The following is a 71722-nucleotide window of genomic DNA, read 5'->3' on the forward strand; positions in this document are numbered from 1 at the left end:
GCACGAGACCACAACCTGAGCCAAAGTCAGACGCTTACACTTGACCGAGCCACCAAGGCACCCCAAAACAGTGGTTACTTCTGACCAGGGTAGGTAAACACTGGTGGGTTTGGAGGCTGTGGCCAAAGGAAGACATATCCATATATTTGTCTACATGGGAGGAGAGTATTCCCCAACCGCTTTGTTTGGGTGGAGGCCCACTCCATGTGGTCTGATTTACAAGTCACAGCATAAATGGGCTGACATAAAATTTATCAACAAGGAATATGTTGCCTCCAGAACCCCCAACATACGCAAAGATTTGAGACTCGTATGTCCTCAACAAACGTGTCCGACAAATGTCCTCACGGTAGGATGTCAGACATGCGAGGTCATACCTGTGCTCCCGGTAAGTGAAGATCCTGCCTGCCTGCAAAGATGACATGTGATAGCAGAAGGGTTTGGGTGCCCTGTGCATAACAAGGTAAAACATGTCCCCTTCAAGGTCAAGGGAAAGGTGGCTGAGAGGACATTGAAACCGGCGCTGAACAGAACCTATCAGCCAAATCTAGAAGAAAGAGCAAAATATTTACCGTCTTTAAATTTGTTGGGATCCCAGGTGTTTTAAGGGTAGAAGGGTTTCTACGGATAGAAATATAACTGAAAACAGTGGCTACTTATGGGGCACCTGGCTGGCTCGGTCGGTTGAGCGTCCCACTTCGGCTCGGGTCACGATCTCGCTCGCGGTCCTTGAGTTCGAGCCCGGCGACGGGCCCTGTGCTGACGGCTCAGAGCCTGGAGCCTGTTTCGGGTTGTGTGTCTCCCTCTCTCTGACCCTCCCCCGTTCATGCTCAGTCTCTCTCTGTCTCAAAAACCAATAAACGTAAAAAAAAAGAAAAAGAAAAAAAAAAAAAGAAATTAAAAAAAAAATGAAATAAAACCTGAAAACGTCTGAATTCCAAAACGCATCTGGCCCCTAGGGTTTTGGAAAAAGGACCGTGGGCCTGCTGTACTTTTCACATCCACGTTGAAGCAAATAGACACACACGGCAGGTAGGAGCGTAATGATATTTGTACGTGGATCTATACTTGGATTGATTACGAGGGCATCTGCCTACATTTGAGACACAGAAACAGAATGATAAAGGCCAGACATCGCCAGTCCGACAAGACTGCGTGGTGTGCGTACTGACTCTGGGACCCTATCCCATACACCCGTGTCCAATCTCAGGGGCAGGGGGCTGCCGTGGACACACTGGGAACCACGACCACAGACATCATTTCCTCTTAGAATACCATGCTGCCTTCACGTGTAAAACCAACGCCATAAGGCCACACGTGACCACATCTGTTTAGGGTTCATTCTGGTTCAGTGAACCGTGGGCTTTCTTCACGCACCTATAAACAACCCTGTTTGATTTCACAGGAGGTAAAGTGGATGACCAGGCCACGGAAGCTCGGATTCAGAAGTCGCGGGGAGAACACATTCCTTTCCTCCTCTGCTCTATGCAGAGGCTGGACGGGATCCACCCAGACCGAAGCGAACCAAGCACAGCCACCTCCCCTGGAAAAGGCGGAGGAAGTCAGGGTGTAGAATAGGTGAGGGGTGGAGAATGTTACCGCTGAGAGAGCGAGGACACGGTGTGCGGTTTGCGACGCCGAATACAGAAAGGGCCGTCTCGCGGTAGAGAGACGCAGGCGTCGTGGCACCGGAGGACTCCCCTGGGACTCACGGGCAGAGATGCCTTTGACTCGCGTTGCCCCTAACGCAACGGGCTACCTCGCGAGGCAGAGACTCCGCTGCTCCTGGAGAAGGTCCTTGAGAGATCCGTGAGCAGGGAGGGGTCCGCAAGGAACGTACCACAGCAGGACAAGCCAGGTAGGGACCCGGGCACACTGGACGGTCGATGCCCCACCCGGACGGGACAGCACCTACGCGGCTGCAGCTACAGCTACGACGACGTGTCCTTGCGCGAGGGCGCGATGCCAGGCTTCGCTAGGTCTTGCAACATTGGAGAAGCAGCAGGAAGCCCAGGTTTCCACGTGAAAACCCCCGAGTGTTCAGTACGGGCCAACGATGGTCAGAAATGCTTCCACACGTAAGAAAGAGACCAAACGGAACGCACCTTCACCCTGCAGGCAAACGTCACGGACCTTTGGTTGTCACGATTCACGTGTCCAGAATCTCACAGGACTCCACCAGGCTTTCCCAACCAACCTCACCACTCTTGACATTTGGGACCAGAGAATTCTGTGCGGCGAGGCTGTCCTGGGCGGTGTAGGCTGGTCAGCAGCATCCCCGGCCTGTGTCGCCAGATGCCAGGAGCACCCCACGCCCGAGCCAAGTCACGACAAAACACAAAAACGTTTGTCTCCGGCCATTGCCAAATGTCCCCCCGGGGGCCATCCCTGGCAGGAGCCCCCGGACGAGAGCAACATCCAACCCCTAGCTTCCAGGATTTTGTGGAAGCGTCGTCACACAGAATTCTAACACGGGGTCTCTGAAACAAAGAGTTGCCTGCGTGAAGGAAGGACTCCTATCTGCTTTGGAAGCAGAACCCCGGTTTCTGATGAACGGCAGCGCTCTTCTTAACTAGCCCGATGACCTCTCTGAGGCCTCGCTTCCTCATCATGAAACCAGGAATAAAGCACATCACCTCTGGGAGTTGCTGTGGAGAAGGCCGTGAGAGACTTGACTCAAAAGCATCTAGCCCAGCAAGTCAGCAAGCACCAAAGACATTTCATCCACACGAACCCTTCCCTGGCGGGCAGCCGGCCCAGTGTCTACAGTCGGAAACACACGGGGTCCGGAGTCACACCCTGGCCCCAAGTCCTGCCTCGGCCACTCGCTGGCCGGGCAGACAACGGCAGGTCATTTTTCTTCTCTCTAAACCAGAAATGATAACAAGCGCCAGCAGGTGAGACCAGGCCAGGTGGTTCGGTACAGCGCTTGGTAAACCAAACCAGGAGACAAGTAGTGATGATTGCTACTCTCGGATCTCTGAAACGTTTCTGTAAAGGAAAGGACGAGCTCGTCGACAAACCCAAGAACTCGGAAGGTAGTCATCGGAGGGTGGGGTGCAGGAGGAAAAGGAGAAAAAAGTCACCACAGGAATCTCCACCTCCCCAACCTTTTACACAAGCAACTGCCCGCTGGGGACCCACAGACCAACTGTGGCCACAGATGTATTTTGTTTAGTCCCGCTCAGGGTCCTGGTGGTTGTTTTCAATTGGCATTAAATGCCACCTAATCTTCATGAAAATCCAGAAGGAGTTGGGCCTTTCTCAACAACTCCAAAGGTCGGGCCCGACGGCGGGCCCAGATTCTCACGCGGCCCTTTGGTGAGACAGGCACCGTCGGGTCCCCCACGGCCCTCACCTGGTCTAGGTCGCTCTTATTTTCTTTATTCATTCTTATTAGCCCGGCCCCCTGAGGCTTGGAGTGTGCAACCCTGACTTACGTAAAGGCTACTATCTAGGAGAACATTCAGGCCTCCAGGGAGAGCTTCGATCTCGGCAGAATCCCACATCCAAAGAGACACTCCCTTCCAGAGCCTCACCCGCGTACTCGACTCTGCTATGAGGCCCCCAGATTCCTGTCCTCCCGGACTCATCGACCTCACGACCAAACGCTCAGGTTCCTCACCTCGGTGCACCCCTTCCTCCACACCCTCCACGCCAACGGCCATCCGCAGCTACTGGATTCTCTGCGTCCCGGATTTCCAAGAAGCTCTTTCTTTCCTTTTAGCAGGACTAGAAAAGACCACACTTCCTGCCTCCTGCTGGGTTACCTTGCGGGGGGGAGGGGGCTCGGCACTCTCCCATTCTAGGCCCCTGTGGCTGGGGTGGGGCTGACTCCATTTCCATGCCCAGGGAAAGGCCACTGACCCCATCAGATACCTTCACAGTCAATCCTGGGGCTCTGGCCACAGTGAAAGGTATTCTTTGTCCCTCTGGGACTTGAACTGAAGATGTTGGAAGCCGGGGGGTGGAGGGGTGGGGTGGGGGGCGATTCCTCCTTGTGACACAGCTTACCTAAAGAGTGGAACCCCTGCATCCAGCCCTGGCTGCAACTATATTGCTTTTGGACTCTTTTCCTCACATAGGAGCCAATCAAATTCGCAGCTTGGCTCATAACAATTCCAGTCGGTTTGGTTTTGTGTGTTTTTTTCTTTTTTCGTCATCGAGACAGAGAGCGGGGAAGGGGCAGAGACAGAAAATCCCAAGCAGGCTCCGCACCACTGGCACAGAGCTTGACGTGGGCGGGGCTTCATCCCAGGAACTGTGAGATCATGACCTGAGCTGAAATCAAGAGCAGGATATTCAGCCAACTGAGCCACCCAGGCGCCCCTCGAGGTGGGTTTACTGACAATCAAAAGAGACCTACGGGGCACCTGGGTGGCTCACTGGGTTAGGTGTCTGACTTCGGCTCAGGTCAGGATCTCTCGGTTCGTGGGTTTGAGGCCCGCGTCAGGCTCTGTGCTGACATATCGGAGCCTGGAGCCTGCTTCGGATTCTGTGTTTCCCTCTCTCTCTGCCTCTCCCCCGCTCATGTTCTGTCTACCCTTTCTCTCAAAAATAAATATTAAAAAAAAAAAAAAAAAAAAAAAAAGGGGACCTACTCAATACAGCAGAAGTTTGAAAGAGTGTTGAAAGATGGAGGGGAAAGGCTCTGGTCAAATTTTCTCCCGTTTCTTTTTTTTTGTTTTGTTGTGTTGTGTTACCTCTCTCCTTCCAGTAAGAGTAGAGTTTCCCTTAGTGTGTTCGCCATCCCTCTGTAAGGAGGACTTACCTCACGGTGTATAATCATTTTTGCTTGCCTACCTCTTCCACAAGTCTGTGGAGCCCCTTCAGGGCAGAAGCTGCGTTTGTATTCACTTGGATTCTTTTCTACTTTCCACAACGGCACATAATTTGGGCTCGATAAGGGTCTCTTGAACGCATGAATCAACCATCGTAATTCTCTTCTTTGGGATACCCCACTCAAGAGACCACTGCATCGTCCTCGCGCCTGTGATACACAAACCATCTTCCGAAACAGACTCATGCACCCATTGTCCACAAACTGCATCATGAGAACTCACTTCTTCTACCCATTACGAATTCTCCCACATGTCCATCCCACAGAACCTCACGGTGGGGTGACTCACGAGGTCCTCATTGTTCGGAAGAGAATATTTCCTCGCAAGACACCATTCAGAACTCTGTGCATCCGTAACAGACACAATGGGCGAGCCACTCACACACAGAATATCACTCTTGGCTGCGGCGGGGGGGCGGGGGGGGAAGGTAACTTCTCTGCTTTCTAGCTTTCCTCTGGACCCCAATACCCCCCAAATCCCAATCCCGATGCCTACGCCAATAACACACAATTACAATCCTAGGCTCTCTCTCACCTCCCTTTTTCCTCCCTAGTCCTTCGTCATTCTTGACGTGGAAAAAATACAAACTTATCGAGGGAGTCAGCAGCAGTAAAGCCAAAGCTACCCCAGGAAACAGTTTTGGCTTTGGGAGCAGAAATGGCCACACCCCTAACAGCTCTGTAACAGCTGCTGCTTCCACTGGCATCTAGCAAGAAAGATTTTCAAACAGAGTCAAAGGTCAGGGCCAGAATTACACTGCTAGCACGAATCACCATTTACTCTATCCAGCTTTCATTTTCCCATTCTTGGGCTCACACCACCGGAGCGATCTGGTACGATCTAGATGTGTGCTAGACTGACAAATGTTTCTGGAGAATCGACCTTATGACAGGAGCCACAGCAGAGCTGGCCAATGAAACAGAAAGACGGCAAGGACTCTCAAGGCGTTCAGTCTAATGGAGAATACCAACAAGTAAACAGGCCTTGCATTATAGAAAAACAGGTGCTATGCGGACGTACGTAAGTGGCCAGGACAGGGACTCCCAATCCACGTTGGAGCATCACAGAAGGTCTTTTAGAGGCAGTGACCTTTGCCTGGACACCGAAAGAATGAGTAGGAGGCAGGTCTAGGGCAGGTGAGGTGAATGGAGCTTTGGAGACTTCCAGGTAGAGGCTAACAGGGAAGAAGGTTCGGCGGCCTCTGGCAACCGAAAGGAGGCACACATGGCTGTAATTCGGCAGCGTGAAGAGAGAAGCTGCCACAGAGGAAGCCGGAGCCAAAGAGACCCTGAGTGGCTCGATAGCTTGAAAAGTCTCAGAACTTTGTGCAAACAGAGCAAACACCCCTTTCCTCATGAGATGTACAAACTGACCAGAACGACAATGTGACACATGTCTCTTCAGAGTCACTAAATACTGATTTCACAATGCATGTTACTGAGAATGCTAAGGGGGTGGGGGTGGGGGGGGGCGGAGAAAACTCCTAAGGAGTTATCTTGTAACTCATTCACAGATGCCTGGTTGAAGCTTTGGGCCACACGACTATTCCGTCTGCCTTCCTCTTGGCACTCATTATTTCTATCATTTTCCTACAAATGACAGAAACGTAGGCACTGCTAGGCTCTAGGGACAGGGATCCACTCTGGAAACAGGATAAGTGCACACGGAGATAATAGGGTGGGGGTAGCAACGAAATTGAACAAAACTAAGCAAAACCTTGGCGGGGGGGGGGGAACGAAAGTGTAAAAGGCAAATACAGAAAGCTCCAGGGGAAGTAAAAGTATTTTCAGACACACACAGAAAAGAAGCGTCCCCACGTGCTGTGGCCAAACCAAACGCCCCCTTTTACTCAACTCTTGAAAACAAAGACGAAGAAAAAGCGATGTAAAAGTCACACTTTCATACCCCTTCTCAGAATAAACAGTCAGCGGGGACAGGACAGCTCACTGCCCTGAAAGACCTTGAAAGATTTACCCCAGAGAACACAGCACACGATGATCAACCTCCAGAGGCTCTCAAAACCACTACAAAGTCCGGTCTCTTCTGTCATTTCATAATCGATCGTTTCCTGTCAAGCATTAAAGCGATACCAGAGAAACCTGGAGAAGGATTTGCTCCCCAATCCAAAGTGAGAAAAGCTGTTTTGAGAGCCCCTCCTCTTTTTGTTTTTCCATTTGCCCAAGGCCTTTCCACAATTCTTTCCTCCCGGTTCCAAATGTCTACAGGTCAAGAACTTGAGCAACCACAGGGGCCACGGTTGGGAGACGGCACACCCTCCAAAGTGCCTCCAAGGGAGTCCTGAGTCTCACTAAGCGGCTCCGATGGGCTCTGATCGCCCCTTACTTATTGACTGCCCTCAGGCACTTGGAGGTGGACGGTCGGTGGGCAGCGGCCGGGCGACCCGGAAAGGCTGAGAATGCCGCCACCCAGAGCACCGCGCCCGCCCGGCCTCGGGCACACCGGTTAGCCGAGTTTTCGCCCAAGGCAAAGCCCCGGGAGACGGGGGGAGGCCCGGGGAAAGCTTGGGTCCAGACCCCAGAGGACGATGCTCAGCGGGGCCGGGACAATGGGCGGCGGGGACCCGCGCGGGGGGCGTCCCGGGAGGCCGGCCCGCCCCACCGTTCCCGGGGGCTCGGGCGGCGGCCCTGAGCTGGGCGACAGGCCGCTGCGTGGCGCAGCCCTCGTCCCTGGCCCGCAGCGGACCCGACGGGCGGCCGGGCCTGAGCGCAGGGCCCCGCGGGGCAGCGGGCCCGCCTCGGCCCCAGCCACGACCCCGACCCCCGTTCCCCGGCCCGCGCGCTCCCGGCCGGCCCGGCACGGCTCACTCACCTGCCCACGGTCTGCTTGGCGAGCTGTTTCACGCGGTTCAAGGGCAGCGGCAGCGGCGGCCCGCGGGGCTCGGGCCTTGCGCGGCTACTTCGCTTCCGGGCCGAGGCGGCAGCGGCGGCAGCGGCGGCGGCCGCGGCTTGCTGCTACGCCTGCGGCTGCTGCTGCGGCGGCGGCTGTGCCGGCTGCGGCTGCTACTGCGGCGGCTGCGGCGGCTGAGCGGCTGCGGCTGCTACTGCGGCGGCTGCTACTGCGGCGGCTGAGCGGCAGCGGCGGCGGCGGCCACGCCGGCTGCGGCTGCCACTGCGGCGGCTGCGGCGGCTGCGCCGGCTGCGGCTGCTACTGCGGCGGCTGCGGCGGCTGAGCGGCGGTGGCCGCGCCTGTTGCGGCTGCTACTGCGGCGGCTGCGGCTGCTGCGGCTGCTGCGCCGGCTGCGGCTGCTACTGCGGCGGCTGAGAGGCGGCGGCGGCGGCGGCCGCGCCTGCTGCGGCTGCTACTGCGCCGGCTGCGGCTGCTACTGCGGCGGCTGCGGCGGCTGAGCGGCGGCGGCGGCCGCGCCGGCTGCGGGTCGTACTGCGGCGGCTGCGGCGGCTGTTTCGGCGACGGGTGCGGCGGCGGCGCCTGCTTCGGCGGCTGAGCGGCGTCTGAGGCGGCGGTGTCTGCGGCGGCGGCGGCGGCTTCTGCTCCCGGGCCGGAGCCCCGCCCTCACCGCGCGTCACTTCCAGCGGCTCAGCCCGCCGGGGGGGGGGGGGGGGGCCGCGCGGGGCCGGGCTGGTAGAGGAGCGTCTGGCTCGGGCGCGGCGCGCGGCCTGGCTCCCCGCCGCCCGAGACCCCTCCGCCCCCCTCCCCGCCCGCTCCGCCGAGCTCGCGGAGCCCCGCGTCCCGGCGCCACCGCGGATCCCGACTCCCGGCCCCGGCTAGGCCGCGCACCGGTGGGAGGGGGCGGCGGTTCGTGATCTCGCGGTTCCTGACTTGTAGCTGCGCGCTGGGCTCTGTGCTGCCGGCTCGGAGCTTGGAGCCTGCTTCGGATTCTGTGTCCCCCTCTCTCTCCGCCCCACCCCTGCTTGTGCTCTCTGTCTTTCAAAAATGAATAAACATAAAAAAACATTTAGGGGCGCCTGGGTGGCTCCGTCGGTTGAGCGTCCAACTTCGGCTCAGGTCATGATCTGGCAGTTTGTGAGTTTGAGCCCCGCGTCCGGTTCCGTGCAGACAGCTGGAAGCCTGGAGCCTGCTTCAGATCCTGTGTCTCCCTCTCTCTCTCTGCCCCTTCCCCGCCCATGCTCTGTCTCTGTCTCGCAAAAATGAATACACGTTAAAAAAAAATTTTTTTTTAATTAAAAAAAAACTGGCTACTTCTCTTGTTTGCAACAATTTTTTGATGTTTATTTTTCTTGTTTGAGAGTGAAAATGGGGGAGGGGCAGAGAGAGAGAGAGAGTGAATGAGAGAGAGGGAGAAAGAGGACCTGAAGCAGGTTCTGCGCTGACAGAGGGGGGGCTTGAACTCAAGAGCTGAGAGGTCACGAGCCACAAGATCGCAAGGCACGAGACCACAACCTGAGCCAAAGTCAGACGCTTACACTTGACCGAGCCACCAAGGCACCCCAAAACAGTGGTTACTTCTGACCAGGGTAGGTAAACACTGGTGGGTTTGGAGGCTGTGGCCAAAGGAAGACATATACATATATTTGTCTACATGGGAGGAGAGTATTCCCCAACCGCTTTGTTTGGGTGGAGGCCCACTCCATGTGGTCTGATTTACAAGTCACAGCATAAATGGGCTGACGTAAAATTTATCAACAAGGAATATGTTGCCTCCAGACCCCCCAACATACGCAAAGATTTGAGACTCGTATGTCCTCAACAAACGTGTCCGACAAATGTCCTCACGGTAGGATGTCAGACATGCGAGGTCATACCTGTGCTCCCGGTAAGTGAAGACCCTGCCTGCCTGCAAAGATGACATGTGATAGCAGAAGGGTTTGGGTGCCCTGTGCATAACAAGGTAAAACATGTCCCCTTCAAGGTCAAGGGAAAGGTGGCTGAGAGGACATTGAAACCGGCGCTGAACAGAACCTATCAGCCAAATCTAGAAGAAAGAGCAAAATATTTACCGTCTTTAAATTTGTTGGGATCCCAGGTGTTTTAAGGGTAGAAGGGTTTCTACGGATAGAAATATAACTGAAAACAGTGGCTACTTATGGGGCACCTGGCTGGCTCGGTCGGTTGAGCGTCCCACTTCGGCTCGGGTCACGATCTCGCTCGCGGTCCTTGAGTTCGAGCCCGGCGACGGGCCCTGTGCTGACGGCTCAGAGCCTGGAGCCTGTTTCGGGTTGTGTGTCTCCCTCTCTCTGACCCTCCCCCGTTCATGCTCAGTCTCTCTCTGTCTCAAAAACCAATAAACGTAAAAAAAAAGAAAAAGAAAAAAAAAAGAAATTAACAAAAAATGAAATAAAACCTGAAAACGTCTGAATTCCAAAACGCATCTGGCCCCTAGGGTTTTGGAAAAAGGACCGTGGGCCTGCTGTACTTTTCACATCCACGTTGAAGCAAATAGACACACACGGCAGGTAGGAGCGTAATGATATTTGTACGTGGATCTATACTTGGATTGATTACGAGGGCATCTGCCTACATTTGAGACACAGAAACAGAATGATAAAGGCCAGACATCGCCAGTCCGACAAGACTGCGTGGTGTGCGTACTGACTCTGGGACCCTATCCCATACACCCGTGTCCAATCTCAGGGGCAGGGGGCTGCCGTGGACACACTGGGAACCACGACCACAGACATCATTTCCTCTTAGAATACCATGCTGCCTTCACGTGTAAAACCAACGCCATAAGGCCACACGTGACCACATCTGTTTAGGGTTCATTCTGGTTCAGTGAACCGTGGGCTTTCTTCACGCACCTATAAACAACCCTGTTTGATTTCACAGGAGGTAAAGTGGATGACCAGGCCACGGAAGCTCGGATTCAGAAGTCGCGGGGAGAACACATTCCTTTCCTCCTCTGCTCTATGCAGAGGCTGGACGGGATCCACCCAGACCGAAGCGAACCAAGCACAGCCACCTCCCCTGGAAAAGGCTGAGGAAGTCAGGGTGTAGAATAGGTGAGGGGTGGAGAATGTTACCGCTGAGAGAGCGAGGACACGGTGTGCGGTTTGCGACGCCGAATACAGAAAGGGCCGTCTCGCGGAAGAGAGACGCAGGCGTCGTGGCACCGGAGGACTCCCCTGGGACTCACGGGCAGAGATGCCTTTGACTCGCGTTGCCCCTAACGCAACGGGCTACCTCGCGAGGCAGAGACTCCGCTGCTCCTGGAGAAGGTCCTTGAGAGATCCGTGAGCAGGGAGGGGTCCGCAAGGAACGTACCACAGCAGGACAAGCCAGGTAGGGACCCGGGCACACTGGACGGTCGATGCCCCACCCGGACGGGACAGCACCTACGCGGCTGCAGCTACAGCTACGACGACGTGTCCTTGCGCGAGGGCGCGATGCCAGGCTTCGCTAGGTCTTGCAACATTGGAGAAGCAGCAGGAAGCCCAGGTTTCCACGTGAAAACCCCCGAGTGTTCAGTACGGGCCAACGATGGTCAGAAATGCTTCCACACGTAAGAAAGAGACCAAACGGAACGCACCTTCACCCTGCAGGCAAACGTCACGGACCTTTGGTTGTCACGATTCACGTGTCCAGAATCTCAAAGGACTCCACCAGGCTTTCCCAACCAACCTCACCACTCTTGACATTTGGGACCAGAGAATTCTGTGCGGCGAGGCTGTCCTGGGCGGTGTAGGCTGGTCAGCAGCATCCCCGGCCTGTGTCGCCAGATGCCAGGAGCACCCCACGCCCGAGCCAAGTCACGACAAAACACAAAAACGTTTGTCTCCGGCCATTGCCAAATGTCCCCCCGGGGGCCATCCCTGGCAGGAGCCCCCGGACGAGAGCAACATCCAACCCCTAGCTTCCAGGATTTTGTGGAAGCGTCGTCACACAGCATTCTAACACGGGGTCTCTGAAACAAAGAGTTGCCTGCGTGAAGGAAGGACTCCTATCTGCTTTGGAAGCAGAACCCCGGTTTCTGATGAACGGCAGCGCTCTTCTTAACTAGCCCGATGACCTCTCTGAGGCCTCGCTTCCTCATCATGAAACCAGGAATAAAGCACATCACCTCTGGGAGTTGCTGTGGAGAAGGCCGTGAGAGACTTGACTCAAAAGCATCTAGCCCAGCAAGTCAGCAAGCACCAAAGACATTTCATCCACACGAACCCTTCCCTGGCGGGCAGCCGGCCCAGTGTCTACAGTCGGAAACACACGGGGTCCGGAGTCACACCCTGGCCCCAAGTCCTGCCTCGGCCACTCGCTGGCCGGGCAGACAACGGCAGGTCATTTTTCTTCTCTCTAAACCAGAAATGATAACAAGCGCCAGCAGGTGAGACCAGGCCAGGTGGTTCGGTACAGCGCTTGGTAAACCAAACCAGGAGACAAGTAGTGATGATTGCTACTCTCGGATCTCTGAAACGTTTCTGTAAAGGAAAGGACGAGCTCGTCGACAAACCCAAGAACTCGGAAGGTAGTCATCGGAGGGTGGGGTGCAGGAGGAAAAGGAGAAAAAAGTCACCACAGGAATCTCCACCTCCCCAACCTTTTACACAAGCAACTGCCCGCTGGGGACCCACAGACCAACTGTGGCCACAGATGTATTTTGTTTAGTCCCGCTCAGGGTCCTGGTGGTTGTTTTCAATTGGCATTAAATGCCACCTAATCTTCATGAAAATCCAGAAGGAGTTGGGCCTTTCTCAACAACTCCAAAGGTCGGGCCCGACGGCGGGCCCAGATTCTCACGCGGCCCTTTGGTGAGACAGGCACCGTCGGGTCCCCCACGGCCCTCACCTGGTCTAGGTCGCTCTTATTTTCTTTATTCATTCTTATTAGCCCGGCCCCCTGAGGCTTGGAGTGTGCAACCCTGACTTACGTAAAGGCTACTATCTAGGAGAACATTCAGGCCTCCAGGGAGAGCTTCGATCTCGGCAGAATCCCACATCCAAAGAGACACTCCCTTCCAGAGCCTCACCCGCGTACTCGACTCTGCTATGAGGCCCCCAGATTCCTGTCCTCCCGGACTCATCGACCTCACGACCAAACGCTCAGGTTCCTCACCTCGGTGCACCCCTTCCTCCACACCCTCCACGCCAACGGCCATCCGCAGCTACTGGATTCTCTGCGTCCCGGATTTCCAAGAAGCTCTTTCTTTCCTTTTAGCAGGACTAGAAAAGACCACACTTCCTGCCTCCTGCTGGGTTACCTTGCGGGGGGGAGGGGGCTCGGCACTCTCCCATTCTAGGCCCCTGTGGCTGGGGTGGGGCTGACTCCATTTCCATGCCCAGGGAAAGGCCACTGACCCCATCAGATACCTTCACAGTCAATCCTGGGGCTCTGGCCACAGTGAAAGGTATTCTTTGTCCCTCTGGGACTTGAACTGAAGATGTTGGAAGCCGGGGGGTGGAGGGGTGGGGTGGGGGGCGATTCCTCCTTGTGACACAGCTTACCTAAAGAGTGGAACCCCTGCATCCAGCCCTGGCTGCAACTATATTGCTTTTGGACTCTTTTCCTCACATAGGAGCCAATCAAATTCGCAGCTTGGCTCATAACAATTCCAGTCGGTTTGGTTTTGTGTGTTTTTTTCTTTTTTCGTCATCGAGACAGAGAGCGGGGAAGGGTCAGAGAGAGAAAATCCCAAGCAGGCTCCGCACCACTGGCACAGAGCTTGACGTGGGCGGGGCTTCATCCCAGGAACTGTGAGATCATGACCTGAGCTGAAATCAAGAGCAGGATATTCAGCCAACTGAGCCACCCAGGCGCCCCTCGAGGTGGGTTTACTGACAATCAAAAGAGACCTACGGGGCACCTGGGTGGCTCACTGGGTTAGGTGTCTGACTTCGGCTCAGGTCAGGATCTCTCGGTTCGTGGGTTTGAGGCCCGCGTCAGGCTCTGTGCTGACATATCGGAGCCTGGAGCCTGCTTCGGATTCTGTGTTTCCCTCTCTCTCTGCCTCTCCCCCGCTCATGTTCTGTCTACCCTTTCTCTCAAAAATAAATATTAAAAAAAAAAAAAAAAAAAAAAAAAAGGGACCTACTCAATACAGCAGAAGTTTGAAACAGTGTTGAAAGATGGAGGGGAAAGGCTCTGGTCAAATTTTCTCCCGTTTCTTTTTTTTTGTTTTGTTGTGTTGTGTTACCTCTCTCCTTCCAGTAAGAGTAGAGTTTCCCTTAGTGTGTTCGCCATCCCTCTGTAAGGAGGACTTACCTCACGGTGTATAATCATTTTTGCTTGCCTACCTCTTCCACAAGTCTGTGGAGCCCCTTCAGGGCAGAAGCTGCGTTTGTATTCACTTGGATTCTTTTCTACTTTCCACAACGGCACATAATTTGGGCTCGATAAGGGTCTCTTGAACGCATGAATCAACCATCGTAATTCTCTTCTTTGGGATACCCCACTCAAGAGACCACTGCATCGTCCTCGCGCCTGTGATACACAAACCATCTTACGAAACAGACTCATGCACCCATTGTCCACAAACTGCATCATGAGAACTCACTTCTTCTACCCATTACGAATTCTCCCACATGTCCATCCCACAGAACCTCACGGTGGGGTGACTCACGAGGTCCTCATTGTTCGGAAGAGAATATTTCCTCGCAAGACACCATTCAGAACTCTGTGCATCCGTAACAGACACAATGGGCGAGCCACTCACACACAGAATATCACTCTTGGCTGCGGCGGGGGGGGTGGGGAAGGTAACTTCTCTGCTTTCTAGCTTTCCTCTGGACCCCAATACCCCCCAAATCCCAATCCCGATGCCTACGCCAATAACACACAATTACAATTCTAGGCTCTCTCTCACCTCCCTTTTTCCTCCCTAGTCCTTCGTCATTCTTGACGTGGAAAAAATACAAACTTATCGAGGGAGTCAGCAGCAGTAAAGCCAAAGCTTCCCCAGGAAACAGTTTTGGCTTTGGGAGCAGAAATGGCCACACCCCTAACAGCTCTGTAACAGCTGCTGCTTCCACTGGCATCTAGCAAGAAAGATTTTCAAACAGAGTCAAAGGTCAGGGCCAGAATTACACTGCTAGCACGAATCACCATTTACTCTATCCAGCTTTCATTTTCCCATTCTTGGGCTCACACCACCGGAGCGATCTGGTACGATCTAGATGTGTGCTAGACTGACAAATGTTTCTGGAGAATCGACCTTATGACAGGAGCCACAGCAGAGCTGGCCAATGAAACAGAAAGACGGCAAGGACTCTCAAGGCGTTCAGTCTAATGGAGAATACCAACAAGTAAACAGGCCTTGCATTATAGAAAAACAGGTGCTATGCGGACGTACGTAAGTGGCCAGGACAGGGACTCCCAATCCACGTTGGAGCATCACAGAAGGTCTTTTAGAGGCAGTGACCTTTGCCTGGACACCGAAAGAATGAGTAGGAGGCAGGTCTAGGGCAGGTGAGGTGAATGGAGCTTTGGAGACTTCCAGGTAGAGGCTAACAGGGAAGAAGGTTCGGCGGCCTCTGGCAACCGAAAGGAGGCACACATGGCTGTAATTCGGCAGCGTGAAGAGAGAAGCTGCCACAGAGGAAGCCGGAGCCAAAGAGACCCTGAGTGGCTCGATAGCTTGAAAAGTCTCAGAACTTTGTGCAAACAGAGCAAACACCCCTTTCCTCATGAGATGTACAAACTGACCAGAACGACAATGTGACACATGTCTCTTCAGCGTCACTAAATACTGATTTCACAATGCATGTTACTGAGAATGCTAAGGGGGTGGGGGTGGGGGGGGACGGAGAAAACTCCTAAGGAGTTATCTTGTAACTCATTCACAGATGCCTGGTTGAAGCTTTGGGCCACACGACTATTCCGTCTGCCTTCCTCTTGGCACTCATTATTTCTATCATTTTCCTACAAATGACAGAAACGTAGGCACTGCTAGGCTCTAGGGACAGGGATCCACTCTGGAAACAGGATAAGTGCACACGGAGATAATAGGGTGGGGGTAGCAACGAAATTGAACAAAACTAAGCAAAACCTTGGCGGGGGGGGGGGGGGAACGAAAGTGTAAAAGGCAAATACAGAAAGCTCCAGGGGAAGTAAAAGTATTTTCAGACACACACAGAAAAGAAGCGTCCCCACGTGCTGTGGCCAAACCAAACGCCCCCTTTTACTCAACTGTTGAAAACAAAGACGAAGAAAAAGCGATGTAAAAGTCACACTTTCATACCCCTTCTCAGAATAAACAGTCAGCGGGGACAGGACAGCTCACTGCCCTGAAAGACCTTGAAAGATTTACCCCAGAGAACACAGCACACGATGATCAACCTCCAGAGGCTCTCAAAACCACTACAAAGTCCGGTCTCTTCTGTCATTTCATAATCGATCGTTTCCTGTCAAGCATTAAAGCGATACCAGAGAAACCTGGAGAAGGATTTGCTCCCCAATCCAAAGTGAGAAAAGCTGTTTTGAGAGCCCCTCCTCTTTTTGTTTTTCCATTTGCCCAAGGCCTTTCCACAATTCTTTCCTCCCGGTTCCAAATGTCTACAGGTCAAGAACTTGAGCAACCACAGGGGCCACGGTTGGGAGACGGCACACCCTCCAAAGTGCCTCCAAGGGAGTCCTGAGTCTCACTAAGCGGCTCCGATGGGCTCTGATCGCCCCTTACTTATTGACTGCCCTCAGGCACTTGGAGGTGGACGGTCGGTGGGCAGCGGCCGGGCGACCCGGAAAGGCTGAGAATGCCGCCCCCCAGAGCACCGCGCCCACCCGGCCTCGGGCACACCGGTTAGCCGAGTTTTCGCCCAAGGCAAAGCCCCGGGAGACGGGGGGAGGCCCGGGGAAAGCTTGGGTCCAGACCCCAGAGGACGATGCTCAGCGGGGCCGGGACAATGGGCGGAGGGGACCCGCGCGTGGGGCGTCCCGGGAGGCCGGCCCGCCCCACCGTTCCCGGGGGCTCAGGCGGCGGCCCTGAGCTGGGCGACAGGCCGCTGCGTGGCGCAGCCCTCGTCCCTGGCCCGCAGCGGACCCGGCGGGCGGCCGGGCCTGAGCGCGGGGCCCCGCGGGGCAGCGGGCCCGCCTCGGCCCCAGCCACGACCCCGACCCCCGGTCCCCGGCCCGCGCGCTCCCGGCCGGCCCGGCACGGCTCACTCACCTGCCCACGGTCTGCTTGGCGAGCTGCTTCACGCGGTTTAAGGGCAGCGGCAGCGGCGGCCCGCGGGGCTCGGGCCTTGCGCGGCTACTTCGCTTCCGGGCGGAGGCGGCAGCGGCGGCGGCGGCGGCGGCGGCGGCTTGCTGCTGCGCCTGCGGCTGCTGCTGCGGCGGCGGCTGTGCCGGCTGCGGCTGCTACTGCGGCGGCTGCGGCTGCTGCGTCGGCTGCGGCTGCTACTGCGGCGGCTGCGGCGGCTGAGCGGCTGCGGCTGCTACTGCGGCGGCTGCGGCGGCTGAGCGGCGGCGGCGGCCGCGCCGGCTGCGGGTGGTACTGCGGCGGCTCCGGCGGCTGAGCGGCGGGTGCGGCGGCGGCTGCTTCGGCGGCTGAGCGGCGTCTGAGGCGGCGGTGTCTGCGTCGGCGTCGGCGTCGGCGGCAGCGGTGGCTCCTCCTCCTCCCCCTCCCGGGCCACAACATCGCCCTCGCCGACGCGGGGACGGCCTGGCGGAGGTACGTCGCTTCTGGCTGAGGCGGCGGTGTCTCCTCCTCTTCTTCCTCCGCCGCCTCCTCCGCCTCCTCCTCCGCCTCCTCCTCCTCCTCCTTCTCCTCCTCCTCCTCCTCCCAGTCCTGAGCAAGTATGCCACAGGGGTCTACATACTTGGGGGTGTAGTGAGGGCAGTATCGTGAGCACAGACATGTATCACACACCTAGAAGCACGAGGCTCGAGTGTACTTTATTCATTCGTTCCACAGAAATTATTGAGCGTATCCGTTGTGCCAAAGCCTTCTTTTTTGAATGGTTGGTGGGTATTCAGTTTTGGGGAACACATGATGAAAGGACTGACGTGGCGTCTGAGGGCAGCACCATCTCCTCGGAAAAGACAGGAAGCAAATAATTCCCTGTGAAATACATAATGACGGTTTTGTGTTGAGTGCTGAGAAATACGGCATGCCATTCGAGTTTGTCATTGAGGCAATAATGTTGAAGCTGAGATCACAAGGCTGAATGCAAAACGGGGATATAGGAGGGTGTTGGGGCAGAGCAGGGGAGTGCGAACTGTTAAAGGAATGGATAGAATGCCCTTGAAGCTGGGGCCACTAGGGAATGGAGGTGGGGAATGCCAAGGTTTTGGGTTAAGGCTCGCACTTTTTGTAGGTTCTTGGACACTAAGCATAGTGATTTAAAACATGGACCTTGGGGCCGGGCTCTGTCAAGCTGATCCTAGCTCTGCCACTAAACCATTCTGCATCACGTTTTTTGATCGGGCTCTGCTGCTGATGCTGCGTCTCTCTCTCTTTCTGCCCCTCTCCTGCTCATGCTGTGTCTCTTTCTCTCAAAAAATAAATAAATGTTAAAAAAAAAAAAAAAGAAAGGAAGGAAGGAAGAAACCACAGATGCTCACGTCCTACTCTAGACTCACGGAATCAGAATCTGCTGGGATAGGTCCTGGGCTGTAAAGACTGGGCGTGTTTGCCATCTGGGCGCATTTCATTGAAGCTTCTTTTGCACTGGCCTTTCCCTCATCTGAAAAAAACATGCAAAAAGATTGTGAGAATCCGTAAGTTAGTGTTTTAAGACACGTTGTAGGTCTCTCTCCTTCAAGTTCTGTGATATCTTCACCGTAATGTGTTAAACCCTTCAATCTTGTCAAAAGATCACGTTATTAAATAGGGATTCCTTGCATGAACCGTGGGCTGTCTGTCGTCTGAGTTTTGAAGTGGGGGGATAACAATGGTAACCCACCTTCGGGATGTAAGGATTCAATGAGATCACAGACACGAGGCAGTTAGCACAGGATCTGGCACAGCGTGAAGCCTTCAATAAATTGTTACTACTGGTTTTGATTTCCCTCCATTCCGAACACTGTTTGGTTGAAGTTACTGAATAGGTCATACCTGTGGATCAGGCTGGTTCCCCCCGCCTTAGGTTACGGCCATAAAAGCCCTAATTTAACACAGGAGCCAGTTAGCTTCCCAGGACTCGTGCGGTTCTGTTACTTCTCTTGCAGGTTGTTCCCTCCTTCCTTTCAGAGCCCTCCCGGGGATAGTAGTGACGTGAACGGTGTCAGACGGCTGTCGGCAGGATTAAATGTGGCGCGCTCCCCACAGTGCCTGGCACACGGCAGGTGTCGAAGACTGGTGGTTATTATCAGCACTGTCCCAGTCGTCATCGTCAGTGCCGTGACCATCAGCATGGGCCTGTGCTCTCAGTCCTGCGGTCCTACAGCGAGAACTCTTCTGAGCGGACATTCTGGGCTTATGCTTAAAAATTCCGTGGGATTCCGCAGGTATTTTTCCAGCACTTACTGTGATCGCTAACTCTCGCCACTACCCATCTCCCCTCTCCTTGTCTTCTCCGTCCTGTGCTGCCCTCCCAAGGCAGTTCCCTCTGTTGTTTACCCCTGACCCCCTCTCCCCAGACCCTGCCTGTGTCCTGGGAAATTCCCACTCCTTAATCGCCAGCCTCGTCTCCTTCCTCAGCCTCTCCTTAGCCATCTCTTCCCTCTCTTTGCTTTGACCCTGGTCCTTCCCCAGGGATATCCTTTTTTGAAGTCCTCTCAGATGGTGCCTCTGTTTTCTCATACCCCGGGGTATGAGATTTCAGGATCGGGGGTGCAAGATTTGTGTCCTTGTTCTCTGACCCCCCCCAACCCCCCGTTTCCTTGAGATCCATGGTCCCCAGGCAGAGCATCCTCTCATCCTCCTCATTACTGTTTTCTCCTGGTTATTCACCTGATTCGTGGACGTCTTGGCTGCCTGGCCCACAGTCCTCCTGTCTGTCTCGACCTTTTTGCCATCAGCCCAGTCGGCTTCACTGAGCGTGTGGAGGACCCAGTCTATGCACAGGGCACTCATTTTCTGGAATGCCTCGTCTGTAGGATCACCTCTTCTCATCCATGTCTGTCACCATCGCCGCGGCGGCACCCTGCGTTTCCGCCCTGGTGCCGCACCACCTTATGCGTGAGCAGCGCGGCCCCTCTCGACCCTGATCTCTGCTTTCCACCTTGCTTGGTCAGTTATTTCTGCTATGTTCTCAGGGTGTTTTTCCTTAGGACCTGAGGGTTTTTTTTTCTTCTGTCCTTTAGATGCCCCTCTAGGCTGGTATCTCTGAGTAGAGCTTAGAGTTTCCCCTGAGATGGCCCCCTGAGAAGGACAATGGTGGGGACAGGCTTGTCGGAGGTGAGGGAGGGAGCCCTGTGGATGTCTCTGGAAACGGTGTCCCAGGCAGAGAGCACAGAGGGTAGGAAGCCCCATGGAGGGAGCAGGCCTGACTTGTTCCAGGAAGGACCAGGCCAGCCTGAGGGAGAAGGAGGTGGACTGAAGGGGTCTTAGGGACTTGTGGTGGTGTCCAATGGAGAATTTTGAACCGAAGAACGAGGTGACATGACTTGGGTTTTAATGGGATCACTCTGGCTTCTCTGTTGAGAGCAGCCTGTAGGGAGCAAGGACGGAAGCGGGGAGATCAGTTAACAGGCTGATGGAATATTCCAAGACAGAGGCGCTGATGTCGTGGGTCAGGATGGTTGCACTGGAAGGGCTGAGAATCGACCAGATTCTGGGTACGTTTTGAAGGAGGAGGTGATGGGATGTGTTGACAGATTGGATGTGGGTGAGGCCAGTGAGTGAAAGAAGAAGCCAAGCCCTCTGGCTCATGTCAGATGTGGCTCCCGCCAGGAGGCCCCTGACACCTGCAGACCAGGCCCAGCCCCTTCCGTGTTCTCTGTGCGTGTCCTTGGCGGTGGTCAGTGCAGCTGTGGCGTAGGCAGGCGTAGTGTTGAACGTTTGTCTCCCCCCGCGAGAAGAAAGGTGTGGGGAATGACCGTGTCTGCCTTAGCCACGTGCCTGCTAGACCCATTTCTCAGGCGGCCAAGTGACGGGGAACTGAATGCCGATGCTCAGGGTTGCGCTTCCTGATGAGGTCTCCACATTCTGCTGTTCTGTTTCACTGGATTTGAGCGGTCTGTCTGTTTTAGAAGCCAGGCCAGGGGCTGTAAGACTGAAATCCTGTTGTAGAAATTACAGAAGTCAATCTGATTTCCACCGAATCCAAAAATGTCCCCCTTGAGGTGCAGGTGGGTCACAGGATCACCTCCCTGGAGAGGCGGCATTTTCCCAAGGGCTTAGGCCTTTCCAGCACACGGATTGCATCTTTGCAGCCGTGCCCAGAGAGCAGTGCTTGAGAGATTGATCTGAATATTTGAAGGTGGGGGCTGCTGCTTTCCATCCTCAGAGAAGATGTGTCACTTTAGAATTAGAATATTCTGGCGAGGATAAATTAGCTGCCCAACTTGCCCATCACGAAGGTCCCGTAAATCGTGGATTTTCTGCAACCCTCCTCATTTTTTCAAAAAAGCAACAAATTAAATTTTGGAAACCATCTATGAAAAACAATGGTTTCAAATCTAGAATACTAATTGTTTTTAATGATTAAGTTTTTAAGATTTTTTCAATTTTTTAAACATTCTTATTATTGATGTTTTGTTTATTTATTTTTGAGGGGGAAGGTGGAGGAGCAGAGAGAGGATGAGAGAGGCTCCATGCCATCTACGTGGAGCCCAGTGTGGGGCTCGGTCCCACAAACCATGAGATCGTGACCTGAGCCAAAATCAAGAGCCAAGCGCTTAACCAACGGAGCCACTCATGTGCCCCTAAGATTTTATTTATTTATTTTTTGTTATTTTTTAATGCTTATTTATTTTGAGAGAGAGCGCACGCGAGCGAGCGAGCGAGTGTGTGCACGCGGGGTTGAGGAGGGTGGCAGAGAGAGAGAGAGAGAGAGAGAGGGAAAGAAAGAATCCCAAGCAGGCTCCACTCTGTCAGTGCAGAGCCTGATGTGGAGCTTGATCTCACAAAATGTGAGATCATGACCTGAGCTGATATCAAGAGTCAGATGCCTAACTGACTGAGCCACCCAGATTCCCCCCTCCACCCCCAAGATTTTTTTTTAGGTAGTCTCTACACCCAACGTGGAGCTCAAACTCACAACCCTGAGATCAAGAATCACATACTCTTTGAGCCAGCCAGGTGCCCCTTAATGGTTAATTTGTTAAAGGGCCAAAGTGAATACTCTTCCCCAACTCATTAGTCTAATTTGAATATACCGTACATATAATTTTTTGTCTCCTTTTTTTGTTGTTGTCCTAATGGCTGAACAGTATTCCACAATGTGGTTTTAGTTTATGTGACTGTTCTTCTGTTCATTATTTGGGTAGCTATGATTTTGCTATTAAAATGGGGTTGCGATAAACATCTTTGCATGTGCGTTTCAGTTTTCCAGTGAGATGGATTTCAGGGGAGAAGCCTTTGCAAAGTGGTCCTCGAAAGAGGTTGTGTCCGTTTCTGTTCTCATGGTAAAAGAGATGCTGAACACAGAATATTCTCAGTCTCTTAAATTGTTTGTCAGCTGGCAGGTGGATAATACCTCTTAAAAATTTTTATTTTATTTAAAAAACTTTTTTATTTTACTCACTAGTAAGACTATTTTTATTTTAAAAAATTATGTTTATTTTTGAGAGAGAGAGAGAGAGAGAGAGAGAGAGAGAGAGAGAGAGCAAATGGGAAAGGGGCAGAGAGAGGGAGAGAGAGGATCCGAAGCAGGCCCTGTGCTATTAGCACAGAGCCTGACGCGGGGCTCGAACTCACAAACTGTGAGATCATGACCTGAGCCGAAGCCAGACGTTCAACCGCCCGAGCCACCCTGGCGTCCTAAGACTGAGCATTTTTAGTTCTTCACTATCTCTGATATTTTTTTACATGACGCCTTTCTCCTTATCATTTTCCTAACTGGGTTTTTGGTTTTTTGTTTCATTTATGTTTTTATTGGTCTGTAAGAACTTGTCATATGTATGGTAGTAGTCCTTTGCCTACGTATGTGTTCCATTATTTTCTCTCAAACTGTTGCTTGTCTTTAAGTTTAGCTTGTACCATACATTTCATGATGCAGAAATTCTGAATCTTTATGGTGCCAACTCTGACAGTCTAACTTTATGGCTTGGGGCTTTTGGGTAACGTTTTATGAGACCGTTTTCAATCACTGCCTTTTCTTTTAGCACTTTTACGGTTTTGGCTTCTATTGCTTAGAGCATTCATCTATCTTTATAATTTTGTATGTCATAAGTTAGCAGTTTTTGTTCCTACACTGTCCGTTGATGGTCTGTATCCTCCATTGATTTGAAATATCACTTCCATACTAAATTCTTACGTATACTTTAGCGCAGCAATGCGTAGATCATTCTTGACTTCCAGTCGGAATTGCTTTTTTCATTTCGATGCCTAAACATTTTGACTTGCGAAGTGTTAGTCGTGACTTGCCAAGAGCTCCTCTAGCTTGGGGTAAAACAGGGTCGTATCAGGGACTAGCACAATCTCCTTAGTTCATTTGAGCAGCTGCACTCCAGGAAGAAAGAAAAGAAAGCGATACTAACCAAAGCATGTGTTTGAGTCTGTGAAAGCAATAGTTTTTCAGGGAGTCCCACCCTGTAGACTTCTACATACTTCTCATTGGCCAGAATTGGGCAGGTGACCTCACCCCTAGCTGCAAGAAAGTGTGGGAGGGGAGAATTTCTCACGGGGCAGATTGATACCTCAAACAAAATGGGGGTAAGGAGGAAGGGGTAAGTGGATATTGAATGGGGAATATCCCCCATCGGAGGGTCAGCTATATCGCTCATCTTTCTTGTTCTTCAGAATTTCCCCAGGTATTCTTAAGAGACAGAGGGAGAGGGGAAGGAAGAAAATGGAGGTGGGAGAGCAGGGGTGAGAGGGTGATGATTTATAAAATAGAATGCTCAGGTCTTTAGTGTTCAGTTTGACGAGCCTTAACATGTGTATATGGTTGACTCTTGAACAACATGGGTTTGAACTGCACTTATATGTGGCTCCTTCGATAAATGCAGTACAGTACTCTAAACGTATTTTCTTTATGATTTTCTTAATATTTTCTCTTTTTTTTAGTGCTTATTTATTTTTGAGAGAGAGAGAGAGAGAGAGAGAGCATGCACGAGCAAGGGAGAGGCAGAGACAGGGAGAAAGAGGTCCAAAGTGGGTTCCGCACTGACCACAGAATGCCCGGTGCAGGGCTCGAATCCATGAACTATGAGATCGTGCCCTGAGCTAAAGTCAGACCCTTAACCAACTGAGCCACTCAGGTGCCCCTCTTCATATTTTCTTTAGCCTACTTTATTGAAAGAATACAATATATAATAAATCTAACGTACGGAATACATGTTAATCAACTGTTAAGACTTCTGGTCAACAGTAGTCAATTTGTAGTTCAGTTTTTGGGGAATCGAAAGTTATATTCAAAGTTTTGATTGCCCAGGAGGTTGACACCCCAACCCCTGTGTTGTTCAAGAGTCAACGGTACATCTGTGTACCACCGTCCAAACAAGATATAAAATATATCTGAAACTCTAGAAACTTCCCTTGTTATATGTTTCTAATTAGTCTCCTTACCCTCACCAGTCATTTTCTGGTTTCGAAATCTGTGGTAGATTAGATCTGCCTGTTTTCGAATGTCATGGAAATGGAGTCATACAGTATGTGTTCTTTTGTTTTCTTTCACTCAACTGTGTTCCTTGAGATTCACCCATGTTGTTTGCGTTATCAAAGATAATGCCAGGGGCGCCTGGGTGGCTTGGTCACTTGACCATCTGTCTCTTGATTCCGGCTCAGGGCATGATCTCACGGTTTGTGGGATTGAGCCCCATGTCTGGCTCTGCATTGACAGTGTAGAGCCTGCTTAGGATTCTCTCTCTCTCTCTCTCTCTCTCTCTCTCTGTCTCTGTCTTCCCCACCCCCTGCTCCTCCTCTGAGTGTGCATCCACGCACACACACAGTCTCTCAAAATAAATAAACATTAAAAAAAATTTTTTTTAAAGATAAAGCTAGATACTAGTTCACGTGGTGAGGACAGAGTTTAATCAGTAATTAACTATTCCAATAAGGAAAAGAGTCCAGAGTGAATGAAACTCAACTTCAGTTTGTACAGAGGAGATTTTAAAGAGAGAATGAGGGAGGAAAGTTGGTGGTGAATGAAATCAGAAGTAAAAAATTACAAAAGCCAGGAAAGGTATTGGTTCATGTGAAACCACCTGGGTTTGCTCACTGGGAGACAGGGACCTGATCTTTCAGTGTTGGCTAGAAGAAACAATGGATGCTTTTGGCAGCCTTGAGTTTTCTCGGGCAGGCACTAAGGGGTACCGGAATCATCCTAGGGGTGGAGCCTTGAGCTGTTAAAGTCTACATTAGTGTTCGTTCGAGTCTCTATCCAGTAAGTCAAGGTTGAAGCCTAGTCGAGAAGAGGGCTCGAGGAACCTGGCTAGAGTTTGGTCAAGGAAAGAGTCTTTGTCAGTGTAGTCTGTTCCTATACATGTATGAATACACAATGATTTGTTCGTGTGTTCTCCAATGATAGGACATTTGAGTTGTATCGAAGTTGTTGGTCATTGTGAATAGGCTACAAGGGACATTCTCATACAGGTCTTCAATTTCTCTCAAATAAATGTCTAGGAATAGAATTGCTTAGTCACAGGGTGGGTATATATTTAACTGCTAGACTAATTTCCAAAGTCGTTTATCGCTTTCCACTTCCCACCAGCAATATATTGAAACTCCAGTGGCTCAACATCCTTGTTAACATCCTGTATTGTCAGTGAGGGTGAAAGAGCATCTCAGTATGGTTTTAAATTGCATTTCCCTGGTGACTAGCGATCTTAGGCATCTTTTGGTGTGCTTATTGGACATTCCTACATCTTTCGTGAACTGTCTGTTCAAGTCTTTTGCCCATTTTTGTTGTTAATGGTTTTTGGTTTTGACTCATTGGAGTTTATTATATATTCTGGATAGCAATTCTTTGTCAGATAGATACATTGTACGTATACATACATGGGTAGGAACATTCAAATTGGAAACATTGACAATAGCATCCAAAAACCTAAAGTGGGGAGGAATAAATATAATGAAAGACGCAAAACACCTTTACACAGAAAACCGTAAAACACTGTTGAGAGGAATTCAAGAAGACTGAAATAAATGGGAGATACGCTTTGTTCATGCATTGGAACATTTGATGTGTCGAGATTCCTGTTCTCCCTGACTTGATCCGTGGAATCAGTGCAATCACTGTCAAAATCCTAGCCATCTTTTTTTTTTTTTAGAAGAAATTAACAGATCGTTTCGAAAATGTATATGGAAACGTGAAGGGTCTAGAATAGCAAAAAAGTCTTCAAACGAAGAGCAGAGTTGAAGCACTTAAACTGCTTAATACTGCTTCATTTGAAGACTTGCAGTAAAGCCACAGCAATCAAAGTCTTTGGCATAGAGATAGATCAGTGACACAGAATAAAGAGTCCAAGAAATAGACCAAACACAAGGACTGTTGGTTGATCGTCACCTAGATTGTCAAGCCAATTCAGTGGGCGAAAGGGACGTCTTTTTAACGAATAGTTCTGGGTAAAGTGGATATTCAAGTGGAAACAAAATGGACCTTAGCCCCTACCTCGTTCTGTACACATGAATTTGGGATGGATCATAAACCGAAATATAACAGCTAGAACCATAAATCTTTTAGATGAAACCATGAGAGCATATGTGGACAACCTTGAGGTAGGCAAATGTTTTGGATACAGAACAACAACAAAAAAAAAGCACTAATTACAAAGGAAAAATGGATGCACTGAGAAAATGAACAGGCAAGACAGACTGGGAGAAAATATTCAGACTACATGTGCTTAAGTGTTTTATTTTTTCCAAAAGAACTTTAGCATTATTCAGGCCCATGACATCCTGTTACTATATTCTGTATTAACTGGGTTTTTTGTTTGCTTAAGTCAGATAGGAGACATTGTACCATGGGAACTTTCTGATTGACTTCTCCTGCTTAACTCACCCTCTTGTGAATGTTGGTTCCTTTTTCATAAATGCCTTGCCCACTAGTCAATGAGTACTTACAGTGGAGGCAGTAGATTTTAGGACATATTAACCCTTGTAAAGTAATTGGGTGTTAGCTGAAGCCAAAAGGCAATACCAGTAGCCTCTGTTGGGAAGAAACGATAGCATGTGAGTTCATTGAGGCTCAGTTTTGTTTTGTTTTGTTTTGTTTTAGGTGATTCAACACTTAAGGCCTTGCGGATCTACTTAAGAAAGCAACAGAGCTCACGAGAAAGGAAACAAACTGAAAGTCTGTTTAGGTACAAAGTCTGTTGCCCTTAAGACTTTGCTTCCTGCCTTCCATGTATAACCAAGAATAAAACTACCAAGAAATAGAAACAAAAAAAAATGAGACTAAAAAAAAGAACAATAAAATTAACAATAAGAGGTAGAGCAGTATCTTAGGCTAGTATGCAGTATGTAGTTCAAATTTCAAACTTAAAAATTGATGCTAAGCGTATCGGATTGATTTTTGCAATTGCATTTAAGTACGTTGTATGTATGTGTATGCGTGCATACGTTACACATATATGTTTAATGTACATATATATGTGTGTGTGTACATATATACACACACACGACCACGTAAACACACACGTATACACACAGACACAGATATCATTTAAGCAACTGAAGTGTCGGGGGAGGGATCCAAATCCAGGTGGGTAAATAGGTCGAAAAGCAATAGAATGAAATTTTCTTTTTTTTTTTTTAATTGTTTTAATGTTTATTTATTTTTGAGACAGAGACGGAGCATGAACAGGGGAGGGTCAGAGAGAGAAGGAGGCACAGAATCTGAAACAGGCTCCAGGCTCTGAGCTGTCAGCACAGAGCCCGACGCGGGGCTCGAACTCACAGACCGTGAGATCATGACCTGAGCCGAAGTCGGCCACTTAACCGACTGAGCCACCCAGGCACCCCTAGAATGAAATTTTCTACAGGGTTCTGCAGCTTGAGGGACCGACCTTCACCTCAGTGTGTAAAGCAGTGCCTTCCACGGGGGGTCATTATGAGGGTTGTAGTCGTTCCGTTCCTATCGGTCAAGCATTTGGAATGATGCCTGGCATTGTAGTCAGCTCTCAGGAGTGTTGATAGAAGTAAAATGAACCTGGCCTCGATCCTCACTGGCTGGGAGAGCGCGGAGGGCCCCTGCCCTTTCCTTCAGGTGAAGAAATCCCTGGCGGTGAGCATGTCACCCCTTTCCTGTTGCAGGTGGTACTCATGCCTATAGGGCAGAGTCAGTAAATGCTCTCGAGTGAGTAGGCGGTCGGCCCAGATCAGGGTTTCCCACGGAAGGAATGTGAAATGACTTTAGGTGGCACACAGATGTTTGTTTGAAATTTTAATAGTTAGGTATTTATTCTAGCGTGTGTTAGAAGAAAATCCCAGGTAGCACGTCAGACCCGAGTACTAAAAAAAAGCGAGTTGATTTAGAGAAATGTTACACTGAACAGGTGGTATGTGAATGTCATGAAAATTTCAAAAGCAATAGGGATTGACCGAAGACTGCGAAATAGGTCTTCCCAAATCAGAGATTTTTGATTCTTTGGGTTTTAAACAAAGTCAGGATACACAAAGAGAGGGGATATTTTCTGGGTTTGGGCAACAGAGGACTGTGGTGGGGACAGACAGACAGCAGCGCTAGGTGCACAGCGTCAGCGTAGAGGCGACCACTGTTCACCTTTTGGTGCCTACTCTGGGAAGTCTTGATATGTGTACTGTACATGTATGTATATTGACGTGTACGTGAATGTACGCATTCATCTAACAGAATTGGGAACATTCTGTACATAGAATTTTGTAGCTTGCTTTGTTCACCTGACACCGTAACCCCAGGTTCAGTGTTCTTACCGAAACCTTTTTGTGTTCATTCTTGACTATTTCCTTAGGGTAAAATCCTAGAAGTGGGATTGTTTGGGCATCGCGTAAATATTACTCTTCAGCTTTGAGTACCAGCAGCCGAAGTGCCTCGTGGCATGGCAGTGACAGTTTACAGTTCTGGCGGCTCAGGTGCCCTCTTTCTCATCCTCACCAAAGCCAGGTTCTATTAAACGGTTTTGTTGCTGATTTGATAGCAGATTTACTGCTTGCTGTTTCTGCTTTCATTTTGCATTTTTTGGTTTCTTTATTTTGTATATTCAGTGATCACTTGGCTCTTTGGTGATCTGCCCATTTTTGGCCTTTCTTCTGGGATATTAGGATTTTTTTCCTTACTGATTCGTAAGTTCTTTATGTTTTCAGGATGTTACTATGTGATGTCACAGGTACTTTTCATCGCTTAATATTTGCCTTTTACTTTGCTTATGATATCTAAGCTCACTGTTGCTCATGTGGTGAAGGCAATACTGTATTTGATCCATGCTGTGACACACGTTCTTACGTCTTTGCCATCAGCTGTGATTTATTCTCGATGTGTCCTGCAGTCACTGCCAAGTCGTGTTAGAGTTGTCATTACCTGTGCAAGTGGATGTGGTCATTGTTGCTTGCGGCATGGCCGGATGACTACACCGTCAGCTCTTGGGTGCTTCTGTCCACGTGCCTTTTAAGGGCCATTTGCAGAAGGAGCACAAATCCTGATGCTGTTGGAGAACCATCCATGGATACCTCCTGATGAGATCAAGAAAGGCTCAGTAACAAGACCTGCACCTGGAGGGTCGGCAGCGTGGAAGGAAATCTTGGAGAGGATGATGGTGATCTCTTGGGGATGCAGCCTTGCCAATGCCCTTGGCGGCCCGAAGGTCAATATTGTGTGGAAACTCACAGATACCCCAGAAGGGAAGACTTAACCCTCTTACTGCATTCATCCATTTCCTTTTAATCCGTTTAAATAAGCACAAAAGGGCTTTTGCAGGAGCATCTGGCGGCTCAGTCAACAGAGCATGCAACTCTGGATGTGGTTGTGAGTTCAGGCCCACGTTGCACACAGAGCCTACTTGAAAACTAATTAAACAAACAAACGGGCTTTTTCCAACAAGCACAAAATTAAAATTGTAAGCAATAAGAAAAACATTAACTAACTGCCAGTGTTTCTTCTTTCTTGTTTCAGTCTTATAATTGATAATGTCTTAGATGAAATATGGCATATAGTTCATGGAGAAAAAGTTTAAAACATAGAGATAAATTAAAACACACACACACACACACACACACCCCAGAAATCGCCAGTTCCCTAGTACTTGTCTGTAGATACGCACATAGGCACATACACGTGTTCACGGGCACATTGGCTACATCGGTTTTTGGCCTAACATTTTTCCCTTCACGGTGTCTCGAACGTCTTGGCATGTCTGATCCTTCTAGTTCATATCTGAGATGACCGGTTAGTGTTTCCTTGTGTGGATCCACCATGTTCAGCTGGGCTCCCAGGGGTGACAGAATTCTAAGCCCTGAAACAGGTTGCCCATCTCCCTTTGGAACTCCCCATCAGCAGTGCTCGCTAGTTCTTTGACCCGTACTCTTCTTAGCAGTGCTCTGTAAATCTTCTCATGTTAGCCACTCTGAAGGGCAGATCAGTGACATCCTTTTCCTCCCAGAAACCACTGGCAGTCTTCTAGATCTGGAGACCAGAAGGAGACGCATGTTGGAAACATTAGAAAGTGGGAGTCGTAAGGACTCGTGACCGGATACGTTTGTGTTCTGTCCCCACCTGTTACGTTTGTGCACCTCGCCGTGGTTTGGGGCCGCTGCACGTGGCTGCAGAGGTCTCTCCCTGGCTCCCACCACCCGCCTCTCTAGTTTCTCCTTGATTCTCCGCTGTTCCCCAGCCTCCCTACCGACTTTCTGTTCCTGGAACATTCCAAGGCGGTTCCTGTCCAGAGCATTTCTGTCTGCTCTTCCTCCTGTCTAGAACGCCTTTTGCACAGCTTTCTCCAGTTCTGTAAGCACCCAACTCAGCCCATTCCCTTTTCAGAGAGGCTTTCCCTCTCACATTCTCTAACGTAGGTCCATCCGTCCTCCATGCTGTTGTCCTTCATCTGTCACAAGCCCTTCCTTATCTTTGTGGCTGGTTCACTACTGTATCCCCAATGGTTGGCACTTAGCAGACACTCACCAAAGATGGCTTGATGGAATCAATAGTATTAACTTGACGGAGGATACGGTTGAGAGGAGGGGAAACTGCTCCTTGTCATCCAGAGGAGGGCGGTAGTAAGTCCAACGCAGAGCTTGTGGAGGGGGGCAACTCGATCAGCTTTTCAGCAGGTAGGGCTGCTGGGCATTGGAGTGACTGCCTTCTTTGTGGTGCGTAGTCAGGCAGTGGCTTGGTGTTGTGGAAGGATTCTGGCATCGGATGTCAGGGTTGACCAGGTCAGTTCCAAGGCCCCCTCCAACCCTTACGTCCATGTTTGATGTTCGCATCATTAGTCTGTGGTTCTTGGACTGCAGACACGGCCTTTACCACTAGATGGCACCAGGTGATTGCTTTGAGGCCGGTGCTCCTCAAATCTGCCAACAGGGAGAACACCCTCTTCTCTCTTCTTTTACTTATCCAAGTATAGTTGACATACAATGTTACATTAATTTCAGGCGTGCAACATAGTGATTTGACAAATCTACATATTACTCAGGACTCACCACCGTTAGGTGTCGTCACATCTGTCACCGTACTGTTTTAACAGTATTATTGACTGGATTCCCTATATTCCACTTTTCATCTTTGTGCGTTACTCATATGACTGGAAGTTTGTACCTCTTAAGCCCTCTTTGCCTATTTTGTCCATCCCCCCGCCCCCTCTGGCAACCACCACCTTGTTCTCTGTGTTTAAGAGTCTATTTTGTGTGTTCGGAGAACAGACCTTTCATTGCATTTTACCCCAGACACCCACTTCAACCAAAGCTTCACAAAACCATCTTAACTCTTACAGTGTGGAATGCATACTGATATTGTCTATTTCACTCTATTCGACTGCATTTTCACAGATGGAGACTTGCAAACTACTACACTGATTTTATTATACGGATGGGTCATGATTCATCGTTTGAAAAGCACCGTTTTAGACAGCTGAGCCTGTTCACCCTTGTAAAACTTGGACAGTCTGGGCCCGTAGCAAATCGTGTCCCTTAATGAGTACTTTGTGCATTTCCGTGCTGACTTGCTGCCTCGAGAAGCCAAAAGTATGTGCTTCCTTGTGTGTGTGTGTGTGTGTGTGTGTGTGTGTGTGTGTGCGCGCGCGTGCGGATGTGTGAACGTGGACATGAGAGAGACTGGGGGGGATAGGTTTGTACAGGATTAGCAGCGACCACAGTCAAGGCAGCGGTAAGCCTTGTCAGTGGACGTAAGGAGAAGATCTCATATCTGCCTCTGGGAGCTCAGACTCTAGCTGGGTAACAGTCACTCATCCCTTCCCCCTCAGCTTGTTCATCACACGGAAATGAGCTCATATACTCAGGATATCACTTAGGATGCTTCAGGGTGTAGCAGGTAACAGAAGCCTGACTCCGTTTGGTTTAAGCGATAAAGACATTTAGAAACTCTCAAAATGTCTGTTGAGAGGTAGAGCGGGGTGCAGGCCCACAGTGGCTCGGCCTTAAGGATCCAGGTTTCTTCCATTACATGTCCTTGTCCGAAGGCTGGTTCCACTCATGGTTGCCAGAAGACCTTAAGTGGTCATTGGGGTTTCAGATCCCTGGCTTAGAACACTAGAACTTTGATTCCCTGTCGTGTGGCCTGGGGAGAGGTTAGGTTACTGTAGCATTTTCCAGGTTGTAGTGCATGCCAGAGAGGGTAAGCTACAACGGCATTTTCTAGGTTGTAGCTGTTCTGTTTATTTGTTCCTGGTTTTTCCTTTTACTCCCTAAGGGACGTGAAATGACAGAGCTGGGGGAAATACTTAGGAAGTCATTATCGAGTTTTACAAAACAATTCTAGATCTTTCCTGTGGACCCAGAACTTCTGGTTGAGTAGGGTTGTCTGAATAGTTCTGGCCAGTGAGTTTGCCGAGTGAATGAACGGTTGCACGTCTTCTGGGTGAGGTATGAGGTGAGGTTATATGCTCTCCAGGTCCTGGGAAAGGAATTAGCAGTCAGAATAAAGAGAGGTGACACATGGCCGCCGTGGGAAGGGTGAGAGGAGTGGAAGTGAGCACTCGGCGGATGGCTGAGTCTGTTTACATTTGTAACGGAGTGCTAAATGGGAGTGTGTTGGCCTTGTGAAGTAGATGGTTTTCCTCCTTGACCTGGTTCCTGAGAGCCTGAATCTACTGACGTCTACTCACCTGCCTCCTTTTTATCCCTTCCAGGTTTGCAGTAAACATTGGCTACTCGCATGACCCTTATACCCAGCATTTTGTAAGACTGTCTAAGGAGAGGAAGGCCCCCGAAATTAACAGAGGCAAGTGACCCCCTCCCTCCTCACTATTCCCTCATCAGCTGAGAGGCCTGGGGTTTTAGGGATTCATTCGTTTTTTTTTTTTAAACAATACAAATTTATTATCTTACAGTTCTGAAGGTCAGAAGTCAAACATGGGTCTTACTAGGCTAACATCAAAGTGTCATCAGGGCCGTTTCTTTTGGAGACCATAGGGGAGAGTCTATTTCCTTTTCTTGTCTACCTTCTGGAAACCACCTACATTCCATGGAAGATGGCCCCTTCTCCATTTCAAGGCCAGCAGTGTAACATAGGGATTCATTCTTAACATGAGAGTTGCAGTGTTCCTTCTCTCCGGTAGTATATGAAAGTGCTTATTTCCCAACATCCTCACCAACACAGTGTATTATGAAACTTTTCATCTTTGTGAATCTGATCCATGAAAAATGGTATCTTACAGTAATTTTATTTTAGATTCCTCTTATTTTTGGGTGAAGTTGAAGATCATTAGGATTATTTTTTTAATATATTTTTTAAATGTTTATTTTGAGAGAGTTCACTTGCTTGCAAGCAGGGAGGGGCAGAGGGAGAGAGGGAGAGAGAATGAGAGAATGAGAGAGAGAATCCCAAGCAGGCTCCATGCTGTCAGCACAGAGCCCGATGTGGGGCTCAAACCCTTGAACCGTGAGATCATGACCTGAGCTGAAATCAGGAGTCGGACACTTGCTTAGCCAACTGAGCCACCCAGGTGCCCCAAGATCATTTTATATGTTTAAGAGCCATTTATATATCTTTTACTGTGAACTGTCTGTTCATGGAAGGAATGACTTTTTTTGGCCTTGTTAAAGTCAGGCTGTACAAGTCATTTCTATCAAGGCAGTGAAAGGATTTGAGACAGGAGGGTGACTTAGTCTCAGCCAGATTGAGAAATTGGCCAAATGACGATAGTTGCTGTGGGTGCAGGGCATCTTGGCCCTAAAGATGGATCCTATGGGTAGTTTCAATAAGAAATGCAAAGAAATTTTAAAGTGGTGCTTCCTGAGAATAAGGACATGGTACTTACTTTGAGCTGAGGGTGAAACCAGGCATCAGTAAGATTGGACGAGGCCTGGCTAAGAGGCCTTAAGCCTCCCTCCCGCGCTCTTGAGGACACTTTCCTAACAGACGCTGCAGAGGCAGGGCCCCACCATGGTGCCCTGGGTGCTGGGGGCCCTGGGCAGCAGGTCAGCCCTCCGGCCTTCCTTCTTCCTCTCCCTGGGTTGGCATCGCTAGACTAGGGCCCCACAGTAGGAGAGTGCTTCCCAAACAGCGTGTGGGAAGCATTTTTAAAATTTTTCCAATGTCCAGTCCATTGTAGATGATACTCTGTAACCCACGGTAAAAAGGATTTAATAAAAAAGTAAAATGGAAGAGACATGTAACGTTTATTTATATTTGAGACAGAGAGAGAGACACAGCATGAACAGGGGAGGGTCAGAGAGAGAGGGAGACAGAATCTGAAACAGGCTTCAGGCTCTGAGCTGTCAGCACAGAGCCCGACGGGGGGCTCGAACTCACAGACTCTGAGATCATGACCTGATCCGAAGTCAGACGCCCAACCGACTGGGCCACCCAGGCGACCCAAAAGAGACATGTAAAAAGACAAGCTCAAATTATTTACTAGTAGAATCCATAGACATGAAATCCCTATGTCAAATTGCAGTGAGTGTCTATAAATGCCACTCAAATTTTGTTCTTAAAATAGTAATACTGTAAGCAGAAGGGCTTTAGAACCCAGATCAATTTTATCTTCCTTTGACCCTCTTTTATTTCTTGTCTCCTCTGTTCCAGCTTCCCACGCCAGAGCTTAACAAGTCAGTTTATTAGGCACCGTTTGCCTGTGCACCGCCCCCCGCCCAACCCCGCCTGTGGTGTTTTACAAACATCCAGGCTCTACCCCGCACAGGATGGAGATGAAGGGAGCACGCTAAGAAACATGGCTGTCTTTGCTTTGACATTGGTCTGCCCCATTTCCTGACCCCAGAATACTTTCCAGCGGGTCTCCCAATTTTGAGTTTCAGCCGAATTCTGAGTAGCTCTCACTTAGCCACGAAAAGACACATTTCTAAGAGGGACATTTAGATCCCATGTTTTGATGTAAAATATTTTTCTTTCATATGTAGAATTAGGGGGTGTTGCGTTTTCCTTAAGGTAGTTGATCCAACCATTAGATAGATTGTGCTTATGTTGGTTCAAATGGCTTTAAAAAAAAAAAAAAGGAAGAGAATTTTAAAGTCCTTACTTCTCCCATAAGGTCTATGGATAACCTAAACCGCTACCCCTGAAGAAGGGCAGAAGGGTTGTGTTTTGTCCTCCTGGTGTGAACTTTGCAAGGCTTATTTCCATCATCACTGAGTCATGGCTCGTCTCTGTCTCTCTCTCAGGATATTTTGCTCATGTCCATGGCGTCCGTCAGCTTATAAAGGCATTTCTAGGGAAGACAGAATGTCCCTGTGAGATTCTAAATCTTGGGGCTGGGATGGATACCACCTTCTGGAGACTAAAGGTAAATTAAAAAATACCGCCCCCTTGTTTCCCCAATTGTTTAATTTTGTGAAGGTTCCCAGCGGGTTCAGAAATGTCAGGGGCGCCTTGGCGACTCTGTCGGTTGAGCACCCGACCCTTGATTGCGGTTCAGGTCATGATCTCTGTTTGTGGGTTCAGACCCGCATTGGGCTCTGTGCTGACGGGACAGAGGCTGCTTGGGATTCTGTCACTCTCGCACTCTCCCTCTCTCTCTGCCCTTCCCCCATCTCTCTCGCAAAATAAGTAAATAAACATTTTTTTAAATGTTAGAAATATATTCAAAAGGAATGCGGTGACTGCCTGTCTCGCGTCCCTGTCCCCATCCGTTTGCACCTGCTGTGCAACCACTGTCAGCCACGTACGTGATGTCACCAGGGCCCTAGATATGTGCCTTGCTTCTTAGCTCCTGCTGTCACAAACAGGGCTTTTGATCCAAATGCTTGTATACATTCTCTGCGTGTGTGCGAGAGCCCTGCCAGTGGAGTAGCTGAGACCAGGGGCCCATGCATTTGCCGTTTTGACGACAACAAAAGACTTTACTGTCGTCGTGACGGTGTCTTCAGTATAGCTTGGAGATTTGCAAGGCTGGGTGATGGTAACATGACACAAAGCCCTTTTAAGTTTAGTGATTCATTTTGAGAGAGAGAGAGAGAGAGAGAGAGAGAGAGAGAGAGAGAGAGACAGAATCCTAAGTGGGGCTTAGATGCGGGGCCTATCCCACGGAGCACGAGACCGTGACCCAAGCCGAAATCAAGAGTGCGAGCCCAACTGCCTGAGCCATCCAGGTGCCCCTCCATTCTCTGAGTTGGTCCCTCACCTCCTTCGTTAGGGTTCAAGAGCAGGTATAATTACACTCACTCACAGAAGAGGAAATGGGTCCAGTTAGTGGCAGAATCAGGACCACGGGCCTGGCCTTTGATTCCGGGCTGGACTTGTAGCACCAAACCTTTTCTCTACAACGATCTCACTGACTGCATTTTCTTTTTTGTAGGTTTGTACAGATCTCTCTGGTTCTTCTGTCAGGTCGGTCATGTGGCAGTCATGGGTACGTGCATTTCCCCAGATTCTTGCAGAAGTACACCAAGATACACTAGAGTGTGTGGGCCTAATGCGACCTGAGTGTGTATTTTGTCCCTCATCAGCTCACCCGATGAGGTCTTTGGTCATCGGTGCCCCCAGCCTCTCTCTCACTGAGGCGAGAAATCAGTGGCCTCAGCACAGCCTTAGTATTAACCGGTTGCCTCTGCATTCTTCATTCAGGATAAGATAGCTAACGTTTCTGAAGGGCGTGCACATCCATGACCTCAGGAATGAACATGAGAGCTCTGCAGGTGGGGGGCGGGTTACCCAGACGGGGCAAGGCGGGCTCCGAGAGCTTGTGGCGTCCCCAGGTCGGACAGCCAGTGGCGCTGGAGCATGGAACAAACAACGGACTGCAGTTCGTCCACGTCCAGATTCCCTCCTTGTTCTCTCCAGAGAGCCCTGTGGCTGCTCGGGGGGTGGGGGTGGGGGGCTCTTTGCTATAGGTCGGCGGTGCCTCTGGGCCTCAGAGACCACGGTGTGGTGGAAGGAACTGGAAGAGAATGCAGTGGCAGAATGTGTGCAGTGTGAACAGAAGCCACGGGAGAAACTCCTCCTTTGGGCTTGACACCCTTTTCAACGTGGTCCCGTGGTTTGGTCTCTCCCCCCGCCGTGTAGGTGGGTTAATCATTACTAAATCTGAGATTTTTATTTCTGAGCAAGGTACACTGAAGCTCATGTGCCCCTTCCGAGGAAAAGGTTATCTGTCAGCAGTGAGGAAGGAGAATAGTGCAGGGTCTGAAAAATTTGGTGGAGTTTTTTCGTTTTGATAATGACATCGGTCTAAAGGGTTTTCAAAAACCTAAGTTTCTTTTTAGAAAAATGATGCTTGTTTGCTCTCTGGAGCAGGAGCTGAACGGGCCAAATTTAGGCTGCCACCTATGTCGGTAAATAAAGTTTTACTGCAACACAGCCAACTCCCAGTTCCTTCCATCTTCCCTATGGCTGCTTTAGCCCTACGGCAGCAGAGTGGAGAAGTCACAGCAGAGACCGTCTGGCCTGCAAAGGCTAGAGTACTGGCTGTTTACAGCAAGTTCGCTGAGCCCTGTTTTTGAGCTCTATGTGCTTCTGTAAAAGAGGAGGGGAGATCTCGTCGGCTAGTCTTGTTGTCTGGTGCACCTTCCACCTGGGAGGGTCCCCTGGCTGCACCAGCAGAGGCTTGGCTGTGGGTCACAGGCTTTCTGCTGCCGCTGGTGTGTGAGCTCGTTCTGTATGACGTCAGGCCCCAAGACCAGTCGAAGGGACAGTTGAAGGCTCCGACCTTCAAGCAGCGGGTGAGAGTAGGGTGCAGGAAAGCCAGTACAACCCCAGACAAAGAATAAAGGGTGAGTGAAACCCTTTAAGGGACCTCAGCTTCTTGGTGTCTCTTGAATCCTATTTCCACACGGCCAGAGGATCAAGGACGCAGGGGGTCAGTCTCAATATGGCAGCCTGTGCAGCGGTCGGCCACGTTGGATCTCCTTTGAGCCTACGGGATACTCTTCCTCACGGTTGTCCCCGGCTGCCCTGCGGTAGCTATGCACGGTCCCAGTTGCCTTCCGTGCCTCCTGTGACGTGGAGCTACTGGCGAGTGGAGTGGAGTGTCGGAAGGGCTCAGGGAATCCCAGAATAAAAGTTGAAGCGTCATGTCCCACAGCCATTTGTTGCCCCTTTCCCAAAGGCAAGAAAGAAGATGTCTGTTCCTTAAAAGCTCCAGGTGTGCCTTTTGGAAGCTTTCCCTCCATGGTGACCCCTTAATCGGCATTCTTAAGAGGGCAAGTAGCTGATGAGTGGGAAAGCTCTTTAGAAAGTCAGAAGTCCTAGACGAGCCATAGGATCGTATGCTGTCCTGCATTTGCTTTTGTTCCCCAGGCCTTCTGGAATTTTAGCGTGTCCTTAACTTCATATCGTGTGAGCAAAATCCTTAGAGGGTGTTCTGGAATTTCCTAGCAAAAGTCATCTTCTGGTATGCTCTAAACGTTTCCTCCAAATATCTTCGGACAGCTTTTTACCCGGCCCTGCCCTACACACGGGCAGGGGAGCGCGGCAGCACCGAGAGAGAACGGGTGAGATCGGTGAGCGTGTCTCTTCTGATGGGTCAGGAGACTGTCTTTGTCTCTGTCTTCCTGTCTCCCCCTTCCTCCCTCCCCCTTTGTCCCCCAGACCAGATCCCCTGAGATTTTCCAAGGGCTGAGGGGTAGCTGGCTCTCCCAGTTCTGACACTTGCCCTTAGGGTCACCTCCTACTGGAAAATGCTTGCTTGTGATTGCTGCCCCCCGCCCGTCATGCTGTCGTGGGGGGCCGGCTCCCTCTCGGTCCCTGCTGTCCATCGCTCGTTACTGTGCACGTAAATGGTGTTCTGCGCAGTTGCTCAAGTCAGAAAGAGGGGTGTCATCCTCACCCCAGCTCTTCCTTAATCCCGGCCCACACCTGTGAGGCCCACCACCGGGTTCTGGGCACCAACAAGTGTCTTTTTCTTGGTCTTTTTTTCCACTTTAAGGAAGCGGCTCTGTACTTGTGGAATGTAAGTACAGGTGGATACGGAGGCGTTAGAAGAGCGCTTTGGGGAGGCGCCGGGCAAGTCACCAGGTTGTGGAGCGCCTTGTTTCTTTCCCCAAGCCTCAGGGGCATCGGGAGCTGCTGCAGGCAACACGCAGGGTGTCGCTGAGAGTCCAGACAGCGGTGTCCTTACAGTGTGTGCAGTTGGCGAGCTGAGGAGGAGAGAATGCGTTCGTGAATACGCACCGGGGCTGAGGGATTGATTGGACGTGACAGAGAATGTGCTAGGATGGCCAGGGGGCCAAGGGGAGACCAGGCCGGGGATGCAGAAGGGGGAGCAGGGTCGTGTGTGTGTGTGTGTGTGTGCGCGCGCGCGCGCGCGTCTGCCACGCTCTTTTACTGCAGCCCTCAGTAAAGATAAATGTACACCCCAGGCCAAGACCTAATTCTAAGTACCCATGTCAATAAGGTTTTTAAGTTTATTTATTTAACTTGAGAGAGAGAACCGGTGGGGGAAGGGCAGAGAGAGAAGGGGACAGAAGATCCAAAGCGGGCCCTGGCCCCCACGTGGGGCTCAAACTCACGAGTCGTGAGATCATGACCTGAGCCAATGTCAGACACTTAACCGACGGAGCCACCTCGGCGCCCCGTCCCCATGACAGTCAATGATAAAGGCACACACGTGGCACTTACTAAGGCAGGCCCCGTTCTGAGTGTCCCTTGTGTGTACTCATTTCCTCATTACTCCTCACAACCCCGTGAGGTGCTGTCCCTGTCTCTGCTTCGCAGAGGAGGGAAACTTGGCCCAGGGAATGGAGTGACTTTGGGGCCTCGCGGCAGACAGGCGGTGGAGCTGGGATTCGAACCCCCGTCCCCTGCTCCAGAGCACCTGCCCTTTACCACCCGCTGTATCCTCCCCTCACAGAAAAAAGTAAACGTGTCACAAAACAGTACTCACCCCCACTGTGTGCGATGCTTCGGGATTTTTGCTGTTTTATTCCATTTTATCCCTCAAATGCTGGTCAGCATTGGTGTCCTGACCCTCTCTGATTCATCTCGATCTGCTTTTTGGAAAATCCTATCAGGTCCTACTCCCCCAGCGCCTCCACATACCCCCACCTCCATCCCAGGCACTGCTCCCCCAGTTCAGGCTCCCCGTGACTTCTTCCCTGGACAGCTGTGAACCCCTGACGCCCGTCCTCCATCCATTCCCCACGTGGAGACCACAGTAATGTGGAAAATACATCTCTGCCCATATCGTTCCTGGATGTCAAACCCTTAAGTGCCCTGATGCTCTTCGGGGCCTAGTACTCGCTCGGTACGTGAAGGTGGTCAGTAAATGTAGGAGTGAATACATAATTCTAGAGCTTACTGCGTGTTTTTCCTCAGGATGAAGATCTTCTCCCAAGTAAATATTTTGAAGTGGACTTTCCCATGAGAGTCACGAGAAAGCTGCACAGCATCAAGTGAGTATGGCTTTGACCACAGGAGAGAGCCCGGCAGGATTCAGGGGCAGCGTTCAGGAGGCGGCCGGTCTGAACGCCAGAGACCTCATTTTAGGGAACTCTTCCCTTTTACCCTCTTCCCGCCTTCCTTCTGGCCCCAAGATCCCCATTCCAAACTGTCTTCAAAATGAAATGTCCCCTCCCTTGCAACTCTTCTGTCCGTTAACGTAATTTCTCTGAACACGTAATAGAAATGACCTATAGTGGTTTAATTTTAATCTGAAATTTAAAAAAGTGTTTTAATGTTTTATTTATTTTTGAGAGAGAGAGAGGGAGACAGAGTATGAGTGGGGGAGAGGCACAGAGAGAGAGAGAGAGAGAGAGAGACAGAGTCCAAAGCAGGGCCCAGGCTCCGAGCTGTCAGCACAGAGTCTGATGTGGGCCTTGAACTCATGAACCGTGAGATCATGACCTGAGCCAAAGTTGGACACTTAACCGACTGAGCCAACCAGGCGCTCCAATAATCTGAATTTTCATGTGTGCTCCGGCTACTTCTGTATCTCCAGAGCATAGAAAGGGGCCTGGCTCAGAGCAGATGTGTAGTAAATAGCGTTTGAATGAATAATGGGAGGCCAAATTGGCCATTTACTATATATGAGATAGTATGGGGGCCACCCTGAGTCCATGTTTTAAGAATTCTGCAGTTACAGATGGCGAGTTTGTGAATCTTTGCTGAGAGCTTTTGTAGCACCATGTGAAATGCTTCACTCAGATGATCTCGTTGAGTCCTCAGAGCCGACTCAGGAATGACATGCTTTTATTAGCAGTTGAGGAAACCAAAGCTCAAAGAAGTTAAGCTAATTTCCATAAGGTTACCTGTTGACAAAGGGGTAGAGCTGAAATTTAAACCCTGACCTCAAGCCCAAGGTCAGATTTTCTCAGTGGTTTTTAACATATACTTCTTCCCCTTCTTTTTAAACTAGTCATTTAAACAAAATCTTGTCTTACATTTAAAAAAATTTTTAGTAACCATTAAAACTTTCACCTTGTCCTTTAAAGATGTGTAATTCCCACAAGCTAGAAATAGTTTAAGTTTTTTTTTTTTCTAACTTATCCTATGGAAACAAGTTTTGCCCTTTTCCAAATACAAGATTATATTACACGGAAGGTGCATTTTATCTAAAAATAATTTTTTTTAATAATTATTTATTTTTGAGAGAGGGAGACAGAGTGCAAGCTGGGGAGGGGCACAGAGACAGGGAGACACAGAATCCGAAGCAAGCTCCAGGCTCTGAGCCGTCAGCACAGAGCTCAACGCAGGGCTCAAACTCACGAGCTGTGTGCGAGATCATGACCTGAGCCGAACGAAGTTGGATGCTCAACCGACGGACCACCCAGGCGCCCCACGTAGCGTGCATTTGAGATGCGCTATGGCATCTGACGCTGTGCAGCCACAGAATACGACCTAGCTTGTTAGGACACCGAGTCAAATAAGAGCAGGTGGGCTCTCACTTAAGCCTAGAGGAGGTTTCTGGGGTGAAAGATGTGTGTATGGTGGTTGCGATACTGAAATCGGCTCTCGGATGTCTAATATTTTGCACATTCTGGAGGAGAGCAGAGTCATCACCTAAATGTTACTGGACGTCAGGTCTGAGTAGGAATTGGTTTGTTTAGTTGTCTGTGATTAACAATGGTTAAAATTTTTAATTGAGTGAGCAGAAGCAGGAAACGAGAGACAGCTTGGAAAACACTGGAACATTTGGAAACATATCGCCAGCCTATCTTTGGCGGTTTCTACGTCTTGAGTGTTTCATGATCAGTTTGTGACTTGACGTCAGATTCGGAGAGTAACGCTCACTGACCTACTCTGAGAGCTGATCCACTGAATTTTTCATGTGTGTGCCTAGGGTCAGACGTGATTAAGCAGCAGGCCCTCTGGAGTCGCCCTTGCTTTGAGCAGTAGCGGTACCTACTGGCCATTTCGGTAGTGGGTGTTTGCGTTTTTTCAGTAACTAAGCTACTTGACTCATTTCTCTCTCTTTCCCATCTTCCCATAGATACAAGCCTTTCTTATTACAACCCATTATAGAATGACATTCAGAGGACACACTGCAAATTGGCAACTAAGTAATACAGTATGGGCTACCTCTCTGCTTTTCTTCCCCTTTCTTTTTAAAGATGGTGTGTGTGTGTGTGTGTGTGTGTGAGCGTGCGCGTCTGAGTCTGTGCGTGTGTGCACATGACGTCATAGAGTGTATACTTTGCATCACATCTACTGTGAAGGAACTTGAAACAATTGTTTGTATGGCCCCTCTTAGATGTCCATAGGTCCCAATCTGAAATCTTTTGAAAAACATTTCAGTGAGTTGCAAACATTTCAAATATAGGAGCTTTTTCCCGAAAATCTTTCCTTGGAAAAATCCAGTCCGGCAGCCTCAGACCCTGACTCCTACATGGCTGCTTCGTTGAGAGGGAATGCACGTCCCCACCACTGTTGTCTCGTACCTGACCCGCTTCACCTGTTACGTTAGGTCCTTGGCCCCGGGGCTCAGTTTTTCCCCGTAAGTTTTCAGTATGAGTGTTTCCAACAACTCTTTCCTCCCTTCTAAGCCTTTAAAACTAAGGTCACAAACACTCTTCCAGAATGTTCCATTGTGTTCAGTGTGTGTCTGACAGAGAAGTTCAAGGGGCTTATTAATAATTCAGGTCAGAAAACATGCTCAGAGAGGATGGCCTTAGATGGTGGGCACAGATAACACAGGAAACGTCAGGCAACTAGACAGGCCTCTACACCAGCACAGTGCCCTCGTCACGCTCCTAGTGAACAGACTCCCACAGAAACTAATATCTCCTCCATCCTTTGTTTCCCTCGTACAAATTTTAAGTACAACCTCCTCAGGCTTTGCCATTGGCTGGCACATCTGCTTTCTCTACATCGTAGCCGTCATACTTTTCTGTATATTTGGTTAATATTTGCGTCAGAAGGATTAGCTGTAATGAAAGGGTTAGTTAGCACTTTGCATTGCCTTCGACCCATCAGTGTAGAAGCATGTGAAGTAGAAAGTAAAGACCCTGCGTGATCTCTCCCCCCACCACGATAACCACTGTGCAGGGTGTTTTCTCCTGTGGATGGACAGTGTACCTAGAGGCAGGTAAATATCACGCGTAAGAAAATACACATGTAAATAGAATCCCGTGCCCGGCCCGCAAAAGGTTCAGTAAATTTTTGGTGAAGGAATCTATGCATATATTGAATAAATAAATATATATGATGTAGACCAACATGTATTTGTTGAAAGAGTGAATCTATACTTGTATAAATAAATAAATACAGTTATATGTATAATTTTAGTAAAGCGAATAATTTACACGTACTGTTTTGAAACTTGTTCTTTGTGCATCCTAGGGAATCACGGCTGTCTTCATGTTGCCAGATTAGATCTACCTCGTTATTTCTGGTGACTTCGTAGTACTCCTCTGCATGGAAATCCCATTTTACTTAACGTATTCGCTACTGATGGTCCTTTAGATTGCCGCCTTCTTTATGGTTTCCTATTAAACAGTTTTGTAGAAAGCCTAGTTATATGTGCATATTCGCAGGAATTGCCAGTTCAAAAAATTGTACCTTATGAATTCTAATAGCTACTGCCAAGCCGTGCTTCAAGACCCTTTCGACGAATTTGTATTTTCACCAGAGTAGATGCGGGTTCCCTTTCCCTACACCCTCGCTAACACTGGCTACTACCATTTTAAAAAATTCCTGCCAGTCTGCCAAATCTGTGAATTAAAGATGTTTCTGTAACTTTGTTTTAAATTTTTTATAACTTTGAACGTGCTAGTGAAACGGAGTACCCTTCCTTCCTTCTGTTGGCCTGTGGGATTTCTTGTAACTTTCCTCTGCTCATATATTTTCCAGTTGCATTGTTTCATTTCCTTTTCAATTTATAGGAATCCTTTACAACATAAAGCAATGTTCTTTGATATAAATCCCTCGTCAACTGTTGATTGGCAGATTTCTTTCTTAGCCTTTCACTTGGTTTTTAACTCTGGGTTTGTGTCTTGTGTGGGCAAATTTTCTAGTCCTGTCCTTGATAGTTTTTGATCTTGCCATCATTCTGGGAGAGGGACAGTTGAAATAAAAATTAATGAAAATACAAATGTGAGTGAAAATTTGAGAAAAGTGATAGGCGATGATAACACTGACACATTTTCATTGAAAAATTGCCCTATTTCATTAAACCTTTGAGGCTGTGATTGCAAGAATCACACTATCTATTTACCGCCAGGAAAGAAAAGGTGCTGATAAGTTAAACCGAAACGTTATTGACCGATGCATCCTCATTTCAGAAATGTGAAACTGAGAAAAAATACGCATCTTGAAATTGATCATTTCTTAAAGCTGAAATATGCACGAGGTGAAACTTAAAAGTATACAAATGGGCACACAATGAAAAGTCAGTCCGGATGAGTGAATCAAGGGGGACGTCTGGGTGGCTCAGTCAGTCAAATGGCCAAGTCGTGATTTGGGCTCAGGTCAGGATCTCACAGTTCATGAGTTTGAGCCCTGCACTGGACTCTGTGTTATTAGCACAGAGCCTGCTTGGGATTCTTTCTCTCCCCCTTTCTCCACCCTTCCCCCGCTCTCCCTCCCCCCCCCCCGCCATCTCTCAAAATAAGTAAGTAAATGAACCTCCATGTACCCATCACTGAACTTTTAACTGTGGCCAATTTCATCTGTACCAGTGGTTCTAGAAGTGTAGTCCTGGACTAGTGACATCACCACTGTGGAGCATTGGTTGGAAATACAGATGTCTAGCTTTTGAAAGAATTTGACAAAATGTCTACTTCTGGAAGATCTGCTACATCAGAAACTCGGGGGGTTGAAGCCATCAGTCTCTTTTAACAAGCCCGCCAGGTGATTCTGATGACTGCCAAAGCTCGAGAACCACTATAGAAACCATGCTGTCCGATCTCTGTGGGAGTATTTTCAAGCAAATGTTATCATTGTATTTGTAAATACTTTAGAAGCTATTTTCTTTTAAACATAGTATCTCACAAATTGGCACGACATTTAGAGAGTGGCCAGCCGATCGGTACCAATACTTAAATATTTTACCCTTTGACCTCCTAATTCTACTCCTAGAGACCTACTTAACTGGACGGGTGCTTCATGAGGTCTAAACAAAGATGCTCATCGCAGTGCCTCAGATGGAGAAAATCTGGAGATACCACAGGCCTAATCGTGAGGGCTTGGCTGAGTAAGTTGTTTTATCCACTGATGGAATGCTAGGAAATCATTACAGACGATGATGTCATTGATATTACTGTTAAGTAGGAGAAGCAGTTTTCAAAAGAAGAATTGGCCCTCCTTTCTTTTTCCTGTGTGATGTGTGTGTACGTATTTGTGTGACAGAAAATGTGCTTATGTTGTATGGGTTTATGTTGTATGTATAGAAGAAAGACTGGAATGTTCTATACCAAAACATTAATAGTGGGAAGATGTGATTTTCGTTCATTCCACCCTCCTCCTTCCTGATTTTTTTTTTTCCTTTTTGCAGTGGGACATGTATTTCTGTAATGGAGAAAAAATAATAATTGAATTTTGAAAAGAAATCCATTGAAATGATCTCCTCTGGATGAATTTCTGTTGAAATGATAATCTCTTCTTGGCTTTCCAGGTGGACACCTGTTGGATTCAAAGAGCTATGCCATTATCGGAGCAGATCTCCGAGACTCACCTGAACTCGAAGAGAAGCTAGAGAAATGTGACGTGAATCCACAGTGAGATCTTGTTTTAACCTCTTACGCGTTTGTGATTTCATGTGAATACGAAATAAGGTCAGGTGAAAGTGCAGCATGATACCCGTGTTCCGTTTTTAATTCTGAGATGTTTATCATTTCATTGCTATGAGGGAGGTTTTCTAAGTCTTTGAGAAGCAATGTTTCTCCTGTTTTCACATCAGAATCACGTGTGTTGCTTTTATAACATACTGATGCCTGATACCATAAAGTTTGAGAGAAGGTAATTATATGTATAGAAACCTATAACTGCAGGGCACCTGGGTGGCTCAGTTGGTTAAGCGTCCAACTCTTGATTTCCGCTCAGGTCATGATCTCACGGTTGGGGAGATCGAGCCCCATGTCAGGCTTTGCGCGGAGAGCTTGGAGATGATATTAAGTACGCGTGTGAAAGCAGTTGAACGGAAATTGGCGCAGAAGCTATAATCTGTAGATTATTACAGTTGCAGTGGTAACCAGCAGCAACCCGCTGCGAACGTAGAAACACACCATTTGGGCAAATGTGCTACATGGCCAGGGAAATAATCACTTACACATCAGGAGAGCTCTTGGGATGCCTGCGTGGCTCAGTTGGTTAAGCATCCAACTTCTGATTTCGGCTCAGGTCGTGATCTCCTGGTTCATGAGATTGAGCCCCACATTGGGCTCTGTGCTGACACAGCCTGCTTGGGATTCTCCCTCCCTCTCTGTCTGCTCCTCCCCTGCTTGCCCTCTGTCTCTCTCAAAATAAGTAAATACACTTAAAAAAAATTAATCAGGGGAGCTCTTGATAGGCAAGTTTGCCTCACTCCTGGAGATCTACAAAATGGATAAGGAACAGCAGCTATCACAAGTATTAGAATTACATTCATAATTCTCTGGGGTTCATTTGTGCTCTGTGTTTTCCTCCGTGGGCTGTTTTTGCTTCGCTTAGACTTCTCTTCTGAAAAGTATTAATCCTGTTTTTAACATTGGCGAAGACTGCCTCTTAAAAATACACTGTAAACGTGTTTAACTTTTCACTTCCAAATAATTCAAATTTGTAAAAAAAAGTTGCAAACCTTTACAGGAAATTCCCACGTAGCCTTCTCCACCTGGCTTCCCCCCATGTGGTAACACCGTATGTAATAGTCAGTGCCTTTTGCATTAAAAAGGTTTTTGGAGGGGCACCTGGGTAGCTCAGTCGGTTAAGCATCCGACTTCAGCTCAGTTCATGATCTCATGGTTCATGGGTTCGAGCCCTGCATCAGGCTCTGTGCTGACAGCTTGGAGCCTGGAGGCCTGGAGCCTGCTTCAGATCCTGTGTCTCCCTTTCTCTCTGCCCCTCCCCGGCTTGTGCTCTGTCTTTCAAAAATAAACATTTAAAAAAAATTTTAAATAAATAAAAACGTTTTTGGAACTGTTTTTCTCTAATTACCAACCTATTGAGGTTTTGAAACTTTTTTTTCCACTCACTTTTTCTAATCGTTCCTATTGATATAATCTGGGGGTTTAGACTTAGGTTAAAAAAAAAATTGCTTACTTTAAACTTCCTTTTAATGTTTTTCTTTCTGATTTTCAACTTCATCTGCAACTTGGACTTCATTGTCTATCCTCTGGATTTAGTTCTCTCATTCTTTGTACCATGACCCAGTTGGGTCCAGAGAGCATTTGTAGATATATGCATACATATGTGTGTGTGTATTTGTATACACATACATACGTTTTTATTTTGGAGAGAGAGAAAGAGAGCATGTGCAAGTCAGGGAGAGGGGTAGAGGAAACGAGAGAGAGAGATAAGATCCCAAGCAGGCTGCATGCTCAGCATGGAGCGCAACACAGGGCTCAATCCCATAACCCTGGAATCATGACCTGAGCCGAAATCAAGAGTCAGATGCTCAACTGACCGAGGTACCCAGGCGCACCTGGATATATATTTTTAATTTCTTTTAGTGTTTATTTATTTTTGAGAGAGAGTGTGAGCACGAGCCGGGGAGGAGCAGAGAGAAAGGGAGACACCGAATCCGAAGCAGGCCGCAGGCTCTGAGCGGTGAGCAGAGCCCGATGTGGGGCTCGAAGCCATGGACTGTGAGATTATGACTTGAGCTGAAGTTGGATGCTTAACCGACTGAGCCACCCAGGCACCCCTGGATGTATATTTTTAAGTCACTTGAGTTATACAACATTTCCTTGTCAAAAAAAGAAAAAAAAGGAAATCCTGATGAACAGTAACAGTGGATAGTCGGGACTGTCGGGTCAAAGCCAGCAGCACTTGTGGGTAGCCTTTCTCTCTAGCGATCATGAGTCCAGGCACTGAGTCTAACTGCATGGGTTACATTCTGACACTAACGTACACGATGTTCTTTTCAGCAAATTGCTTGGGTATTTTCAGTTCAGACAATTTACTTGTTTTGAAATTCCCTGCCAATAAAAATAGGCAAAAGTAACCTACTTGCTTTGTGAGAAAAATAGCAACCAGCCATGAGGAACAGCAGCGTAAAGGGGCAGAGGAGGAGGAGGATCCAGTAAAGGAGTCAGAAGGAGCAGGAATAAATGAGCAGAGCTCACACAATTTAGGGCTGCCTGTGTTCCCTTCCAACTGTAAAGCGTTTAGAGATTTCTGTAGGAGTTTATTGCTTTTCCTGTTTCGTAATTTGTTCGTTACTTCGGGTCTGGTAACTCAGACCGCATGCTAATGTGTCATTTGTTGAAGACTGTTCCGTGTTTTAAATTCTTTTTTTTTTTTTTTTACATTTTTTATTTATTTTTGGGACAGAGAGAGACAGAGCATAAACGGGGGAGGGGCAGAGAGAGAGGGAGACACAGAGTCGGAAACAGGCTCCAGGCTCCGAGCCATCAGCCCAGAGCCTGACGCGGGGCTCGAACTCACGGACCGCGAGATCGTGACCTGGCTGAAGTCGGACGCTTAACCGACTGCGCCACCCAGGCGCCCCACCGTGTTTTTAATTCTTGATGATAAAAGTTTGTGTAAGAAGAATTAGATTCTGTTAAAGGGATAGCAGTATTTCTGCATTTTATCAGTCAGCTTTTGATGTGTACCAAAATCTCTGCAGCCTCAGCGGTCTCGAACAACTCACAATTCTGAGCAGTTCACAAGTTGCTCAGGATTGTGTGAGTGAACCATTTGGACTGGGCTTAGCTGGGTGGTTCTTCCACTGGAGCCAGCTGCAGCTGAGGTCCCCTGGGGTTCACTGCTGTAGCTGAGATCCCCTGGGGTTCCCTCCTATGTGGATGCCTCATTCTCACGCACAGGGCCTCCCCTCCGATAGCAAGCCAGCTTGGGTTCATTGCCACACGGGTTCAGACTTCCGAGCAAGAGGGCAAGGGCCAACGTGCAAGTGATTTTCAGCTTGCGCTTGCGTCGTGTTTGCTACTGTTGTATTGGCCACAGCGAGTTACAGGCCTAACCCAGATTCCAGGGGAAGGGAACTAGACTGCCTCGGAGCAAGGGGTCTGCAGGGCCACCTTGTCACCCTGTGCGGGCATGCCGGGGGAGAATTTGTAGCAAGCCAGACAAAACCTTGCTCAGTGCTCGCGTTGTTACGGTCTGAAACTTTGGGTCACGACGGGGCTCTCCACCTCTTACCGCCCTGATAGTTGACGTGCTATCCGGGGCTTCTCCTCTTCCTGCGGTGTGCACCCCAGGGTTTTCCTGCCCTGCCAGCACTATCCGTGGCTGCCGTTAGAGTCCCGATTTGATGAATACATACTTATGTGCCTTTTTTCTTCTCTGAAGATTGCCAGCACTGCTGATAACGGAACGCGTGCTGGTGTACATGACTCCGGAGCAGTCGGCCAACCTTCTCAAGTGGGCAGCTAACGGCGTTGAGACAGCTATGTTCATAAACTACCAACAGGTAAAAGGAAGCTCAAGACCTTTGCGTGCTGTATGCGTTCGCGTGGGGGCTAACCCTCTCTGAGCAACCCCAGTATAAATTTCCACTCACTCTTTTCCTTCCGCCTCTGGCCACACACACATCGCCGTTTTAAATCGATTCTAGCAATTCCCAGCCTTCCTGATTTCTTAACTTCCTGCAAACTCGCAGCCAGGGTTTTTGGAACTTCTCTCTTGGCCTTTACAAAAACTTTGTAAAGTTCACATTTTACCGTTGTATTAATTATAGAGTCATAGACCGCGATGGAAGGAATTTTGGCTAACATATGGGTGTCAGGGTAGCGAACCCTGATTCCTTCCGAGGCAGGCAGGTGATGCAGTGGAGGAAGTTGGCCAGGTGTAAGGCAGACAGGAGTGCTGGGGACTCTGGTGAACCACAGTTCACCCCTGCTCAGTGCCACCTCGTTGTTCCCATGTGGACATGGGAGCCTGGAGTTGAGAACCCCCAATTTTCCAGGAGAAGCGACAGTGTAGAATTTTAATGTAAAATTCCTAATTTGTAACGTCCCCGAGTTTGGCCCGCTGGTTGCCTGTTTTTCTCTTCTGATGTGGTGGGAAGGGTTCTGTTTTAGAGCTTTGGAATTATTCAGCGTGGGTCCGAGTCCTGGCCCTGGCTCTTATGATTGGCCGGGTGCCCTTAGGCAGAATGGTAGGGTGGTTGGGAGTCCATGCTCTGGAGGTAGATTGCCTAGCTGTGTGACCGGGACAAGTTTCATAACCTCTCCGTGCTGTCTCTTTATCAGGAAAATGACAATAATAATAATAACAGTCCCGACGTTAATAGGGTGTAGTGAGGAGTAAGCGAGTTAATTTGTACGAGAGCATGTTCAGGATTGCCCGGCTGCTGAGCAGGTTATTAGCTGTTATTTGGATCTTTCTGAGCCCCAGGTCCTTGTTTTTGATTTTGATTTGTTTTTAAAGTTCTCTACTTATTTTGAGAGAGAGCATGAGCAGGGAAGGAGCAGGGTGGGGGTGGGGGTGGGGGTGGGGGTGGGGGTGGGGGTGGGTGGAGAGAATCCCAAGCAGGCTCTGTGCTGGCAGCCTGGAGCCTGACGCGGGGCTTGATCCCACGAACTGTGAGATCGTGACTTGAGCCGAAATAAGGGTTGGATGGACGCTCAAGTAACTGAACCATCCCGGTGCCCCCGCCAGGGCTTTGTTTATAAAGGGAGAACTTCTCTGGGCTATTATGGGAGTTCATGAGATGATGTGTAGCGGGGGGCACGTGACTGAATACATGGCGGCTAATTTTATTGCTTAGTTCATTTTAACTTTATTGATTTTATTTTTTTCATCTCATTTTATTTTTAAATTCCATTACGGATGACAGCAGTAAACGCTTTGCCCCGTGTCACGTAATTATGGACAGATCTAAGGCTAGACCTTGGTTGACTTTCTCACCCCTTCATGCCCCAGGCCACATTCCCGTAGAGGTGGTTCTCGGTTGAGTTTTCTTCCTTCCCTCTGTGTAACTGGGGGCATTCCTCACACTCAGTCTTCAGTCCTGGTGAGTGGATATAATGGTAGCTGGCCTCATCTGGCTTCTGTAAGTCTTGGGAATCTGTCTTTGCTTGCAGGATATCAGGACTGGGGAAAATGAATTCTGCTTGCTTTCTTTTTTAAATTTATCTTATTTTTTTAGCGTTTGTTTATTTTTGAGAGAGAGAGAGAGAGAGAGGGGGCGCGAGCACGGCAGGGATAGAGAGAGAGGGAGACACAGGATCTGAAACAGGCTCCAGGCTCTGAACCGTCAGCACAGACCCCGACACGGGGCTCAAACTCACGAACTGTGAGATCGTGACCTGAGCCGAAGTCGGCCGCTTAACCGACTGGGCCACGTAGGTGCCCCTGAATTCTGCTTTGTTTTCACACACTGTGGGTGTTCACCCTGCTCTGTTCGCCTCGTTTCATTCGTGCGTTCTCTTATTCAACATCATATAGCAATGGTGGATGAAGTGAATCTTGACCATGGACCCAGTCACTTGGGAGCAAGCCTGGGGATGTGTCCGTTTTCACTGAATTCTGCAATTTCCTAACAAATGCAAACCATCAGCCTCCTCAGGTGTACTAACTGCTCACATGCCTTCCATGATTTCCTACTCAGTATTTTAAAATGACAAAAACCACATGAATGATGAAAAAACCTGTTTTTTAAATATTTGTTTATTTTTTAGAGAGCGAGCGAGCAGGGGAGGGGTAGAGAGACAGACAGAATCCCAAGCAGGTTCCATGCTGTGAGCACAGAGCCCAGTGCGGGGCTCAAACCCACAAACTGTGAGATCATGACCTGAGCCAAAAATCAAGAGTCGGTCGCTTACCGACCGAGGTGCCCTGAGTGATGCAAATTTCAGTACTGGTAGAATAAGGGTAGCGAACTTGTAGAAGTTGCTTGCTATATAGCAGGCACCTTCCGTGAGTGTGACCTGTATTAACCTACTTGTCACAGTAACCAGGGTGTGGCGGGTGTGGCCGGTGAGGGGACCCAAGCACAGAGGGATTGGACAGCTTGCTGCCCACGGCCGCACGGCCTCACGGCCGGTAAGTTTCAGGCCAGGATTCAGACCCAGGCAGGAAGACGACGGAGCACGTGCTCACAGGCACCCAGTGTGACCATTCATGCCACGTAAGCCTCACACGTCCACCGACAGAGAGTGATGCTGCTTCTTGCCTGCCACCGTTGTCACAGGAGCTCTGGGAATCATTTCGTATAGTAAACTGTTGACGTTTTGGGACAAAGTAACAATAGTGCGCGGTGTATTATGTATGTTTTGTGACATTTGTGCATATAGATACGTTAATGGTTTTTTTGAAGTGGTAAATGGGGGGCACATGGGTGGCTCAGTCAGCTAAGCATCTGGTTTTGGCTCAGGTCATGATCTCACGGCTCATGAGCTCGAGCCCCACGTCGAGCTCTGGGCTCACAGCTCGGAGCCTGGAGCCTGCTTCGGATTCTGGGGTTCCCTCTCTCTCTGCCCCTCCCCTCGTTCATGCTCTGTCTCTCTCAAAAATGAATAAACATCGTAAGAAGGGGGTTTTAAATGGTTTGTCATTAGATAAGTAACAGCACATGCAAAACTTCAAAAAAAAATCAAATAGTACAAAAGGGTATGCAGGGAAAGGTAAGTCTCTCTTCTACCCCGGACCTTAGTGAGTCCTCCAACCTGGGAAGCAACACTGCCAGATTCCAGAATTATTCTGCGCATATATAAATGTAGCTAGAGATTTTTTTTTTTCTTAAGGGCAGACAGGAGCATGTTATGCACAGCCCTCTGTACTGTACTTTTCGAGAGTCTGTTATCTGAGAATCATTCCACATCTGTATCTGTGTCTGTATGTGTGTCTACGTCTGTACCTACATCTACTTGGATGTCCTCTTGCTGTTTTCATGGCAATGTAATATTTCATTAAACGACCATGCCACAACTGCTTTAACCCCAGCGGATGGGCATGTGAGTCCTTTCCGTCATAGGTCCCGTTACACATCATGCTGCGGAGTAAACCCTCTTGCACCTGGCGTGTACGTGGGAGTCTACCTGTGGAGCAGCCGCTCAGTGGTCTGACCGGCTCCCAGGCCGAGCGCACACCGCCCGGTTGCCCCGCAGGGGGCGGCAGCAGACGACGCTCTCGTCAGCCCCGCGTGCCGTGCCCGCCCCCGACTCCGTTGACTGCACTGGGTATTAGCAAACATCAGCCTTGACGGCTCAGAAACAGAATACTGTTGTCTGATTTTGCGTATTCGAGAAGCCCTTCTGGCATTGCCCAGCCTCCTCTTTCCCTTCCCAGGTGAACATGGACGACCGACCGGTTCGGACAGACCGTGATCGAAAACCTGCGGAGGAGACAGTGTGACCTGGCGGGAGTGGAGACCTGCAAGCCGTGAGAGTCACAGGTCGGAGAGCAGGGCGGGGACATCCTCTGGTACCCTTAACCCCCCAGGGAAGGGCACACTCCCTTCTCCGATCAGAGAATGTGAGAAGCCCTGTCGCGTGCCCACCTGAACAGGCAGCTGGGGTTCCACGTGGGCCGCTGGTTCGTCACGCTAAAGAAGTCCAAGACCTGGGCCGCCATCTTGGTTTGGAAAAAACACATTCACATTTCCCATACCCTATTAGCCCAAGTTTTCAGTATGCATATTTGCAAACAACATGAACGTAGAGGGAACAGTAGGACGAAAACCCATGTCCCATCAGCCAACTTTGGTGACTCACATCTTTCAATATTGTTTTATTTATCCCCATTTTTTGTCGGTGTTGTCACTGGAATATTTTAAGGCACATCCAGAGAGTATAGCATTACCCCCATAAATACTTCCATGTGAATCTCCTACCAGTAAGCATTTTCTTCCCCCACCCCGGGATAATGGTAACATCATCATTGTACCTCACACAGCAGCCGAAACTCCTCCATAGCACCTACTCCACAGTCCGTGTTTGGATTTCCCCAGTTGTTTAAAAAAAAAAACAGAAAAAAATTCTATAGGTGGTGTGTTTGAAACAGGATCCAAACATGGTCCAAACTTTGCACTTGACACGTCGCTTACGTTTCTTAGAATCTGTAATAGAGACTTTAAATATCTTTTATTTATTGTTTTTTAGGTTGTTTGGTTTTCTCTTTTTTTTTGCTGAGGAGACACCACCCACCCCTGCCCCTATTAAATAGGTGGGATATGTCACATTACGCCTCGAACGCATTCAAACACTCTTGCTCACGGAGAAGTTCCTGGCTTTATTTCTCTTTAAATATACATTAGTGACTTCTCTCCCATGATAACAATGCATGTTCGGTGTAGGAAATTGGAAAAGAAAAAGAAGAAAGATGGGGGCTGGGACGGGCTTTTGAAAAAGGAGTCATCTGAGACAAGTTCTCATGTGCTCCAAGAGTGCCTTGGAGTTGTGCAACAGTGCCTCGTACCTTGCCTTTTCTCTCCGCTGCACATTCTAGAAAGAACGGCTCCTGTCGAATGGGTGGGAAACTGCGTCAGCCGTCGACGTGATGGAAGCGTACAGCAGACTGCCTCAAGCTGAAGCGAGCAGGTGCGGATTGGCGAGAGTTAGTTTCACGGCGAACAATTCTGATTGATTAAAGGCATAACTGTCTTTAATGTAAACACAAACACAAAACAAACCTCAAACCTCCAACCCTCACTAGATATACTTTGAACCATGTTAATCTGCTAATACAGGCTAAACCACAGCACCTTGAGAGGAACTCATTAGCCACTAACGGAGATAGGGTTTGTGCCAAAGCAGGTTATTTTGGTCAAAACGAGCGGTCACACCTGTCGCACTCCCAGAGCACCCTGTGCGGTGGCAATTCTGCACAGTCCCTGTGTTTTGCAGATTTTTTCTCTGAACTTATTTTTATTTTAAGAGAGAGAGCAGAGCGCGAGTGGGGAAGGGGCAGCGAGAGAGGGAGAGAGAGAATCCCGAGCCGGGTCTATGATGTCAGTGCAGAGTCCGAGGTGAGGGCCTTGAACCCATGAACCGTGAGGTCGTGACCTGAGCCAAAATCAAGAGCCGGACGCTTAACCGACCGAGCCACCCAGGCGCCTCTTTGTGTATATGTTGTAAAGCTTATATTTAAATGCTCTTTTGAAAAAAATCATACAAGCACATGATAAAACAAAACAGAAGAAGGCAGTGTAGAGTACGAAGACCAACCCTTCCATCCTGCTCCCCTCACCACGAGTCTACCACCTTCTCTCAAGACGCAAGTGCCCTTGCCCGTTCTTCCAGAAGTGAGCTACGCGTGTGGAAGCACGTATGTCCCCCACTTGCTCTTGACGTAGATAGTAGCGTACTCTGCACGTTATTTACTCTACAGTTTGCTTTTCGAATTCCACGGTGAGCCTTAGAGACTGTGCCAGGTCGGTGCACACAGACCCATCGCATTCTTTCAGATAGCTGCATATCCTCCAGTTGTGTGAGTGCGCCATAACCTCTTGAACCCAGCTCTCCTCAGTTACAGCTGTGATGCAGCTGTGAGGCTGCAGTCAATATTCTGGAACGTACATCTTTGTACATATAGGGTAAACTCTTAAAGGCAGAACTGCTGAGTGGAAGGGTGTACATTTTAAATGCGGGGTAGGGGGCGCCTGGGTGGCGCAGTCGGTTAAGCGGCCGACTTCAGCCAGGTCACGATCTCGCGGTCTGTGAGTTCGAGCCCCGCGTCGGGCTCTGTGCTGACAGCTCGGAGCCTGGAGCCTGTTTCCGATTCTGTGTCTCCCTCTCTCTCTGCCCCTCCCCCGTTCATGCTCTGTCTCTCTCTGTCCCAAAAATAAAAAAAAAATAAAAATAAAAAAAACGTTGAAAAAAATAAATGTGGGGTGGTGGGGGCACCTGGCTGGCTCAGTCGGTAGAGCATGCAACTGACTCTTGATCTCAGGGGTCGTGAGTTCAAGCCCCACATTGGGTGTGGGGCCTACTTAAGAAAAAAAAAAACAAAACAAAAAACAAAAAACGAGGGCGCCTGGGTGGCTCTGTCAGTTAAGCATCTGACTTCCGCTCAGGTCACCATCTTGCGGTCCGTGAGTTTGAGCCCTGCGTCAGGCTCTGTGCTGACAGAGAGGGGATTGTGGGGGGGCGGGAGGCGGGTAAGCATCTTCATGATGAAACAAGGAGTTCCTTGAAACTGGCAAACTCTTGAGGCCCCCGTGGATGTTCTACGAAAGGGACAGGAGCAGACAGTTGCCACCTGCCTCCTGTGGGAATTCTGCAGTCCTCAAACTGCCTGCAAGGTTTGGGGCTTCAAGGGTTCAAGGAGATTGTGCATATTTATTACTAACGTGGGATGTGGGAGAGAGAACACTGATGTGAAACCTAGTCTAGTTAAAGGTTATCGAGCCCAAGCAACATTTCTGAAAGTCTGAAAGTGAAGCTGAAATATACGATAAAAGCCAATGAGGAAATATTACTAAGAATAAGATTGTCAGGGCTCCTGGGTGGCTCAGTCGGTTAAGTGTCCAATTTTGGCTCAGCTCATGAATTCACGGTTCAGGAGTTCAAGCCCCATATTGGGCTGTGTGCTGACAGCTCAGAGCCTGGAGCCTGCTTCAGATTCTGTGTCTCCCTCTCTCTCTGCCCCTGCCCTGCTCACATATTCATTCTCTCTCTCTCTCTCTCTCTCTCTCTCTCTCTCTCTCTCTCTCTCTCTCTCTCTCTCAAAAATAAAATAAACATTAAAAAGAAAAATGGAAAAAAAAGAATATGATTATCTAATAATTCTTAAAAAAAACAAACCCTCCTACTCGTAATAAAAACTTCTGGTCCTTAAAAAACAACAACAACAACAACAACAACAACAACAACAACAAAAACGGGCTCTTAGAATCTTCTACCTGCAGGTGGCTGTCATAATTTAGAAGGATATTCTGACATGGGCTGGCATGGCACCAGTTTTCTAAGCTATGCCGGCTCCTCTCTGTGGGAAGAGACAGAAAGTCACCCGGGAGCAGATTGCTGGTCTTCAGGGGCTCAGGTGAAAAGCAAGGACACAAGCAAGGAGGCTTAAGAGAAACCTCAGTGCAGAAGGGTTCTGTCTTTCCCGGCATGCTCTGGGGTGGGCGGAGACGGAAAGGGGTTGAGGCCGAGTGAAGGGATGTGTACAAAGGGTCCCAGGCCTTCTGGAAGAAACCCCCAGCCCCAAAGTTAGGGAAGCCTGTGAGAGACGAAGTGCAGTGGGCCCGGCCAAGCCCCTGCAGAAAATATTCCTCCTGCAGGGCAGAGAAGTCCAGGCTGATCACAGGCCACCTCAGGGCCTCAGGGTGGTTCTGACAGGTCTGGTCACCGTCACTGAGACTCTAAGTCCTTCAGGAGCCAACTCAGCCCAGAAGTGGAGGATGATAGCATGAGAGGCAAGAAGTGGAAACTCTAGGCTGTTGCCGGCAGGGCCTGTCCCATCAAGGACACCGTCATAGCGAGCGACAGGCCCGCAGCCTGCCCGGGAGCCGTGACCAGGCTGCAGTGCCGGTGGACCGGCCAGGCCAGCCAGCGCCTCCCCCACCCCACCCCGACACCTGGCACTTGAAAGCAGGACAGCCCCATTTGAACTTCACAACATGACACCGAAGTTCCAGATCCCCTTGTTATCACCGTGCAACCCAACTGCTTTTCTTTCCTGCTCGGGACCATGCCGATCAGTCTCATCGTGTCTCAGATCATACATACAGACGTACGTACACAGATCTGCTTCAGTTCTCGCCGATGAGGCTTTGTTTTGTTTTCCTCTTTAAGCAAAGCACTTTAAGAAGATTTTATTTTGTTACCTGTAACAGATCTTCACTGAGGACTTCTGTTTTCTCAGCTCTGTGGGAAAAAATGAAAAGCTCAGAGTCAGAAATCCAGAAATGCAAAGGAACTCGTGAAATGTAATAATGACTATCCCAGAGTTTAAAACAAAACAGCTAGGGACGGACGGCTGGGTGGCTCGGTCGGTCGAGCGTTCAACTCGTGACTTCAGCTCAGGTCATGATCCAGGGTCGTGGGATCAAACCCCACGTCGGGCTCCGTGTGGAGGGTGGCGCCTGCTTGGGGTTCTCTCCGTCTCCCCCGGCCCCTGTCTCCCCCCGTTCCCCGCGTGTGTATGCACGCTCTCGCTCTCTAATATAAAAAAATAAAAAATAAACAAAACAGGCAGAAATGAATGATAACATGGGTAGAAATTCCACCGATGTTGACATCAGAGGGCTCCTTGAGCAAAACCAAAGAAAAAAAACCAGCAAACAAAAGTCTGCAAAGAATAGCAACCCCAAACAAGAACAAAGCCTCAAGACCAGTGGCTCCCAGACCTGGGCGTGTACAGAATCACTGAGGGTGGGGAGTGTGCTGATTTAAAATGCCAGTTTCCAGGCCTCACCTCTGTTCAAAAGCAGGTCTGGAACAAGATCCTGCTTCTTTAAGAGGCCCTTTCCTCCCAGAATTCCATGGCCGAGACCCACAGGCCACCCTTGCAGAAAAGACTGCTCTAGAGGCGCCTCGCTGGCTCAGTCGGTAGAATGTGCAACTCTAGATCTGGGGGTCATGAGTTTGAGCCCCGCATTGGGCATGGAGCCTACTTAAAATAAATTAAAAAAATAAAATAAAAAAAGACCGCTGTAGAGAAGCCGAACCTTCAGTTCCTAAAATGATCATTTCTGAGCTGCACAGCCTTACTGAAACAAGTTTGTCACAAGTCCAGGAACGTGATTCAATACTACACACACAAATAGTAACAACTGAGTACTCCTTCCTTCAGGCATCTCATCTTTACTTTAAAAAGAAACAAAGTATTTTCACAGCTTTTTCCCACTCATGCTTTCCAATTATCATTAACTATGTAGACCTTTCCAGAAAGCCGACCTGGCGGCCGTCAACCGGCAGAGGAACATCCTGAGTTGCTCGAGCCTCAGTTGCCAGATCACGGTACTTTCCGAGGAGTCCTCTGCAGTCCAAAGGGGCAGCACTGTTGCTGTACGTAATACCCAGAATGATGGCAATCGAGGTGCCATAGTGGGACTTCTGGTTCAAACGGCGATCTCAGTCGAGTCATTTGACACCCTGTAATCAAGTCATTTGATTACAAAGCAAATCAATGTATTTCTTATCCTTGTTTTCATTTTACCGACCAGACCCTTTGCTTTCAATTTAGAGAGAGGTACTTTACCTAGAAAGGTATCTGGAGACTGAAATCTATGTGGAACATATTATGCGAAAATGTTAACATACAGCTTGAAGATAAGTTGACACTGTGTTTCCTGCCTTTATGGACACTCAGCCACATATTACATTGATAAAATTAATTTTAGAAAGAGATCCAAAATCTCTTCTTAATCAGGTTTATTTCTGGGCTTTCTAGTCTGTTCCATTCATGTATCTTTTTTATGCCAATACCATCCTATTTTGATGACTACTGCTTTGTAATATACAGCCGACCCTTGACCAACATAGGAGTTAGGGGTGTTGACCCTGTGCAGTGAAAAATTGGCACGTAACTTTTAACTCCCTGAAAATTTAACTACTAGTAGCTACTGGTGACCAGAAACATCACTGAGAACATAAATAGTTGGCTAACATGTATTATATGTTACGTGCATTATTTAATGTCTTCTTACAATAAAGAAAGTTAGAAAATGTAATTACTTTTTAAAATTTTTTAATATTTACTTTTGAGAGAGAGAGAGAGAGAGAGAGAGAGAGAGAGAGAGAGTGTGTGTGTGTGTGTGTGTGTGTGTGTGTGTGTGTGTGCAGGTGAGGGACAGACAGAGGGAGACAGAATCCAAACCAGGCTTCAGACTCTGAGCTGTTAGCACAGAGCCCAATGCAGGGTTCGAACTCACGAACTGCGAGACCATGACCTGAGTCGAAGTTGGACGCTTAACCGACTGAGCCAGCCAGGCACCCCTAGAAAGAAAATGTTACTAAGCAAATTGTATGGAAGAGAAAGTACATCTACAGTATAGTACTGTACAAAATCTGCATATAAGTGGACCCATGCAATTCAAACCCACGTTGTTCAAGGATCAAGGAGTTTGAAATCGGGAAGTGTGACGCCTCCAGCCTTGTTCTTCTAGCTCAGGATTGCTTTTGCTGTTTCAGTCGTTTGTGGTTCCATGTGGATTTTACAATTGTTTTTCTTTTTTTTGTGAAGAATGCCATTAGAATTTTGATAGGAACTGTACTGAATCTGTAGACAGCTTTGGGTAGTATGGAGGTTTTAATAATATTAAATACAGGCTATCTGGGAAGATTACTTTTCGTGACGAATCATGAGTCTGGAATGTAACATACAAATTGGGGTGGCTCCTTCACACAAAGATACCCCCATTGGTCTATGCTATCCCCACCTTAATTTTAGGGAACCACCATGGTCCCTACCTCCCCCAATATGTGCTCCAAATGACTCGGTCTTTCTCATCACTGTGTCTGGTCCGAGGCTCAGCCCTTTCTATGCTGAACTGTTTGGGAGTGTTCATCTTTACCAGAGAATGTGCCAGTAGAATTTTTACCCAGGGAAAGTCTAGCAATTACTCAGAATACTGGCCACGGTGCCCATTCAAAGAGTGTATCAGCCACAGAAACTTGGTTTTTACGGAGATGTGATTTTTTTTTAAGTTGACTTATTTATTTTGAGAGAGCCAGGGAGAGTGTGAATAGGGGAGGGGCAGAGAGAGAGGGAGAATCCCAAGCAGGCTCCTCGAGATCAGTGCACAGAATCTGATGCAGGGCTCAATCTCACAATCTGAACTGCGAGATCTTTCAACTGATCGATAACACAGCTTTATACATTAAAGATATTAATGCTCCGTGGTGGCTGCTCCTGTTTCCAACTAGTCATTGGCCATAATTTTAATTATGAGATAGGCAGACAGAAGTTTAATTCTTGTGTGCTTAAGTTCACAATGGTGGTTTTATTTGCGTGGTTATCTTTTATTGTTCATTCTCTGTACTTTTATGCCAGAGCATGAAGAACTTTCCATCTTTTCCTCCATTCTGTGGTTCTGGGTTTTCACTTGAAACTCTTCATCCGTTTGGAATCGACTTTGGCCCCTAATGGTGAGGTAAAATCTAACCCGCCTGCTTTTTCCAGTGCTAACCTGTTGTTTCGTACTGTTTCCTCCCTGTCTTCTGACGCCTCCTTACCTCATGGCGCCTTCTTAAATCTCCCAGGGCCGGTTCCCAGGTGGTAGCAGGAGCCCCGTCTCACCAGCGTGGGAGCGCAGCCGGGAGGCTCGCGCGGCCAAGGTCAGACAGAGAGCTGGGGGACCACACGGACTCAAGTCCAGTTACTCTTTACTAGACTCCAGCTGCCCCACAGGAGTCTTCGTTTTCTTAAGCCCTCACCTAAAAGCTTTGAAAACATTATGGAACGGACTATCAGAAGAAGCCGATTATTCAGGGAAAGGAATTTCATGGGATCGCCAGATCTCATCATGGAGAGATGAGATAGCTGCCCATCTCAGCTTTTCTGGGCAAGGCTCTCACAGACGTCAAGTGTGTGTTCTGGAGAACAGCGGAACACCACCCACCTACACGGGAGGTAGACACCTGTAAACGGCGCTTCTCCACAGATGTGTTTCTAGCGTGGGAGCCGTGACTACACATCTCTCCAGGAGCTAGCCCGGGGTTCTTGGCCACGGCCTTGAAGAGGTCTGTGGAGTCCGCGAAATTCTCTGCCAATTTGTGTGTGTGGATGATTTTTGGGGGGGGGGGGGAGAGGCCGTCAGAACCTCCCTGTAACATCTACAGGGAGCAAGGTTTCTATTCCTAAAGACTGTTCTAAGAGTCAAAGGCTGCAGTTAAGTCCACTGCCCTGTGACCTGCTGATCACTTCTTTAGAAGTTATGTTAACATATATTGCTGGGGCGCCGGGGTGGCTCAGTCAATTAAGCATCCGACGTCAGCTCCTGTCACGATCTCGCGATGTGTAGGTTTGAGCCCCGTGTTGGGCTCTGTGCTGACAGCTCAGAGCCCGGAGCCTGCTTCGGATTCTGTGTCTCCCTCTCTCTCTGCCCCTCCCCTGCTCACATTTTCTCTCTCTCTCTCTCTCTCAAAAATAAAAACCTTTTAAAAATTAAAACTAACGAACAAATAAAAACCTATTGCCACATAGGCTCCATTTCAAATTTCTCTTCCAGTTCCTTCCTCAGTCCAAGTGCACTGTGATTGTTTTCTCCATACGGTTAGGCTACCTCGATTCAGTATTCTGCCTTTAAGCCACACGCCTGCCAACCTTATGACTGAGCCTTGGAACAAAGGCTCAAACATCAGACACACTACAAGGTGTGTGGCTCCAAAAGCAGAGGGAAAATGCTTGTAGATTTCCACTGAGAACCACTCAGATTAGGACATTCGCACTTAAACACGACTTCACCTTACCACATTTCTGGAACGCCTAATTAGGGTGAAATCACACGCCCTTTAGACAATATTGCTAGAAACAATTATACAGCTACACATTATTTTCGAGTCTAACCAATTACATGAGGGATGAAAAAGAAATTGCTGAAAGAAAAGGAAAAGGAGAAATAAAAACATAGACAATACATACGTAGAAATCCAAAGAAGTAACAAAAATGATCAGCTGTGACTAATTTAGCACATCTTTATTTAGTACATAAAGATATAGACAGACATTAACATCACTCACGTTTGCCAACTGAACTAATCAGGCACTCTTCCAATGACAACAAAGCCCTCAGGAAGCACAGAAAACCTTTGTGTGTAGAAAGAGATGTGCCAGGCTCATGGGAAAGGACATCAATCCTCCCCAAAGTTTAGTTCACAGATATGCCAGGCCATCAATGCCTGGGATTTACTTATTTTTGGGTTCTCAGGACCCACCCCATAGCAGGGACCCACTAAATATATGGATTAATGTGCTCTCGACCAATCACAATCATAGCATTTTTCTAGGAACTAGAAACGATACCAAAATTCACTTCTACACAGAAATGGGAGACAGCAACTGTAAAAGGAAAGCCAAAGGAGCCCAGCTCTGCCAGATTGAGAACACATTACACACCCACAGTTATTATTAGCACAGTGTGGTGTCGGTGCGCACAAACACACCCACCCGAAGCCACGTGTCGATGAAAACAAAGTCAACAGAAAGTCGAGGCAGGTGTGAGAATTCTATGGTTCAAAAAAGAGAAGCATCTGAAACGAATGGAAAAGCGAATAATCACTGCGTCACCGACTTCAGTAAATAACATCCAGACATAACCCGAATCACGCCAACCCCTCCCTTCTTCGCCCCTAAAGCCATGGTGCTAACTAGTTTCTCACGTCAGTCCCATGCCATTGTCCTGCTCTGGGGGCCATCACCTCTCCCTTAGGCTGCTGCCATCGCTTCCTGCTTCCTGACTCGACTTTCACTCGTGTCCCTTCCCCTTCCTCCACAGTCCTGGCTCACCTGCCACCACAGGACACCTCCTCAATCACCAGCTTGGCTTCCTCAACCTTCTGCACAGATGGGCTCCCCCAATTCTACTGCAGTGGTCCTCAAACCACGATCCCCCAAAACTGGCCCGGAAGCTTTTCGAACAATGGTCCTCCACCGATGAGCACAAAGGCCGATCGATACTGCCCGTCTCTAAGAGTCGACGTCCACGGCCACAGGTGTTCGTGTGTTTTAGTCCTGCCATCTTGGGGTTGTCTGAGGAACGTTACACATCCTAGCGTGTCCAAGAAGGTAAAAGCCATGAGAGTAGTGAAAAGGTTCTAAGGGGAGATGAACAAGCATGATGCAAATTAAGGACATGAGAAGCTTCACTGTGAGAAATGATGCCTCCACAGATGTTCACAGACACATATGGGGCACATTCATTTCAACCTTAGCAGAAAAAATTAAAAATTGTCTATTTTGGGGAAAGATGGCTGTCAGTTATTATTAAGCAAAGAAAATAAGGGTACACTGGTTTTAAACCTTGTTTATTAATGTTGATTTATTTTGAGAGAAGAGAGAAGAGAGAGAGAGAAGAGAGAGAGAGAGAGAGAGAGAGAGAGAGAGAGAATGAATCCTAAGCAGGCTTCAAGCTATCAGCGCAGAGCCTGACACGGGATGGGGCTCGAACCCATGAACCGTGGGATCATGACCTGAGCCGAAATCAAGAGCTGGTTACTTAACTATGAGCCACCTAAGTCCCCTGATTTCAGAGCTTCAAAGCTTTTAAGAACCAACTTACTCTATCTATTGGATGGAAATGCATCCAGAGGCTTGTGAATTTAAACACCACAATTGCTCTGGACTTAAGAACATATGGATCTACAAACAGCCGTTAGTTCACTACCTCATTGGAAAATAAGAGCTGGACAGACTTTTTCCACTGCTAGCAATCAGATAGCGTTGCCTTTTTCCAATTTAAAGCAAACAAACAAAACATGAAGTTAAAGGACAAGATTAGGTTAGGTTTCCCCCGAGAATTTTTCTTCTCCCTGGGAATTCTCTACCACCCATCACCCCTACCTTCCTGTTCTCAAGATTATTCAGGTGTCCCATGTCCGAGAAGGCTTCACGGACCCCTGGGCACGTCTCAGCGACCCCATGCCAGCACCCACGCTACATCTATCCTGCACCCACCGTACCTAGTGAAGTAGAAGTACTTTCGTGTATTTCCCCAAGGTACAGACGGGCATGGGTTCAAGTGGCCAGTCCTGTCTATGCATCAAAGTATCCAGCGACCATGTGGCAGGTACCAAGCTGGTAGACTTCTAAATGTTCACACTGACAGGGAGCTGGTCACTGCTTGGAAGAATTTCTGTGCAGTTCTGAACATTTATTTTCATTTGAGTACCTGGTCACTCAGTCTACCATTTCTACTATAAACGCTTTAGGAGGCAGAAATTTAACGAACCCATTCAGAAATGATAGAAAAACTGCTAATGAAACATGAATGGAGAGATCAAGTGGACAACCAGGCCGAAGTATCTCTGATAAGGAAGACACTTAAAAAAAAGAACTGTGAGAAAGGACAGAGAGAACCATGCTGGGACCAATCAAAAGGAAGGAGTCTAGGCAAGGAATGAATAAGCTGTAATTCACAGGGAATAGCAAGACTTCAGAAACGAGTCTTGAAACCTGGAGAGCTGAGATGAACTTAATATTGCTTTCGTGTCACTGGCTACAAAGAGGCTCCTCCTATTCAAAAGCAGTTTCTTCTATAAACCACAGGGTCGGTCGGATTTTCAACAGAATCCGCTTTATTTTCTGAATCTTGTATCAAACCTGTACCTAGTCGTGAATGCGTTCCCTCAAGATTCTGTCCCTGCACTCATTACGTAATGTACCTGAGGATAAGAACGTGAACTTGTTTACCTTGTCATGTATAAATAAATCAAGATGTGGCATTCATACTTCCTAAGGCCTGCTAGAGTAAGTACAACCGGCTGTATTCAAATTATCTGCTTGTAGGTCTCTCTCCCCACTCAAATTCCTAGGAATCCGTTATCTTTTTCACCCCAGCATTTGACAGGTTCTCAGCAGACAGGTGTTGAACCGAAACTGGCGATTAAAAAACGAAATTGACAACTGGCAATTAAATGACCAAATAACACATACAGAAAACTCATCAAGAAATACAAATATGGGACACATTCATTTCAACCTTAACAGAAAAAATTAAAATAGGTAGATTTTTTACAAGACAGCATCTAATGTTACCAGCCTAACGGTGAAACACGACATTCATCATATCACGCACGGTGACATACGATCCAGTGTAAATTATCTGCCGCACCGTAACTCAATGACAGCACTATCGTTTCACAGACAATTTAGCAATACTAGGACGACATAAAATGTCCTCCGAACGTCATGATGTCATCAGAAGAAAATAATTTAGAGAGGAATAGCTATGACCATTAAAATTTCGATTGGCCATGTCGGACCAAAGTGGAGGCCCAGACGTCCCACGTATGGATAAAATCCAGCTCAAGCTAGCTAAGCCGGTTGGAAGACAATTGTGAGTCCAGGTTAAAAAAAAAAAACAAAAAACAGTTCAAACCGTAAGAGACTCTTAAATACGGAGAACAAACTGAGAGTTGATGGGGGGTGGGGGGGGGAGAGGAAAGCGGGTGATGGGCCTTGAGGAGAGCACCTGTTGGGATGAACACTGGGTGTTGTATGGAAACCAATTTGACAGTACATTTCATTAAAAAAAAAAAAAAAGAAGAAAGAAAAAACCCCGCAAGCTTGAACTAACTAAGGCCACCGAGAGGCAGAGACCAAGTCAGAGATGGTCCAGAGGCAGAGCTGCCAGATGGCAGGGAGAGCCTGGATATAAAGAAGATGGAGGAGAAAGAGGGGGATCGCAGGTGACAGAGGAGATGTGGTTTCCGGCATTCAGTGCGCCAGGGCGGGTGTCCACACACTCTTCCTGCAAAGGGCCAGGCGGTAAATAGCATGGGCTCCGTGGGCCATACGGTCACCGTGAGATCTGCTTGACTGTACTGCTGCAGTGCGTGGCTGTGATCCAATAACCCTTTTTCACAAAACAGGCAGTGGGCAGGATTTGGCCTACAGGCCAGAGGTTGCTGACCCACGGCCTAAGGAATACAGGGAAAGAAGGCCAATTTGAGGATGCAGTTCATGAGCTGAATTCCAGCAGGACATTTCAATAGAGAAGTTCAAGGCAAAGATCAATCTGGAGATGAAGAGATGCCAGGACTAGAGACATAAAATTAAGGAGCACCCAGAGGGGGGGTCAGTCTTGATCAAGCATCTTGATCTTAAGCCGAGACTCTTGATCTCGGCTCAGGTCACGATCTCCCGGTTTGTGAGTTTGAGCCTCGCGTCAGGCTCCACCCTCACAGCGTGGAGCCTGCTTGGGATTCTCTTTTCCTCTCTCTCTGCCCCTTCCCTGCTTGTGTGTGCTCCCTCTGTCTCTCTCTCTCTCGCTCTCGCTCTCTCTCTCAAAATAAATAAATAAACTTAAAAAAAAAAGACATCAAGTTGAAAGTCATCAGCCGTGTGGCGGTAGGTATGGGGATAGGACCAGGGATACGGTCTGAGAGGACAGAAGATGAGGCACACCTCCCAGTCCAAATACGGGGGCGCACATGCAACGGCACTTCAGATCACTGTGGCCCTGGAAAGGCAGGGACATTATAATCTAACCCCCCTTAACTCAAACTTTTTAAAAAAGAGGGCCCTATTTTCACTTGGGGTTCTCATTCCCTTTTCCAAAATAAATAAACATTAAACTTTCAAATTCACAGAAGAGAACGAAAACTTCCCACTGGCTAGAAAATAAGGGAGTGCTCCAGTGTTTTTTTCTTTTGAAATATTTTACGCTCCAAAATTATATACTAGGGGGTATAGCTCAGGGATAGAGCATCTGACTGCAAAATTATGTGACATATACGTAAAGCACAACGAACGATGATAAAGCAAACGTCCCATCCCCATCTCAAGAAAGCGTTCACTACCAAAACACCACGGTCCAACTTTTCGTTCGGTAAGAATCAGTCTCGCACCCGGAGGTCAGAGCAGGCAGCCCAAGGCCAGATAAAGCTTGCAGATATATTTTCTCTGGCCTACGTCCAGCGGTTTCTTTTCTTTTCCTTTTTCACTGCTGATACTTAAGTATCGATAAACTTCACAAAAAAATCAGCGTTCTGGAGTATCCTTAAAAGTGGGAAGATGGGTGTTCCTGCACCCACATTCCCCATGTCCACAGGTAGCTAGACTTGCCAAGAGCAAGCAAGCCCGTGCAATGAGCTAGTTTTGCTATTCCTCGCCTCTCTCTACTGCCTTACATCTACCTTCCCTTCGCTTATTAATTTTACCTGCCTGGCACTTGAGTCTGTGACCCCTAGTTACAGAACATCATTGTGGTTTCTAACTTTTTGGAGTAAGGGGGCATTACGTAGAGTAAAAGGCAAAACAACAAAACAAAAAACAAAAAACCATCTCAGACTCTCTCAATAGGAGCATTACTACTCAGTAAACCAGCTCCATAAGCCCTTATCCATCATTTTGAAATCTAAAAAACAAGGTGTTTTGGCAACTTATTTGCTAACAAAACTTGACCTGAACTAATATGAAACCATTTACAATCTTTAAGTGTTCCATTTAGCATGAAGTACCTTTATATTTTCACTCTAGAAATATTAACATATTCAACGAAGGGCTGCTGACGCACACCATGGATTATACAGTAACAGCATATGTATATTTTTACTTTTCTAAAATCTGAAAAAGGGGCGCCTGGGTGGCTCCGTTGGTTAAGCGTCCGACTTTGGCTCGGGTCATGGTCTCGCGGTCCGTGAGTTCGAGCCCCGCGTCAGGCCCTTTGCTGACAGCTCAGAGCCTGGGCAGGGGGCGGGGTGGGGGGGAGGCCTGGGGAAAGCTTGGGTCCAGACCCCAGAGGACGATGCTCAGCGGGGCGGGGCAATGGGCGGCGGGGACCCGCGCGGGGGGCGTCCCGGGAGGCCGGCCCGCCCCGCTGTTCCCGGGCGCTCGGACGGTGGCTCCGAGCTGGGTGCCTGGCCGCTGCGTGGCCCAGCCCTCCTCCCTGGCCCGCAGCGGACCCGGCGCAGAGCGGGCGGCAGGGTGGCCGGGCCGGAGCGCGGGGCCCCTACACCGACCCCCGGTCCCCGGCCCGCGCGCTCTCGGCCGGCCCGGCACGGCTCACTCACCTGCCCACGGTCTGCTTGGCGAGCTGCTTCATGTGGTTCAAGGGCAGCGGCGGCCCGCGGGGCTCGGGCCTGGTGCGGCTACATCGCTTCCAGGCCGAGGCCGAGGCGGAGGCGGAGGCGGAGGCGGAGGCGGCGGCGGCGGCGGCGGCGGCGGCGGCGGCGGCAGCGGCTGCTGCCGCTGCTGCACCTGCTGCGGCTGATCCTCTGGCAGCGGCGGCGGCTGCGCCGGCTGCGCGGGCTTCGTCTGCTGCTGCGGCTGCCCCTGCGGCTGCTGCGGCGGCGGGGGCTGCCCGCTGCACCTGCTGCTGCCGCTGCGGCTGCTGTTGGTGCGGCTACTGTGGCAGCGGCGGCTGCGCCTCCGGCGGCTGAGCCTCCTGCGGCTGCTACTGCGGCGGCTGAGCGGCGGCGGCGGCGGCGGCTGCTCCCGGGCCGGAGCTCCGCCCTCGCCGCCTGGCTGCTGCTGCGGCTACTGAGGCGGCGGCGGCGGCGCTTCCTGCGGCCGCTACTGCGGCGGCTGAGCGGCGGCCGCGGCGGCGGCGGCGGCGGCGGCTGCTCCCGGGCCGGAGCTCCGCCCTCGCCGCCTGGCTGCTGCTGCGGTTACTGCGGCGTGGCGGCGGCGCTTCCTGCGGCTGCTACTGCGGCGGCTGAGCGGCGGCCGCGGCGGCGGCGGCGGCTGCTCCCGGGCCGGAGCTCCGCCCTCGCCGCCTGGCTGCTGCTGCGGCTACTGAGGCGGCGGCGGCGGCGCTTCCTGCGGCTGCTACTGCGGCGGCTGAGCGGCGGCGGCGGCGGCGGCTGCTCCCGGGCCGGAGCTCCGCCCTCGCCGCCTGGCTGCTGCTGCGGCTACTGAGGCGGCGGCGGCGGCGGCGCTTCCTGCGGCCGCTACTGCGGCGGCTGAGCGGCGGCCGCGGCGGCGGCGGCGGCTGCTCCCGGCCGGAGCTCCGCCCTCGCCGCCTGGCTGCTGCTGCGGCTACTGAGGCGGCGGCGGCGACGCTTCCTGCGGCTGCTACTGCGGCGGCTGAGCGGCGGCCGCGGCGGCGGCGGCGGCTGCTCCCGGGCCGGAGCTCCGCCCTCGCCGCCTGGCTGCTGCTGCGGCTACTGAGGCGGCGGCGGCGGCGCTTCCTGCGGCTGCTACTGCGGCGGCTGAGCGGCGGCGGCGGCGGCGGCTGCTCCCGGGCCGGAGCTCCGCCCTCGCCGCCTGGCTGCTGCTGCGGCTACTGAGGCGGCGGCGGCGGCGCTTCCTGCGGCTGCTACTGCGGCGGCTGAGCGGCGGCGGCGGCGGCTGCTGCTCCCGGGCCGGAGCCCCGCCCTCGCCGCGTCACTTCCAGGGGCGCCTCCCGCCTGGGGCCCCGCGGGGCCGGGATGGCAGATGATCGCCAGGCTCGGGCGCGGCGCGCGGCCTGTCCCCCGCCGCCCCCCCAACCTGGGCTGCCCCGCCCAGCGAGCGGAGCCCCGCGTTCAGGCGCCGCCTTGGTGGGAGGGGGCAGCAGGCGCCAGTGGCGTGACCCCGCGGTCCTGGAGGCCGGGAACAGCCACACCCGGGCACGGGGCGGGGAGGTAGTGGGGGGGGGGGCGATGGTGGGAGAGGAAGACGGGAGGGTTTGGGGCACCCGGGAGCTTCCGGATGCCCCCGTTAGGACTGTGGCCATGCGCGGGTGTAGACCTGTTTCTACGCTCCCGGGTGGATGGGTGCTGTCACTGTGTACATTTCATGTCAATTACAAGAAATTGTTACCTGGAAACCACAAGCTGCAGAGCCCTGTGCGCTTTGATTGGACTTCCCGGAAAGTCCAGGGCCGGTCGCATTTTCCGCCGCAGGTGCTCACAGGCACCTGGGGACCGCCAGGGATGGCCGCGGGGCAGTGGGGGGAGGGTAAGGGGTGGGAGGTCATGGGCAGGGGTCGCGCGGACCCTAGCAGCCCCGCGTGAGGTGTGGCGTTGCCTAGAAACGCCTGATTGTGATTTGATCAGTAGCCTCCCGCAGCCCTCCCTTTGGAGACACTTAGCGGGACTGTCTGACTGCGCTGGACGCTTTTTGCCGAGCGGACCAGGTCAGTTCTGTGACCCGCGGCGATGTCCTTTTCGTTTGGTGGCCTGGGCCATTCCCTAGAGCAAGTGGGTGGCGGTGTGGCTTCCTTCACTGACCGCATCTCTGAGGTCATCAAAGATGTGCGGATGGAGGGAACCGAAAAGGTGGGAGAAGGGCCTGACTCTGACCGAAAAGAGAGTGAAGGGAGTCGGGAAACCTTAAGATGGGAGAATCAGAGACTTA

General features: G+C 49.6%; 1 pseudogene; it reads left to right on the plus strand.

Annotated features, from left to right (window-relative positions):
* Window positions 1–32768: 32768 nt before the first annotated feature.
* On the plus strand, window positions 32769–55500 carry LOC131501602 (leucine carboxyl methyltransferase 1-like; annotated as a pseudogene).
* Window positions 55501–71722: the final 16222 nt, after the last annotated feature.

The sequence above is a fragment of the Neofelis nebulosa genome, chromosome 18 (assembly GCF_028018385.1).
Source record: "Neofelis nebulosa isolate mNeoNeb1 chromosome 18, mNeoNeb1.pri, whole genome shotgun sequence".
In the NCBI taxonomy this organism is placed as follows: Eukaryota; Metazoa; Chordata; class Mammalia; order Carnivora; family Felidae; genus Neofelis; species Neofelis nebulosa.